This window comes from Rana temporaria, chromosome 1, assembly GCF_905171775.1.
Source record: "Rana temporaria chromosome 1, aRanTem1.1, whole genome shotgun sequence".
Taxonomy (NCBI): domain Eukaryota; kingdom Metazoa; phylum Chordata; class Amphibia; order Anura; family Ranidae; genus Rana; species Rana temporaria.
Genome location: NC_053489.1, coordinates 329,334,157 through 329,406,245, shown reverse-complemented (window position 1 = coordinate 329,406,245; position 72,089 = coordinate 329,334,157). Strand labels below are relative to the sequence as shown.

The following is a 72,089-nucleotide window of genomic DNA, read 5'->3' as shown; positions in this document are numbered from 1 at the left end:
TGGTTACTGACCGTACTGACACTTACAACTCGGACCCCACCTCGGATCATTTTGATCTGATGATGGCAGCTCAGCGGGATTTACATTTGCACTTAGCTGAGGCTACACGCTTGGACATTTATAAGGGTAAACAAAGGGCCTTTGAACAGGGTGACCGCAATGGCCGTCTGCTGGCCATGATGGCCCAGCACGACCAACCCCTCACAATGGTATCGATCCTGCAGACCCCTGGGGGTGGGACCGTGTCCTTCCCCCAGACATCCTTCAGACTTTCAATGACTTTTACAAGACTATGTATTCTTCTGGTCTCCCCGCGGATTTCCGGCCTGAGATGCTAAGTGGTCTGCTGAATCCGTTGGCGCTCGGCTGGCTATCCGACCAGGAGAGGGAAGCCTTGGTACAACCATTCACGGCCTTGAGTACAGAGGGCCATCCAATCCTTTCCACCGGGCAAGGCGCCCGGGCTGGATGGGCTTCCACTAGACTTCTATAGAGCACATGCAGGCCTCCTGGCCCCCTTGTTGGCACAGCTATATATCACATGTTTGGCGGATGGCAGTCTGCCTGCTTCCATGTACCATGCCTACTTAACGCTGATATACAAACCCCTTAAGGACCCCACTTCATGCGCTTCATACCGACCCATTGCACTTCTTATTTCAGACTTTAAAATACTGACTAAACTTCTCACCCTTCGGTTATACCCCATGCTGCCCTCAGTGATAGATCCAGACCAGACGGGTTTCATGCACCGGAGGTCTACGAATGTCAACCTCAGGAGACTTTTCACCAACATCCATACTCAACACATTAACGTAAGAACACGGGCAGTGGCCTCATTAGACGTTGAAAAGTCCTTTGACACAGTGGAGTGGCCCTTCCTGTGGGAAACTTTGCGCAGGATGGGTTTCCCTCTACTTTTTATTAAATGGCTCCAGGTGATATACAGGGCCCCCACTTCCTCGATACGCCTGGGTGGTGGACTGTCCGTCCACTTCAGGCTTTTCAGGGGAACTCAACAGGGTTGCCCTCTTTCTCCGGCCCTGTTTGCCCTTGCCATTGAACCGGTGGCGGAGGCCCTTCGCACCTCACCGCATATCAAGGGTCTTCGGGTGGGTCTGCTGGAGAATAGGGTGGCCCTGTATGCGGACGACATGCTACTCTTCCTTAACGACGCGGGTCCCTCGCTGCGGGGTGATCTGACTGTCCTGGACACGTTTGCCTCGGTCACTGGACTTTTTACTTGTAATATGAGAAATACCTTAATAAAAACAACTTAAAATAAAACAAGAATGGTTTTCATGGGAGTATACCACGGAAGAGGCCACTGCTGTCCAAGAAAAACATTGCTGCATGTTTACAGTTTGCACAAGAGCACCTGGATGTTCCACAGCAGTACTGGCAAAATATTCCGTGGACAGGTGAAACCAAAGTTGAGTTGTTTGGAAGAAACACACAACACTATGTGTGGAGAAAAAGAGGCACAGCACACCAACATCAATACCTCATCCTAACTGTGAAGTATGGTGGTGGGGGCTGCTTTGCTGCATCAGGGCCTGGACAGATTGCTATCATCGAAGTAAAAATGGATTCCCAAGTTTATCAAGACATTTTGCAGGAGAAATTAAGGCCATCTGTATACCAGCTGAAGCTCAACAGAAGATGGGTATTGCAACAGGACAACAACCCTAAGCATAGAAGTAAAACTTTTAACAGAATAGCTTAAACATAATAAAATACGCCTTCTGGAGTGGCCCAGTCAGAGTCCTGACCTCAACCCGATTGAGATGCTGTGGCATGACCTCAAGAAAGCGATTCACACCAGACATCCCAAGAATATTGCTGAACTGAGACAGTTCTGTAAATATGAATGGTTCAAGAATTACTCCTGACCGTTGTGCACGTCTGATCTGCAATTACAGGAAATGTTTGGTTGAAGTTATTGCTGCCAAAGGAGGTTCAACCAGTTATTAAATCCAGGGGTTCACATACTTTTTCCACCTGCACTGTGAATGTTTACATGGTGTGTTCAATAAAAACATGGTAACATTTAATTATTTGTGTGTTATTAGTTTAAGCAGACTGTTATTGTCTATTGTTGTGACTTAGATGAAGATCAGATCACAGTTTATGACCATTTTTGCAGAAATCCATATCATTCCAAAAGGGTTCACATACTTTTTGTAGCAACTGTAAGTAGGTTAATTGTCTCTTTTTATTCCTGGAAGGAATTGACTCCTAACAATACAAATAAAAGATTAGATTAAGTGTATTGATCGTTCATAAAGGGAAGGGGTAAAAACATAGCAGTTCTAAATCTGTTGTGAAGACAGTGGCCCAGATTCTCAAAGGAATTACGACGGCGCAGCGCCATGTACGCCGTTGTAAGTCCTAATCTGGCCCGTAGTATCTATGCGACTGATTCTTAGAATCAGTTACGCATATATATCCATTAGATCCGACAGGCGTAAGTCTCTTACGCCGTCGGATCTAAACTGCAATTTTTTTTGTGCCCGCTAGGTGGCGCTTCCGTCGATTTCCGCGTTGAGTATGCAAATTAGCTAGATACGCGAATTCCCGAACGTACGCGCGGCCGACGCAGTAAAGTTACGACGTTTACGTTAGGCTTTTCCCAGCGTAAAGTTGCCCCTGCTATATGAGGCGCAGCCAATGTTAAGTACGGCCGTCGTTCCCGCGTCGAAATTTTAAAAAGTTACGTCGTTTGCGTAAGTCATCCGTGAATGGGGCTGGACGTCATTTACGTTCACGTCGAAACCAATGACGTCCTTGCGACGTCATTTGGAGCAATGCACACTGGGATATTTTACGGACGGCGCATGCGCAGTTCGTTCGGCGCGGGGACGCGCTTCATTTAAATGATACATGCCCCCTACCCGCCAAATTTGAATTCCGCCGGGTGATTTACGCTATGCCGCCGCAACTTTACAGGCAAGTGCTTTGTGAATAAAGCACTTGCCTGAAGAACTTGCGGCTGCGTAACGTAAATCGGATACGTTACGCCGCCGCAGAGATACGCCCAATGTACCTGAATCTGGCCCAGTGTGATTATTAGGATATATATTTAAAAGAAGGACTATACTTATTTAACCCAGTGACACTTCTTAGTTAACTAAAATCATAGCTAAGTGAATATGAGAGTTCCATGATGATGACCATTTGAACAGGCTTTAAAATGTTTATTCTGGTTTCTAGGCCATGTCTCTTTTTTGTCATTTTCATTACAATCTTCTTGCTCAGCTATATTATGGTTTCAAGGATGCAGAGACTGTTTTTACATGGGCTCTCAAAGGCATAACTCAAACACAGCAATTCTAAAAACAGCAATTTTGAGAAATCTCTCACAAAAAAAGTGGACTGTTTAAATCATTCAGACATGTATTACTACAGAGGGTAATTTTTAACAATTTTACATACTACAAGGACACAAAAAAAATAATAATCATTGGCCCAGATTCAGCATAGCTTGCGCTTTATTTGCGTGGGCACAGGGCAACGATTTTGCCCTGCGCCCACGCAAATATTTTGCGCTGCCCTCGATTCACGGAGCAGTAGCTCCATGAACTGCGAGGGCGCGCCGGCAAATTTGCCCGGGGTAAGCGCGCGCAAGTTAAATGATCCCGCCAGGGGCGGGAATCATTTAAATTAGGCGCGCTCCCGCGCAGAGCGTACAGCGCATGCTCCGTCGGGAAACTTTCCCGGCGTGCATTGCGGCAAATGACGTCGCAAGGACGTCATTTGCTTCAAAGTGAACGTGAATGGCGTCCAGCGCCATTCACGAATCACTTACGCAAACGCCGTGAAATTCAAATTGCGCTAAAGTAGCCGTACCTGGCTTGCGCGGGGCCCGTGCAAGCTTGTGAATCAGTGGTAGTATGCAATTTGCATACTACACGCTGATACACAATGGGAGCGCCCCCTAGGGGCCCCCGCAAGAATGCAGCCTAAAATCTGCGAGGCATAAGAGCCTTATGCCGCGCAGATTTTAGGCTGCAGCCGGTGTAACAAGGTTCCTGAATCAGGAGCACTCGTTACACCGGAGCAAGTCAGCAATTGCGCCGTGTAACCTATGGTTACACGGGCGCAATTGCTTTCTGAATCTGGGCCATTGCTTTTATTATTACATTTCACAACCATAATTCTTGTAATGTTTGTTATTAGCAATTATGGGAATAATACACTATGCACAATGCATTTGATGGACCATATTTTAAAATAAATAATCATGCAAAACAGCATACTGTGTTCCTGCTTTTAGGAAGGCAAGACATTCTACGAAGCCTCTTTCTAGGCCTGTTTAATAGCTTGAACATATCTCCCAACATTTGAACTTCAGAATGAGGGACACTTGAGGGAAGGAGTGACCTGCTACGCCCCTTGGCAAAGTATAGATGTGGCCAAAGTCTTACCAGTGGGAAGAGCTTTAAAGGTGTGGTTAAACCCCTGCTTCATTGTACCTAAAATATGTTTTGGTTGTTTTTTTTTAGCCTACCTTAAAGAAGAATTTCATTAAAATAGTCAGGGACTGCATAGCAACCAGCAACTGTTGAGACAATGAAGACTTTGGTGAGAAGTATATAATGTACAGTACTGTTTATATAGTACAGGAGTGTGTAATGCAGCACACAGGAGTTGGGAGTGCTGCCGCCAGTGTCGGGTTTAGGATGCACAATGCTGACTGCAAGGGTCCAGGTTGTGTAATGCAATGCATTTAAGGATCAGAAGTATGTAATGCACTGATGGCTGTAGTTAGTGATGGGTTTAAGGGCTCTTTCACACGTCCGTTCCGTTCGTCCGTTTTTTGGACATCCGTTAACGGACCGCAATGCTTCTCTATTGGTTAACGTCCGTTAGCGGATGAGCATCCGCTAACGTCCGTTAGCATCCGTCTGCGTTAAGTTCCGTTTTTTTGGACGGAAGAAAACCCTATTTTTCTTCCGTCAAAAAAACGGAACGGACGAAAAACGGATGATCCGTTTACCATCCGATCCGCTAACGCCATGTGCGGCGTTTGGTATGAATCCTGAGGGGGAAGTCTCCGCCGGATTTTAAATAAAAATCCGGCATGGGTTCCCCCCTCAGGAGCATACCGGGCCCTTAGGTCTGGTATGGGTTGTAAGGAGACCCCCCTACGCCGAAAAAACGGCGTAGGGAGTCCCCCTACAATCCATACCAGACCCGTATCCAAAGCACGCTACCCGGCCAGTGCGCCCCCCCTCCTGAGCCGTACCGGGCTGCATGCCCTCAACATGGGGAGGGTTGGGTGCTCTGGGGCAGGGGGGGCGCACTGCGGCCCCCCCCCCACCCCAGAGCACCCTGTCCCCATGTTGATGAGGACAGGGCCCCTTCCCGACAACCCTGGCCGTTGGTTGTCGGGGTATGCGGGCGGGAGGCTTATCGGAATCTGGGAGCCCCCTTTAATAAGGGGGCCCCCAGATACCGGCCCCCCACCCTAAGTGAATGGATATGGGGTACATCGTACCCCTACCCATTCACCTGGAGGCAAAAAGTTAAAGTTAATAAACACGACACAAGGGTTTTTAAAATAATTTATTAGTCTGCTCCGGAGGCCCCCCTGTCTTCTTTATTAGCTCTTTCACCACGGGGGGCTTCTTCTTTGACGTCTTCGGGTGGGGGCCGCTCTTCTTCGCCGCCGTCTGGTTCTCTTCCACCGCCGGGGGGGTCGCTTTTATAAAAGCGCCCCCCCCCCGGCGGGTTTCCTCCGACGTCTTCGGCGGGGCGTGGTGTGCTTCTCAGGGGGGGCGTCTTCTTACGCTATCCGGGGGGGTCTTCTCCGCTATCCGGGGGGTCTTCTCCACTCTCCGGGGGTCTTCTTCTATGTTCGCCGCTCTCCGCTGTTGACTCGGCGCACCCCGGTTCTTCCTCCCGCTGTCCGGTGCCTTCTCCTTCAGCGCTGAACGTCTTCTTCTTCTTCTTCTTCTGTGCTGTGACGTCGTCTTCTTCTTCTTCTCTTCTCCCGATGTTGACACGTCGCCTCTTCTCGCTGCAATGACAGGTGCGCGGCTTGCATCGGACTTATATAGGCCTCACAGTCCCATCATGCTCCGGTACCTACCCACGTGGGTAGGTATCACATGGGTAGGTACGGAGCATGATGGGACTGTGAAGCCTATATAAGTCAGATGCAAGCCGCGCACCTGTCATTACAGTCTCTGCACAAAATGACATTCCTAAAGGAAAAAAAAGTAATTTAAAACTACTTGCGGCTATAATGAATTGTCGGGTCCCGACTATACAGATAAAAGTAATTGAAAAAAAAAAACGGCATGGGTTCCCCCCTTAGTCCATTACCAGCCCCCTTGGGTCTGGTATGAATATTGAGGGGAACCCTGAACCAATTTTTTTTTAAATGCGTGGGGGTCCCCCCCAAATTCCATATCAGGCCCTTCAGGTCTGGTATAGATATTAAGTGGAATCCTGTGACAATTTTTTTTAAACATGCCAAGGGGTTCCCCTCAAAAATCCATACCAGACCCTTATCTGAGCATGCAACCCAGCAGGCCACATGAAAAGAGGGGGGGACAAGAGAGTGCCCCCCTCCTGAACCGTACCAGGCCACATGCCTTCAACATGGGGAGGATAGCCCCATGTTGATGGGGACAAGGGCCTCATCCCCACAACCCTTACCTGTGGTTGTGAGGGTCTGCGGGCGAGGGGCTTATTGGAATCTGGGAGAAAGGGGACCTCCAGATCCCAACTCCCCTATGTGAATTCGTAACGGGGAACATTGTACCCCTACCATTTCACACAAAAAATGTGTCAAAATGTTAAAAAACACAGGAGACAGCTTGGGAAAAGTCCTTTGTCAAAAAGAAAAAAAACGGTATCGTTCATAGCGGCAGGATCGAGACGGCTTTTTTTTTCTCTGTATCGCTCGAGACTGGATTACATTGTTGGAATCTTTTTTTTTTTTTTTTTTAATAAAGGACCAAGCTGTTCAATTCACATGGGGGGGGGCAGGATCTGGAGGTCCCCTTTGTTAAAGGGGGCTTACAGATTCCGATAAGCCCCCTGTCCACAGACCCCCACAACCACTGGGCAAGGGTTGTGGGGATGAGGCCCTTGTCCTCATCAACTTGGGGACTGTTACGGTTCAGGAGGGGGAGCTCTCTCATCCCCCCTCTTTTCCTGCAGCCTGCTAGGTTGCGTTCTCAGATAAGGGTCTAGTATGGATTTTTTGGGGGAACCCCATGCCATTTTTTTTTATTTTGCCGTTGGGTTCCCCTTAAAATCCATACCAGGCCTGAAGGGTCTGGTATGGATTTTTGGGGGGAACCCCATGCCATTTTATTTTTAAAAATAGGCGCAGGGTTCCCCTAATATCTATACCAGACCTGAAGGGCCTGATATGGAGTTTGGGGGGACCCCATGCATTTTTTATTATTATTTTGGTTCGGAATTTAAAGGAATATTTAAATGTTATTGTTTCACTTTAAGCATTATTTAAGCACTTTAAGCACTTTAAGCATTATTAAAATCACTGCTCCCGCAGTTTGTTTTTTAAAATTTGCATTGATACATGTCCCCTGGGGCAGGACCCAGGTCCCCAAACACTTTTTATGAAAATAACTTGCATAATAGCCTTTAAAATTAGCACTTTTGATTTTTCATGTTCGTGTCCCAAATGTTTTGCCTGTTCGCATGTTCTGCTGCAAATCATACTGGGGGGTGTTCTACTTCTGATATTGATTTTAACTTGTATACATTGAGTGTCAGAAATAGGCTTGGTTCTTAGGTGGTTAAGGAAGGTTAAAGACACCCCCTTAAAGACACACTAGCTTAAAGGGTATTAAACACCATTCAGGCTCCTTGGCCTACAGCTATTTAACATAGCTATATTAAAGCAAATGTGAATAGCAGTGTTCTTCCTTAATATGCATCTGTTCCAAGACTATGGGCCAGATTCAGGTACATTGCCGTATCTTTGTTCCGGCGTAGCGCATCTCATATGCGCTACGCCGACGTAACATTGAGAGGCAAGAGCAGTATTCACAAAGCACTTGCTCCCAAAGTTACGTCGGCGTAGCGTAAATGGGCCGGCGTAAACCCGCCTAATTCAAAGTAGCTAGGCAGTGGGCGTGTAGTATTATAATGAAGCATGACCCCATGTAAATGCATGGCCGAACAAACGGCGCATGCGGGCGCATGCTCAGAATCACGTCGCAAATACTCCCTAAGATACATCGGCTCAATGCTTTCGACGTGAACGTAACCTACGCCCAGCCCCATTCACGTATGACTTACGCAAACGACGTAAAATACGACTCTGTTCCCGCGCCCATACCTTAACATGACTTACCCCTGCTTTATGAGGGGTAAAGTTGCGCCGTACATACGCCTTATGCAAACGGCGTAGCTTACTGCGACGGGTGCAAGTACGTTCGTGAATCGGCGTATCTAGCTCATTTACATATTCAAAGCGTAAATCTACGGAAGCGCCCCTAGCGGCCAGCGTAAATATGCACCCAAGATACGATGGTCGGATCAAGCCGCAATTCAGGCGTATCTGCTATAAACAGATACGTCGGCATAAGTTGTCTGTGAATCCAGCCGTATGGACCTTTAAGATTTTACATAATTTTTAAATTAAAAGTGCTTTAAAACTGTAGCTGCATGCATTGTGAAATTATTCATCCCTAAAGATCAAGACAAGACTCTTAAGAAAAAAGGCTGTTTGTTCAAAATATGTAAATATTTAAATAAACTTAGTAATTAGTATAAGCTCAGGTTTATGCTAACGATTAGCTACATTAAAGCGGAGGTTCACCCTAAAACAATTATATACCATCCCATCCAGCATACTGCCGACATGTACAGTATGCTGTTTTTTTTTTCTTTTGCTGTACTTACCGTTTAATTGTTCTTTTTCTTTTCAGACTCCCGCGGGGAATAGGCAGTCCTATGAAGAGGTGTAGATGATTGACGTGTGGCTAAGGTGCGTCACACGTTCCGAAAATAGCCGAACTAGGTACTAGGTGGTACTCTATAAATTTGGCATATGTGGATGGTTCCAAGAAGCAATTCCTTCTCTACAGTATATTCCAACCCCTATGCTAAAGTAATGACTGAAGGATCGATGTCCAAACCCTTCGGGATCTTAAATGGCACCTGCCAGGGTTGTCCCCTATCATTGTTGCCCTTCTAATGGAACCCCTAGCATCTAAAATTTGAAACGATCAACGTATATCTGGAATTTCTTGTAATGGTATAAATCATAAGATCAGTCTCTTCGCGGATGACATTATTTTTAGGATCTCCAACCCAGACCACTCCCTGCAGGCGATTCAGGAAATTCTCCACCAATTTAGCACAATATCCCTTTACAAACTCAACTCCAATAAATCCCTAATCCTCCCACAAAACCTCTCAGACAAGCAAGAATCTCTTTTAAAAAAAGAACCTCCCTTATACTTGGGCCGACCAAACTATCTCATACCTAGGGATTAAATTGTCCCAATCCACAAGTCAACTTTATGCTTTGAATTACGTAACTTTTCAAAAACAACTACCTCAATTACTTAACCATCTCAGAGTTTCTGGTCTATCCAAATTGGGTAGAATAGCCTCCTCCCTAAACTATTATATCTATTCCAGACCCTGCCGATCCCTATTCTCTATAGTCACTTACGTAAACTCTAGGCCGACCTACTGCGCTATCTATGGAACTTCGGGAGACACAGGGTCTCACGCTCGGTCATGATGGCGGCCCGCACAGATGGGGGCCTGTCGTTCCCCGACCTGGTTAGATATTACCAGGCTGCCCAACTGCGAGCGATTGTGTCCTGGTTCCCACAGAGGTCATACAATAGGTGGACGGAGATAGAGAAAATCTGGTTAGCACCCGTACACCCCAACAGTCTCCTCTGGAACGCAAATGTGAAGCTAGACCCCGGTCGACTGTTGGGGCCTATGACCCTGAACGGCCGCTCCATGCAGGTCCAGGGTAAACATACCTATATGCTCTGCTGGGAGAAGGAGCTGGGTGAGGAGATCCCGGAGGAGGCGTGGAGGGCGGTCTGGAGTCAGGCGGCTAAGAGCTCCATATGTACCCTCTATAAGGAAAATTCCTACAAAATTCTCTTCTTTTGGTACCTGACTCTGGACGTACTCCATAAAGTCTATCCCTCCGCTTCCGGTGCCAGCAAGCCAGAGGCACGCTTTTCCACATCTATTGGACATGCCCCTTGATAGTCCCATTCTGGACCTCGAACGACAATTACTGACCCGACTATTCAAGACACCCATACCCTGGTCCCCAAAATTCTTCCTCTTAGGTCTCTCCCAGCTGAAGTTCTCACAGTGGCAAGGTGCTTGATAGCCCTCTACTGGAAGAGGACTGTGCCCCCCCACACAGGAAGCCCTTTATGCCAGGGTAAAGGACGTTGAGATAATGGAAAAAATTACGGCCAGACTGCGAGATAGGCTAAACGACCGCGACAGTGTCTGGGAGCGGTGGCATTCTCGGAGGATCCGTCTTTTTTTTTTTACTTAGTTTTTATTAGGTAAAATCTGTATACATCTTATAAAAATCGTAGAAAAGGAAAACAAAACATGAGAAAACAGGCGTAACCATGAAAGTACATCAAATACATAACCTTCACATATACCCAATGAGAAAATACAAAACCAAACAGGGAATCAATCCGTGAGGCATAAATAAACATCAAACAGCTGGTATTCTCACACCGTTTGCTCGTGGGAAAGTTGTAGGGGGGGAAGAAGGGGAGATGGGAAGGTTGGCAGGAAGGGGGGAGGGAGGGAGGGAGGGGGGGAGAGAAAGAAGGAGAAGGAGAAGAAGAAGAAGAAGAAGGAGGAGGTGTGCATGCTAAGCAACCATTTCTGAGCAAAATCAGTCGTCAATAGCTGATGCTGTTTTACACTTTATACCAGTTAGTCCAAATTCTCCAAACCGAGTCAAACCTGTCTTTACCACCACGACGACAGGCCAATAAGGATTCATGAGCATAATTCACCTGAGTCAGTCGTAGAACCTCGGATACGTTGGGGGCCCTATCTGCCTTCCATTGCCGTGCAATGAGCGTCCTGGCCGCTAGGAGGATATGTGTGATAACTACTCTGAGGTCAGGGGGGAACACCTCAATACCAATGTGTAGGACTGCCAATCCCGGGTTAGGTCGTATCAAAATACCAGACATCCCAGAAATGCAAGAGAACACTGAGTTCCAGAAACTGGTCAAGTTTCTGCACGACCAGAACATATGGAGTAGGTTTCCCACCGCACCACATTGTCTCCAGCATAGCGGGGAGCTGTCAGGCCCAAACTTAGAGATTCTATAGGGCGTGAGGTACCATCTGAGAGCTATCTTCTGAGACAGCTCCCAGTGGTTGACACACCGAGAGGCTCCGTAGATCGCCCGAAACGCCCGCACCCATTGGTCCTCAGTAAAGGTCGTCTCCAAATACCTCTCCCATTTGAGAAAGGGTTGAGATTTCACGAATGTCAGCTTATCTTGAAAAAATTTATAAAAAAGGGCGATACCCTTCTGGGGGGAGGGGGTAGTCGTATAAAAGCACCAAATACTTTTGGGTAGAAAAATTTGATGTGTGGCGAGAGAGCCGAGGAAATGAGAAATTCTCATATAGTTAAAATGTTCAGATGAAGTTAGATCAAACGTTTCCTGTAGTGATTTGAAGGGGTAAACTGAACCATCTTGGAACAAATCACTAACTAGGTGTATTCCTTTAGCTTGCCAGTTGGAAGTGGAGAGGTCGGGGACAGCCTGGGATAGGATGTTGATAGGAACTGGAACCTCTACGAGGTCAGAACAGGAGGACATTGCTTTACAAAGGTCCCTCCATGCAAGGATGGAGGCCCGGAGGGTGGGAGGCAGGTCTCGCAAGGGAAAGGGCTTCCAGACGTCCAGAAGGAGAAAGTTACGGAGGTTGTGTGCAGGACACAATTCCTGTTCAATTTCAGGATTATGTCAATAAAGGATTATGTCGTCCGCAAACAGGTTAACAGAGTGGGCCTTACCGTTAATGTGAAATCCCTCAATACCTGGGTGGGACCTGATCCTCTCCGAGACTCTATTAATAGATTGAAACTAGAGGGGGACAAGGGGCAGCCCTGTCTGGTGCCATTCGATATTGTGAACGTCCTAGACAATAGATTGGAGGTAAAGACTTGGGCACAAGGGGAGGAGTAGAGGGCCAACACGGCAGAGAGGATAGGCCCGGAAAACCCAAATTTCTGAAGAGTATACCTCATGTAGCCCCAATGTACCCTGTCGAACGCCTTCTCCGCATCCAATGACAGGAGCAGAGAAGGCATCCGAGAGGTCTTAGCCTTCTGCACCACCCCAATTACCCGTCTAGTAGCATCCGAGGCCTGCCTCCCAGGAGTAAAGCCAGGCTGATCCGCACCAACAAGAGAGGGCAGAATAGGCAGGAGCCTGTGGGCCAATATCTTTATCAACAAAAATAAAATCAATCCTTGAATAAGAATTATGTCTGGCGGAGTGGAAGGTATAATCTCGTTCCACAGCGTGTTGGCACCTCCATACATCATACACGTCCTCAGAATGTAGCAAGTGTTGAAGTTGGGAAACAGAGCGCCTTGATACAGATGAGGAGTCCAAGGAGTGGTCCACCGTTAGGTTATGGTCCCCACATATTATCAAGGAATCCTGTCGAAGGGAGGCAATCTTGCAGTACAACTTCCTCAAAAAACGAAGTTGGTGGGAGTTCGGTGCATATAAGTTGGCAATGGTGAAGGGCTTGTTGTTAAATTCCCCCACCAGAATAATATACCTCCCTTCTGGGTCTGTTTGAACTTGCGTTAGCTTGAATGCAACCGAGTCTCTAATAGCAATCAAGACTCCTTTGCGCTTAATAGGGGCGGAGGCCATAAAGATGTGGGGGAAGTGCTTGTTCTGGAACCTGGGCGGGCTATCCGCCAAGAAATGCGTCTCCTGGATACAAAGGATGTCCGCCTGGAGAGACTTAGCCTCTCTCCAGACCGAGGCCCGTTTTGCAGGATGGTTTAAACCATTAACGTTAAAGGACACTATTTTCAGCGCCATAGCACAATCAGAAGGTAAAAAAGATAACAGTACCTTGCATAAACAACTTGGCGGACAGTCCATCCATCCTCACGGCGTCGGGCGCACAGAGCAGGGTGACTCCTCATGATAGTAGAAGGGGTACGAGACCCCGAAGGACGGTCAGAGCAGCATGCACAGGAGAACGAAGGAATGGGTAGGAAAAGCAAAGTCAGTAGGGATTCAGAGAAAAAAAATAATAACAGGGGGAGGAACAGAAAACATAATAAAAAAGCTTGTTCAAACAAGGACCAGAGGGCAAAACCTTTGCCCATTCTTATGGGGGGGGGGATCAAACTTCAGAGCAATTGCCCCAGAACACAAGAAACTTATAACATAGCAAGACTTGTTGAGTTGTGAGATTAATCACGACGATCGCTTTTTGGGCCCTTTCTTGTTCTTCACCGTCTGCCACTCGTACCGTTGGTCAATCTTCACAAGAGGGGACGGATCCTCGGAGGGTTGGTCCGGGAGGATGTCTAGGGAGCGAAGTAGTTTAAGTCCAGCCTCTAGGTCAGTGATGACCATGTTCTTACCGTCGTGAGTGACTGTGATTTTCACCGGATAGCCCCAGCGGTACGGGATGTTGTGGTTACGAAGGGCCTTCATCACTGGAACCAACGATTTGCGCTTCTGCATGGTGAATTGCGACAGATCAGCGAAAAGCTGAATATGTGAGAATTTCTCCGGAAGTTGTTGGGTTCTTCGAAAGGTAAGCATGAGTTGTTCTTTCACCTGTTAAAAGTGTACCCTCATCAGAATGTCTCGAGGGATATTGTCTGGGAGATGGGACGGCTTGGGTAGCCTGTGGATACGGTCAATCTGAAGCTCAGATTCTGAAACAGACGGGAGGATTTGTTGCAGATGGTCTCTAGCGTACTGCTGGAGTTGTTCGAGGAGCACAGTTTCAGGAACTCCCCTAATTTTTACATTGTTCCTCCTCGACCTGTCCTCCAAATCTGCGACTTTTGCTCTCAGCCAGGCTATCTCATCGGAGTGGTCAGCATGGGCATCTATAAGGGTATTGTGAGACGTTGCAAATTCCCCCATTTTCTCCTCAATGTGGGTTACCCGTCCTCCCAGTTCTCCTATATCTGACTTAAAGTTCTGCATGCATTGCATTAGATTTGTGTGCATTGAACTACGGAGAGACACAAGCATGTCTTTAAGAGTGGTGTCGGAGACAGCCTTACCCGTGGTAGGAAACGCAGTGAAGGGATCTACCAGCTCTCTCGTGTCTTCCAGGGATTCGCGGCCCGCACCTGCCCGCTCTACGTCTGTTTCCAGACGAGGTTTGGATTTGGCTGGGCTGCGGGATGTTGGGGTGGACAACCCAGGTGAACCTTGAGCAGGGCCAGTCAGAGTTGAGGGGCTTGATGAGCTGGACCGGGAGCCATCCGAGGAAGTTGGTGAAGGCATCTTGGAGCCTGCAAGAGTTTGGAGTAGTCCTCTGTTCTTCGGCGGGTAGAAGTCATCCAACTTTTTTGGGTTTGGCGTCTCTTTACGTTTGCGGGTCATTCTCCAGTAGCCCACAGGCACACCCGAGATGAGAGGGTCACTTTCTAAGCGGCGATGAGAGAGTGGGTAACCGCTCAAAGAGAACCAGGTAATCTGATTCCTGTGGTCCGAGCCAAGGGTGCAGGCAGTGCAATCAAAATGCAGGTTAGGATGAAGGAAAAAAGCTGGGACAGCCGCACTCCAAAAAAACTCCTCCTTTAATTAAAAATCACAAAATACATGCCACAGCAAAAAACAGCACAACAAAAGAAAAGCTGACGTTTCGCACTATGCCTTAGTGCTTCTTCATAGCTATGAAGAAGCACTAAGGCATAGTGCGAAACGTCAGCTTTTCTTTTGTTGTGCTGTTTTTTGCTGTGGCATGTATTTTGTGATTTTTAATTAAAGGAGGAATTTTTTTGGAGTGCGGCTGTCCCAGCTTTTTTCCTTCATCCTAACCTTCTAAGCGGCGATATCGCTACAGTTGTCAGCGGTTCTTGCGTCTGGAGCGGGGCAGCGGGGTCACAAAGCCATTAGTTGCGTATCAGTAGCGCTCCCCCTGCTCTCTCTAAAGTGGTGGACTACATAACAGTTAATCTGGAAGCGAGTGTTTCTGGAATTAAGTCAGGCAGCCGTTAATGAAGGAGCCCAGCAGTATATAGGTGACTCCAACAAGGCACTAATCAGGGAAGAGGGGTACTTTGGTTGGCTGAAGAGACTGGGAGTGCTTGGAGCAGCAAGATGGCCGCTGACCTCCAGGAGTAGGCCGAAGCCGCGGACTTTCCTGAGAGGGGGGCCGGCTGAGTGAACTAGTGTAGGCCTAGTATCTCCCCCTCAGGCTGCGATCGTATCCCACACCTGCCAGCAAGTTGGTGACAGCCCAGGAAGACAGTCAGTTGGTCAGGGGAAGGCCGGAGCCTAGTTACTCACTGCACCCTGATGGAGGAAGGGGCCCGGACAGTAGGCCGCAAAATGGCTCCGCGCTCCATGGGCGGTGTTTCGGGGGTTTATCTCCAGCAGAGCAGGCGAGTTGTAGTGTCCGGGGGTGCCTCGGCTGGCGGTATAATGAATGAATGAATGAAAAACTTATAAAGCGCGGCGCATGCGAACTGAATCGCTTCTGGGCGCTAGTTGTTCGTGTCTCATGACATCAAAAGAGCAGAGTTTTGATCTGTCTTCTGAAAGTCAGGTGGTTTTCCTCCAACCGAATGCTGGTTGGTAAAGCGTTCCATAGTCTAGGACCCTGAAAAGCAAACCTTCTTTCTCCTTTGGACTTGTATTTGGTTTTTGGTACCCTGACCAGATTTTGGTCGGTGGATCGCAGAACGCGATTCGAATTGTGAGGTTCTATCTTGTCGCAAAGATATTGCGGAGCCTTCCCATGGATGCACTTATGTGTCAGGCAGAGTGCTTTAAATGCAATTCTGTCTTTTACTGGCAGCCAGTGAAGGGTTCTCAACGAAGGTGAGATTGATTCCCATTTTTTTTTCCCAGTCACCAGTCTGGCGGCCGTATTCTGAACGACTTGCAGACGGGAGATTTGGTACTTTGGGAGTCCGAGGTACAGGGCGTTAGCATAGTCCAGTCTGGAATTCACGATTGTTCCCACCACGACTGCTACGTCTTCTTTGGGGATAAATGGAATAAGTCTGCGTAGTAGGCGCAACAGATGGTGCGCTCCGCTGACTACTGACCCTATTTGTGCGTCCATTGTCATGAAGGTGTCGAAGATGACCCCGAGACTTTTGACTTTGGAGCTAGGGGTGATGATTTGGCCCAGAATGGGCGGGGGTGTCCAGGTTGTTGCCAGTTGACTCTTTCGGCTGGCGTGAAACATAAGGAGTTCTGTTTTTGAACTGTTGAGTTTAAGATAACTCTTTGTCATCCAGTTTTCTATCAAAGAGAGACATTTCTCTAAACTGGGATGATGATCCTTTTTGTTGCAGATGCAAAAATACAGTTGCGTATCGTCTGCATAAGAGTGATAGAGTAGTTCTTGGCTACTGATAATATCATAGGCAGAACTCCCTCCCGAGACCAGGATGCAGGCGCCGCGAGCTCCGGAGGAGGCACAGGCCACAAGATGGCGGCGGCGTGGAGCGGGTCTCCCCTCGGCAACAACCCGGGATCCTCAGCAAGTGTGCTTCAAAACACGCCGGGCCGACTGCAGAAAGCTTCCCAAGGTAGGGATTGAAAAAGGTTGCTGATTTGGACGTGGGTAGAGGCGAGGATGGCAGTGGATTCGCTCTGCCTGTGTGGAACTCAGCTTCCACACGTCCTCCCTGCTTCACGTCCGGACACGCCCCCCGGGAGGATCCGTCTTGATCCGGCGGTCGAAACTAAGAGGTACTTCCCCTCCTTACCTGATTGCTCGTTTGGTTTCCCTGGTCTCCCACTTTCTCTTCTCTTTTTGTTCTGTTCTTCTTTCCCCCTTTCCCACTTTCTCCCCCTCTCACTTTTCTGAGTATTTTTACAGTGTGTTATGGAAAGTTAAATGAGGCATTACTCTCACGGTACGGTACGCTACATGTCCTACTAGAGACCCTGTTGATACTACTGTTAGTCTATGTGATGCTGTAGTTCACGGAAGGACCCCCCCTCGGGGTTCTAACATTTGCTAGCTAGACAACAATTCTTATTTTAAATCTGCCAATGTCTGCTTGCCATAGTTGTACCAATGTTCTGCTGTTTTATTTTTCTACAGAATAATAGAAAAAGTTATTTAACCTCCCTGGCGGTATGATTCTGTCTGGAATTACGTACCAAAAGCGGTACAATTAAGGAAATTTGGCGTTTTATACTGTAGGCCTGTAATTTTTAGAAATAACTCACTTAAATCTGACCAAGCAAGAGTCTTGTAGGCATCCCGGGTATGATTTTTTTTTTAAAACAAAATTATAAATTATAATATAATAAATAATTATAAATAATTATAACAAATAATAATATAATTATAATAAAAATTATTCAATAATGTAATTAACTCAAAATCACTGAAATTTGCTCAGTTGCAGAATTGTCGCTGTCATTATTTTTTTTTTTATGACGAATTTCCCCACAAATCGCTATCGCACATTTCTGCAAGTGATTATAATTTATTATCGCTGTTTTCTAGCTGATCTAAAACCATTTTTGACATAAAGGGACACTTTTGGACAATCTACAGTTTTTAGGCAGAAATGACATTTTTTATTTTATAAAAGTACATGCAGGGCACTGGGCAGACCACTAGGGACAAGGGGGGTGTGTATTTTTTACATACAGTACTGTAATCTATAAGATTACAGTATACTGTATGTAAAGTGTTTGTTTACTTTTTTGAATTTGGCGCCGTTCTCCGCTCCCGTGCATCGTAACGTCGCAGGGAACGGAGATCGGCGGCACTCGGGGACACTGTGAATCGAGCGAGGAGGTCCCGCTCGCTCACACAGCGGGGAGGCATCGCTGGGTCCAGGGACAAGGTAAGTAACTTGCCTGTGGATCCAGTGAAAGGTAAGCCACGCCGCTGCACACTCTGCACGTCCACCCCGAGCGTGACTCTGGGATACCGATCCTAACATTGGAAACCTACCCCGAGTCACGCTCGGGTTTACCGCTAAGGGGGTTAATAAAAAAAAAATTCCTTCACAAAGATAATAGTACAACATTTCATATTATACATCTATACAATAGTTCTGTTATTTTACTTATAACATCTTCTCTTTGTTTACGTTACTTACTCTTTACAAACCATCAAAATCACAACTAATTAGGGGATAATGGAAAATATATATATATATATATATATATATATATATATATATATATATATATATAAACAGGTAGACAAAGACATTCCTCCAACCTAATTCCTCCCTCCTCTCTCTCCTCAGTTGTCACCATATCCGAAATTTTTATCCTGTTCTACTTTAATACTTTTATCTTTTTAAAGATTTTATTAACCTGGGACCCCCCCTGGTTGTCCCCCTTCCCTTTGAAAGCTTGCCCCAGGGATTAGGGCTTAGAACAGAACTGTAGGGAAAAAAAGAGATAGAGATAGAAGAAGAAAGAAGAAGACAAAACAAACAAAAAAAAAGATACTTACATCTACCTCACTATCTCCTCCTCTCCCCGACCTCCCCCTGCGCCCTCCCCCACTATCCCAACGGCTCCCTATATATAATATAGAGAGCTTAAGTTTGACGATATTTATCCTCCTGCTCCCTCATAATCATAGTAAGATTTTCCATTTGTTGAATTTCTGTTATCGTAATTAACCATTGTGATCTAGTTGGGGAAACAGTGCTTTTCCATAAAACTGGAATACATGCTTTCGCTGTTGTAAGCAGATGTCTCACCAGTGATTTTTTGTAATTTTCGATCGAGAGGGGAATATCATATAACAAAAAAGTAGCCGGATTCTCTCCCAGAGACACATCCGTAATTTCTGTGATCGTTTCGGAAACCATTTTCCAAAAATCCTTTACTCCTGGACATTCCCAAAAGATGTGTATCAGAGTGCCCACTGCTCCTTGACATTGCCAACAAAGGTTTGACACCTGTGGGAAAATTTGGTTTAGTACTACTGGGGTTCTATACCACCTGGTTAGGATCTTGTACCCCCCTTCTTGGTATCTAGTTGCTAATGAAGCCTTATGTGTAAACCTGAATATCTTATTTCTCTGTGTCTTAGAGAATGTAACCCCCAGGTCTCTATCCTATGCCTGTATGAAGCCCAGTTCTTGTGGGGCTTTTAATTTGGTCAGTAAGGCATACAGCAGAGACAATGAATGTCTCACTGATTCTCCCTTTTGACATAGTTTCTCAAACTTATAAAGAATTGTTACTTCTGTCATTCGCTTTGAAATTCATTGGAGAAAAGCATTTAACTGCATTCGCCTAAATGGGTCCAGTTCCTCTGAAAACTTGCGCTCGATCTACTCTCTGAAATGCTGTTTTTACGGGAGCAGTGAATTTAATAATGCTTAAAGTGAAACAATAAAAGTTAAATATTCCTTTAAATTTCGTACCTATGGGGGGTGTAAAGTATGCCTGTGAAATAGCGCATGTTTCCCGTACTTAGAACTGTCTCTGCACAAAGTGTAATTTCTGAAGGAAAAAAAGTCATTTAAAAATGACTTGTGGCTATAATGAATTGTCGGCTCTCTGCAATTCAGAGAGAATTCATTCATTAAAAAAAAAAGCGTGGGGGTCCCCCCAAATTTAATTACCAGGCCCTTCAGGTCTGGTATGGATATTAAGAGGAACCCCGCCGTCAATTTAATTTTTTTTTATCTGGGGTTCCCCCCAAATATCCATTCCAGACCCTTCAGGTCTCTCCTCCCCCACCCCCTTCTGGAGCCATTGTCTTTAATAGCTCCAGGTGTAATCATATTCTTACAACCTAGTTTGAAATTGACTAATTTGCTACTTGTTCTGAATATGTTACATGAGCTGAAATTAACGTTATGCTCCAGTTGGAACATCTGTCGAACTATTACATGTATTATTAACAATGTATGTGAAAACTTCTAAAAAAAAATATTTAAATAAACTGCATAAATCATAATTGTAGATACACAAGCTTTACGCACCAGTTAATCTGACTAGGAATTTTAACCCCAGAAACCCCTGTGGAAAGGCTGTCCAGTCTTGGCACATACACCAGACAGCCTTGGTGTAAGAATGAATCAGGTTCTTCTGTGTATGGAAATGGAGTACTACGCGCCAAAATTAATAAACTAAAAAGTGAGCTGCTACCCAAAAATAATCAGAGATTATGCAGTTAAGTGTAGGTGAAGGGTGCGCTAGATAAATAATATTAATAGTATTAAACAGTGGTTATAAACTTGATATAAATACTAGACATCAAAAAGAAACAAAATATTGTAGTAAATCAATATGTCCAGAAACACTGGACACTATTGGTAATATGGTGATAGTCAAAAAGTGAGTCCCCAATAAAGGTGATAATCAAAAAATGAGTCCACAATCAAGGAGTCCAGTGATGACGTTTAAGGCTGGAAAATTGAATTCCCATAGGTGATTCTTAATTGAGAGAAGTGTTGTGCTTGCAATCAAAATTATAATGATCCACCTTCACCGTGATTTTGTCAAAACACCCAATGTGAATGAATAGGCAGGCTCCTTACCAGATGGAATTGCCCCCGATTTTGATATCAAAAAGGGAGGACAAGTGACAGGATCACCTGTGTATGAATGGGATACGTCCTGACAGCAGTGGTGATAACAGTCATGGGTTCTCGGATGTATGCATGAAAAATAAATGGTGGCAAAACATAGTGTAACTCGTTTTAATAACGTATAAAATCATATACATAGGGAGCCAAGTGGCCGCTTACTTTGTGAGTGCCTTGGACCCGGCACTGAGGCTTTAGTGATTCAAAAATCAACTAGGGAAGATCCTGGGTGCTGTGAGCTGCGAGATGTCCGGATCCCCGGATCCACGGCCGCAGCAGTGTGGAGCCAGCAATGCAGGAAGTGACGAGGTACTGGAGCGTACAATTGCGTGGTTGGGTGCCGCCCCGACGTACGTTTTGGAATGATCGTCTTCAGGAGGCGTGCCCAACCACGCTAGTGATGTTTATTTATATGTCCGTCAATGATATGGGAGGAGGGAGTGGGCGTGTGGTAGCCTCAGTAGCGGGTTCAATGCTACAATGCGCTCTACGGCGGTAATACAATACACCTCCAACATTCAATAAGATAAATATCTCTAAATACAAATCGCATATGATAATAAAGGTGATACACCACAGCTTAGCTACAAGTGTTCACAAAGTATAAGGTTAGAATGCCTATGAACGACACACTACATATTATAAAATTACAATAAGGATATAAGATATTTAATAATGTAGAAATAAAACAATTGGATTCTAAAACCAAAATTGAGAATGTGTGTTCTCCATATGGACGGACATAGATTTATACCCGAAACTATATATCCCCTATTAAATATGGGGTTACAAATAAATGCCATACTAATCTCAATTTTGATGACCCTATGATGAGACAACATATTTTAACCGATTGTGAGGTTAAATATAAAAATAGGATTATAAGTTAAAATAAGATTTTGAATTAAAATAAATAGATTAAAACATGGTTATGGTAAAAGAAATGTGATAAAATATATAGAAGACTCAGTACAATGTTAATAATTCGTTAAAAAGCAGTTCAGGTCCAATTCGATGTTGAGGCCTTGCGGATGCATCGTCCTCAAACGATGGATCCACATAGTCTCATTCTGTGAAACTGCCTGAGTCATATTAGTTCCTCTCCAATTACTGGTTATTTTATCTATACCAATAAATGTTAACTTGCTGGGGTCCTCATTATGAAACTGCGAGAAGTGCCTAGACACACTGTGATTCGGGAACCCGTTTTTAATATTTGCCACGTGTTCATTGATCCTTACTCGTAATTTTCTGGTGGAACGGCCCACGTATTGCAAAGAACAAGGGCATTCGAGTAGGTAGGTTACATGATGTGAGTCACATGTTATAAGGGGTTTCACCTTATATTCTTTCTGTGTAACATTAGATTTGAATTGAGTTACTTTTCTGCTTATTCTACTAGTGCTCTTACATGATTTGCACCTAGTGCAGTGATGGAAACCAGACCCATCAAGGAAGGTTAGAGGTCGTGGTGGGGGGTCGGGTACATTTGGAGCAATGATATTCCGTAACCCTGGTGCTCTTTTGTACACAAATTTTGGTTTGGGGGGTAGGATAGCGGCCAAGTCATTGTCTTTTAACAGTATTGGCCAATGTTTTTTAAAGATTTTTTCAATGCTTAGGTATTGTCTATGGAAACCTGAAAAGAAGGCCATTTCTGATGAGAAAGGTCTCTTCCTTTTGGTGGTCAGAAGTTCTTCTCGATCCATATTCAATACCTCTAGAGTAGTTTTTTCTAGTGTTTGTAAAGAATAACCTTTTTCTTTAAACTTCTCTGTTAGAATTTCAGATTGCGATTGAAAATCTGTAGCCATATCACAATTTCGGCGGATCCTCATGTATTGTCCTTTGGGAATGGTACTCAACCATTTTGGGTGGTGGCAGCTGTTGGTAGGTACAAATGCATTCCTATCCGTGCTCTTAAAATATGTGCGTGTACTAATTTTGTCCCTACTTTGGTCAGAATTAGATCCAGGTAGTTGATTGATGCTAGACTTGACGTAGCAGTAAATCGGAGTCCATATTGATTGCTGTTCATTCCATTAAGGAATATTTCCAAAGAAGGCCAAGATCCCTCCCACAAAAGAATAATATCATCTATATATCTCATATAGAAAATAAGAGATGCATGGTTGTCTTGATAAATGGTCTCCCCTTCCCACTTATTCAATACCAAGTTTGCAACACTGGGGGCATATCTAGCCCCCATTGCAACTCCCTTGACTTGATTGTAATACGAACCCAAAGCCCAGAAATAATTGTTCCCCATAGCCTGTTGCAACCCGTCTACAAGAAATTTGACTTGAACCTCTGATAGTCTGGAATCGGTTTGGAGTGCCAAAGTGACAGCAACAATTGCGTCCTCCTGTCGGATGTTTGTATACAGTGACTCGACGTCAACTGTAACCAACCAGGTGGATTCTGTAACTGTAACGGAGGATAAAGATTTTATGAGTTCACGGCTATCTTTTAAGTAGGATTTGCCCTTAATGACTAAGGGCTGGAGAAATACGTCCAAATATTCTCCAATTCTAGAATATAGAGAACCAATGCCACTTATTATTGGTCTTCCTGGTGGGTTCACTTTATCCTTGTGTACTTTGGGAACTATGTATAGAACCGGGGTCCTGGGTGTATTAGGGATGATGTATGTTGCCTCCTTTGGGGTCAATATGGACTTTGATGTGCCCTCTGTGGTCCATAATAGAAGTTGTTCCTTCAACTTGGTCAGAGGGTCTCCTCGCAGTAGTTTATAAGTGCTAACATCTTCCAATAGTCTTCCTATTTCCTTGTAGTAGCTCTCTTTGGTGAGAACCACTACCCCCCCCCTTTGTCTGCGGGGCGAATAATAATGTTCTTATTTTCCTCTAATTTTTTAATTCCTTCCTTTATGTAACCTTGTTGTTGAGTATGTTTGACATCCAAATCATTAATGTCGCTTTGGATCATGTTTTTAAATACTTCCACGTGGTGGTGGGTTCCTTTTTTGGGATTAAAAACGGAATTATTCCTTAATTCTGTATGGACAAATTCATTGTTTTCTTCAGTGATCGGTGTGGTGACACTCTGTTGTGAGAAATGTTTTTTTATATTGAGTTTTCTTATTTATTTCTCCACCTCCACCTGAAGACTTCAAATTTGTTGATATTTTTGTCTGGACAGAATTTCATGCCTTTTGCTAAAACTTCCATTTCAGCACTGGAAAATTCAGCTCCTGCCAAGTTAAAAATGCCCTCATTTAGTTGTCTCGAGGTCTTTTTCGACCTGGTTCCCCCTCTTCTCCCTCTTTTTCGGGGTTGGTTTTTTGAGGGTGGACTGGGGTAGTGGGAATCTTGTAGGGAGTTTTGTAGGGGATCTTGTATGGTTCTTTCCATCCCCTCCATTCCCCCCCTGGTGGTGGGTGGCTATGTTGGGCCGGCTTACCCCTGAAATTCCCTCTAAATTGGCCTCTTGAAGGTCTTGGTGTGTATTGGCTAGGTGGAGGATTATAGTAATAGTGATCATAATCACCTGGATAATTTTCCAGTGGGGCATATCTGTTGAAATTAGCTCCTCCATAGGGGGCTGGATAATAATCATATGGTGCTGGATGGTTACCATGATCACTATATGGTTGAGGACCCCTTCAAGACCTTCAAGAGGCCAATTTAGAGGGAATTTCAGGGGTAAGCCGGCCCAACATAGCCACCCACCACCAGGGGGGGAATGGAGGGGATGGAAAGAACCATACAAGATCCCCTACAAAACTCCCTACAAGATTCCCACTACCCCAGTCCACCCTCAAAAAACCAACCCCGAAAAAGAGGGAGAAGAGGGGGAACCAGGTCGAAAAAGACCTCGAGACAACTAAATGAGGGCATTTTTAACTTGGCAGGAGCTGAATTTTCCAGTGCTGAAATGGAAGTTTTAGCAAAAGGCATGAAATTCTGTCCAGACAAAAATATCAACAAATTTGAAGTCTTCATTGAGGTGGAGAAATATATAAGAAAACTCAATATAAAAAAACATTTCTCACAACAGAGTGTCACCACACCGATCACTGAAGAAAACAATGAATTTGTCCATACAGAATTAAGGAATAATTCAGTTTTTAATCCCAAAAAAGGAACCCACCACCACGTGGAAGTATTTAAAAACATGATCCAAAGCGACATTAATGATTTGGATGTCAAACATACTCAACAACAAGGTTACATAAAGGAAGGAATTAAAAAATTAGAGGAAAATAAGAACATTATTATTCGCCCCGCAGACAAAGGGGGGGGGGTAGTGGTTCTCACCAAAGAGAGCTACTACAAGGAAATAGGAAGACTATTGGAAGATGTTAGCACTTATAAACTACTGCGAGGAGACCCTCTGACCAAGTTGAAGGAACAACTTCTATTATGGACCACAGAGGGCACATCAAAGTCCATATTGACCCCAAAGGAGGCAACATACATCATCCCTAATACACCCAGGACCCCGGTTCTATACATAGTTCCCAAAGTACACAAGGATAAAGTGTACCCACCAGGAAGACCAATAATAAGTGGCATTGGTTCTCTATATTCTAGAATTGGAGAATATTTGGACATATTTCTCCAGCCCTTAGTCATTAAGGGCAAATCCTACTTAAAAGATAGCCGTGAACTCATAAAATCTTTATCCTCCGTTACAGTTACAGAATCCACCTGGTTGGTTACAGTTGACGTCGAGTCACTGTATACAAACATCCGACAGGAGGACGCAATTGTTGCTGTCACTTTGGCACTCCAAACCGATTCCAGACTATCAGAGGTTCAAGTCAAATTTCTTGTAGACGGGTTGCAACAGGCTATGGGGAACAATTATTTCTGGGCTTTGGGTTCGTATTACAATCAAGTCAAGGGAGTTGCAATGGGAGCTAGATATGCCCCCAGTGTTGCAAACTTGGTATTGAATAAGTGGGAAGGGGAGACCATTTATCAAGACAACCATGCATCTCTTATTTTCTATATGAGATATATAGATGATATTATTCTTTTGTGGGAGGGATCTTGGCCTTCTTTGGAAATATTCCTTAATGGAATGAACAGCAATCAATATGGACTCCGATTTACTGCTACGTCAAGTCTAGCATCAATCAACTACCTGGATCTAATTCTGACCAAAAATAGGGACAAAATTAGTACACGCACATATTTTAAGAGCACGGATAGGAATGCATTTGTACCTACCAACAGCTGCCACCACCCAAAATGGTTGAGTACCATTCCTAAAGGACAATACATGAGGATCCGCCGAAATTGTGATATGGCTACAGATTTTCCATCGCAATCTGAAATTCTAACAGAGAAGTTTAAAGAAAAAGGTTATTCTTTACAAACACTAGAAAAAACTACTCTAGAGGTATTGAATATGGATCGAGAAGAACTTCTGACCACCAAAAGGAAGAGACCTTTCTCATCAGAAATGGCCTTCTTTTCAGGTTTCCATAGACAATACCTAAGCATTGAAAAAATCTTTAAAAAACATTGGCCAATACTGTTTAAAGACAATGACTTGGCCGCTATCCTACCCCCCAAACCAAAATTTGTGTACAGAAGAGCACCAGGGTTACGGAATATCATTGCTCCAAATGTACCCGACCCCCCACCACGACCTCTAACCTTCCTTGATGGGTCTGGTTTCCATCACTGCACTAGGTGCAAATCATGTAAGAGCACTAGTAGAATAAGCAGAAAAGTAACTCAATTCAAATCTAATGTTACACAGAAAGAATATAAGGTGAAACCCCTTATAACATGTGACTCACATCATGTAACCTACCTACTCGAATGCCCTTGTTCTTTGCAATACGTGGGCCGTACCACCAGAAAATTACGAGTAAGGATCAATGAACACGTGGCAAATATTAAAAACGGGTTCCCGAATCACAGTGTGTCTAGGCACTTCTCGCAGTTTCATAATGAGGACCCCAGCAAGTTAACATTTATTGGTATAGATAAAATAACCAGTAATTGGAGAGGAACTAATATGACTCAGGCAGTTTCACAGAATGAGACTATGTGGATCCATCGTTTGAGGACGATGCATCCGCAAGGCCTCAACATCGAATTGGACCTGAACTGCTTTTTAACGAATTATTAACATTGTACTGAGTCTTCTATATATTTTATCACATTTCTTTTACCATAACCATGTTTTAATCTATTTATTTTAATTCAAAATCTTATTTTAACTTATAATCCTATTTTTATATTTAACCTCACAATCGGTTAAAATATGTTGTCTCATCATAGGGTCATCAAAATTGAGATTAGTATGGCATTTATTTGTAACCCCATATTTAATAGGGGATATATAGTTTCGGGTATAAATCTATGTCCGTCCATATGGAGAACACACATTCTCAATTTTGGTTTTAGAATCCAATTGTTTTATTTCTACATTATTAAATATCTTATATCCTTATTGTAATTTTATAATATGTAGTGTGTCATTCATAGGCATTCTAACCTTATACTTTGTGAACACTTGTAGCTAAGCTGTGGTGTATCACCTTTATTATTATATGCGATTTGTATTTAGAGATATTTATCTTATTGAATGTTGGAGGTGTATTGTATTACCGCCGTAGAGCGCATTGTAGCATTGAACCCGCTACTGAGGCTACCACACGCCCACTCCCTCCTCCCATATCATTGACGGACATATAAATAAACATCACTAGCGTGGTTGGGCACGCCTCCTGAAGACGATCATTCCGAAACGTACGTCGGGGCGGCACCCAACCACGCAATTGTACGCTCCAGTACCTCGTCACTTCCTGCATTGCTGGCTCCACACTGCTGCGGCCGTGGAACGCACGCTCCGGGGATCCGGACATCTCGCAGCTCACAGCACCCAGGATCTTCCCTAGTTGATTTTTGAATCACTAAAGCCTCAGTGCCGGGTCCAAGGCACTCACAAAGTAAGCGGCCACTTGGCTCCCTATGTATATGATTTTATACGTTATTAAAACGAGTTACACTATGTTTTGCCACCATTTATTTTTCATGCATACATCCGAGAACCCATGACTGTTATCACCACTGCTGTCAGGACGTATCCCATTCATACACAGGTGATCCTGTCAAAGCTTTAATTGTCCTCCATTTTTTATATCAAAATCAGGGGGAATTCCATCTGGTAAGGAGCCTGCCTATTCATTCACATTGGGTGTTTTGACAAAATCACGGTGAAGGTGGATCATTATAATTTTGATTGCAAGCACAACACTTCTCTCAATTAAGAATCACCTATGGGAATTCAATTTTCCAGCCTTAAACGTCATCACTGGACTCCTTGATTGTGGACTCATTTTTTGATTATCACCTTTATTGGGGACTCACTTTTTGACTATCACCATATTACCAATAGTGTCCAGTGTTTCTGGACATATTGATTTACTACAATATTTTGTTTCTTTTTGATGTCTAGTATTTATATCAAGTTTATAACCACTGTTTAATACTATTAATATTATTTATCTAGCGCGCTTCTTCTGTGTATGGTTGAAAAAATAACAGCCCATTAAAAATAGATTCCTAGATTGGTAGATTTGTGGCACCCAGCAGACAGCACAATAAAGAGCTAAATAAAAAAGAAGCCCTGAGCAAGAATAAATAAAATGCATGGGCAGAGGGCTGGCATGACTAAGGAAACAGGGTACTATATAGTAGGGAGTTTAGGATTGGTGAGTTAGTATGTGGGGGGGGGACAGAGGGAATAAAAAGGTCCCCCCTGGCAACACAGCTCAAGGGAAAGTTTTAGGAACCAGAACCATGTCCGGTGTAGACCAGCTACTGGCCCAGTTGCGGGCAGAGGCGGCGGCGCGAGGCCCAGATTGGCTTCAGGAGACACTGGGGACGATGCTGGTGCGATGGGCGGAGAACACAGGTACTGGGGGGAGGGAGTCAGTAATTTCGATCTGGAGCTTTTCACAGACGCAGCCGGCTCAACTGGTTTTGGAGCATTTTTCCATGGCAAGTGGAGTGCGGGCCCATGGTCACCGTGTTGGGTGGAGGGAGGGTTCACAAAAAACATGGTGCTGCTGGAGCTGATTCTGGTGGTGTTGGCAGTGGAGTTGTGGGGCGAGGCCTTTAGGGATCGAAAGGTGCGTTTCAACGAGGACAACATGGGGGTGGTGCAGGTGATCAACAGAGTGTCAGCGTCATCACCACCAGTGGTTCGGCTGCTACGGCATTTGGTACTGAGATGGTACTGAGATGCCTGCAGTTGAATGTTTTTATTTATGCAGTGCATCTCCCTGGGGTGGAGAAGACAAGCGCTGCATATAACAAAGTTTGGCAGGAATGGGCGGCTTTGGGTCGCATGATAGGAGTGGACACCAGGCGACCAGTGTCGTTTGAGGTCCTTCAAGGAGTTCTGGCTCAGTTAGCGGAGGTTTGCGCCTCGGTATATGAGGCCTCCTTGTTCTGAGTAGCATTTTTATTAGCATTCTTTGGGGCATTTAGGATCAGTGAGCTGATAAGCCCGTCTAAAAAGGTAAATGGGGGGATTTCGGCTGAAGAGGTGCGTTGCCAGGAGGATAGTGTGTCCTTGTGGTTGCGTAGATCTAAGATGGATCAGGTGGGGAAGTGTAGGAGAGTGCAGATCTTCTCGTTACCAGGGGGGCTGTGCAAGGGTTTATGGAGGTGTGCCTGGAGAGAGAGGGGTCTTTCTTGATACATGCTGACGGGTTCCCATTATCTAAATTTCAATTATCATTATCTATTTTTCAATTTCAATTTCAGGATAGAGGCGGCTATGGAAGCGTCTCGGAGTGGGTGTCGAGCAGGTTTTGGCTTTACATTCGCCCTCACTTGGTGGTAGGAGTGTAAGGGTAGTGGGGGCTGTTGATTAGTTTTGCTTTATGACTGAGGGGCTGGTAACATGTTGGTTGGGTCTGCTGTGGTTATGGTGGTAAGCTTGTTTTTCTCTTTCAGGTGCGGCGCCGGCTCTGGTCTGGATACTGGGGGACTCTTAAGTGTTCTGGGGGGCTAAGAGGGCTTAGGTTAGGTCGGAAGTTCGGCAATTGGGGTTTCTGAGACATGAAGCCTGTGTTCGCTGGCTGGGAGTACTGTGAATGTTGTGGAGTAGAATGGTTCCAGAGGTGCATCGTTTTGCACGTCTGGACCGCCCGTCTGATGTTTTAGTTTTGCACGCAGGCGGCAATGACCTGGGTGTTAGATCTATGTTTGATGCGACGAAGGATATAAAGTTTGATATACTTCATCTTCGCATGGCATTCCCGGACATGGTGATCGTGTGGTCTGACATGGTGGCTCGTACCACATGGCGGATGGCTAGGTCCTTGGACGGTATTAACAGGGTCCGAAGGGAGATTAATCGGGATGTGGCCATGTTCATGGTAAAGAATGAAGGGTTGGTTTTACGTCATTTGGAGTTGGAGGTGGACACATGGCGGTACCTTTGTGGTGATGGGGGGCATCTTAATAATGTGGGTATAGACATGTGGGCATTGGGATTACAGGATGGCATCCAGAGGGCTATCAGGGTGTGGAGGGGCACTCAACTGTAAAGGTTTTTACATTTGGGTGCTGTGGCGGGTGTCTGGTCTTTGCAGGGGAAGGATGATACCTTGGAAAGAAGTGTTCAGAACCTGTCGTTGTTGTTAGGTTCGGTTCTGGTTCTGTTGCCTAGGCTGGACCTTGGACAGTTGGATATTTTAACCCCCACACCGGTCGGTCAATTATAACACAGACACGATATATGCTGTATTATAGATTGCAAATTGTCTATATTGTTCAGAGTATTTTATACAGATTCAGATGTTCCTCTTTTAACAAGTTTCATTCTTACAAGCTACTTGCACACAGGATGTCTGTGCCGGAACTAGCCATTTAGCATAATCTATTTGTATTTTATGAAAAACCGCAAAACTTAAATGATAGAATAAAAGCAAAAACAAAAAATACATATTGAAATGTCTCTACAGAGACCTATGTTATATAAAATGGAATCCTAGATCTAAAATGGAGTAGATAATGTCAGACATATAATATTCCATTATTTCACATTCCTTACATCCCTCCTCTGATCCCAAAGAATGTTTACTTTCTTGGGATCACTCACTATACCAAATTTGGTTCGCCATCTAAATGGTATGAATCTTTTCCTTACTAGGTCTTGGCCTTTTCCTATCTTATGTATCAACCTGGGGTGAAGTAGCAAACCACAAAAGCGGTCACCACAAACAGTATAAGCAATAGTCCACAATATTTCCCTCCTTGTATCGTTCTATTGTACACCTGATTGGCAGTTAAGTGCTGGTTTTCCCGGACCCTTGCTCTATGGAGGGAGCCATCAGGGTCTCTAGCTTTGCGTCCTCCTTGTTCTTGAGCCCTCGCTCCAAGAGGGGAGCCATCGGGGCTTCTAGCTTTGTGTCCTCCTTGTTCTTGAGCCCTCGCTCCAAGGGGGGAGCCATCGGGGCTTCTGGGGTCTTTATCTTCAAGGGACCTTTTCCACCGTATATGGACCTTGGTAAATGGGGCCTGTCTTTCTCCTCACGGCCAATTGCTTAACCAATACCTCATCTCAGGTATAAAGGGGTGAGTTGGATCTGTGGAAAGAGGAGAAAGGGTGACAGCAACTCCTTCTTGGGTATGTTGGATAGTACTCACCAGATGTTTCATCCAAGTCTCCTGTTGAGAAAACAAATCATTATCCTTTCCTACACTATTCTCAGCTGGAGGATGTCCCATGAGTATCTCAAAAGGGGAATACCCTCTAGAATTAGGAGTGACCCTTATCTGATAAAGTACACCTGGAAGATAATGTTTCTATTCATTCGTTCCACAATTACCAAAAGATATTTTACATTTCCTTTCTGTTTTGGCATATGTGTAAAGTCTATTTGTAAGTCTGTAAGAGGTCCTAATGGAGGGGGCAAATCATGTGCAGGGATACGGACAAGCGGGCATACCCTGAACCTGAAGAGGCAGTTTTTTTTTTTTTTTTTAAATATACGTTACAGGTCTTTGCTTACCACCATGCTCCTGAGTCAGAACAGCAGCCATGGCATTCCCCACAACGAGACAATACAGTGAAAAGGCCCTACCATGTTGTATCAACCCCAAAGCGGGTGCATTACAAAGTGAACGCACCAGTGTGTCATAGGCAGTGACCATCTCATGGGTCCAGTTAATTTGTTTGGGGGCTGTGGCGAGTGTAGCCTTCCTAAGGACTGAGTCATGAAATGAACAGTCTGAAATCCATTGCCTACAGTACACTATTGAGCCTAGGAAAGACAGCAGTGAGCGCTTGTCGCTCGGTCTGCTCAGTGCCGATATGGCCTCTACTCTGGCAGGGGATACCAGCCTGGCACCTTCCGAGATGACCGCTCCCAAGTATTCCACCTGAGACGAGCACCACTGCACCTTCTTGAAAGACGCTGTAAGAATGTAAAATTAATAACTAATATTCTTATAGCTTCAAGGGCGTATCTGAATGAAGATCATTCATAGTCAGGTTGATTTGAAAATAACGTGTGAGTTTATTGTCACACAGGTGGCATCATAAACACAATGAAAAATAGTATAAAGTTCAGTTTAGCGTAGATGAAAATATATGGAATTGAATTGATAGTATTGTAGCAAGCTTATGAAAGCATGTGTGCAGCCTCAGGCATGTTGTCTTCTGAGATTTTCCAAAGTGATGCCGGAAGAAACAGGAAATGACGTTTGACTTCTGGCTTCAGCTGTTCTCCTAGTCAATATGTCAGTATGTCAGTGTTGTCTTTCAAAGAGGGTGTGAATGAGTGTGTCTTAGTTTAAGTGTGATGTAAATGTGAGTGAGTATCAGTGTGTCATGTAAGTGTGTGGTGCAAATGTGTTCAGCCTTCTTTAAAGCAAAGCTTAAATATATGTTACAAGTGAACGTCATGACCTCATACGGCCCAGGCTTAGACCCTTGTATGGCAAATATTAATATCTGCTAGGTTCAGCAATATGAAGATCTTAGCACAGAGTCGTATGGAGTTTGATTGACAGGCACACATGTGACACTCTATACTTAGAGTAGTGTGCTTGATGATGCAATGTCATAGAACATATATTATCAGCTATAAAGCTATAACTTCATTAAGTAACTATATACCAATACATACTAGTATAAATACGATTTTACTAAACTAGCTTAACAATAGATATGAACTAGTATATTATTGATATCACTACGTAAATACAGATCTATTCTGAATCTATTCTTGTCAACCTACACCAGGATTCCTTATATGTCATTCTCAAATTGGCTATCCGTAATGCTCAGTTTTGGATAGAAGAATTATGTCATATCAATTGATCAAGGTCATTCATTCATACCTAATTATTATGATTAATCATAAATCAAAATATGTTTTGCAAGCTTGCCATGAATTGCCGAATTATGAATTTGGAATAATATTCTAACAATCCCCCCTGAATTATGATTAATCATACTAAATCATTTAATACACACATACATACATTCATATCTCATTTTCTCCACCTTGTATCAAACGATTGGACACGATATTCCTCAGAACTGAAGCAACTAGAAATTTTCCTTTTCCTAAATGCTTTACTCTTTACTTTTAACTCTTCTTAGATTTATCTAATCAAAATCTTACCAGAAATAATGGTATAGATTTTAAAAATGTATAACATAATGATGACTAATATCAATAATTATTAATATTAATAATAATAATAATAATGAAAATTATTAAAATAAGTAAATAATGCAATAATATATTTCCATATATGTGCTCAAATAATATTTTAGCTCTTTGGAAATATACTTTATACTCTAAAACTTTCATAACTTTCCATAGTTCTATTAATGATATCTTTCTTAAGTTATGAACAAAAAATGTTCTATTAACTAGAATGAGTGTGCTAACATTCAATATGTGAATAAATAAAAATAAATAAAAATAATAATCCTAACTTCATGTGAACATTAATATCATAATAATTGGATAATCAAAAAATGTATATGTATATGTGGACAAATGTTTCAGTCCTAAATTGTTTATCTATAGTAGATAGATAATGTTCCTTCCGATTAATGTTTCTTCATGAAATGTCTTTAAAATGTCTTATTCAAGTTCCGTTAGAAAAACCTTGATGAATAAGATAAAATAGTTCATAAATATGAAATATAAATCTTTTGTCAAATATTCTTCCAAAAAGGATCTCTTCTTTAACTTTGAATTTCTCTTTGCTCTTTATAGAAGCTTGTTATCCTCCATATTTGTTTGATTTTAGATGCCATATCTGTAAAAGAGAGGCAGTATCATTACTCAGGAATAAAATATTTATATTAATTCTTGTACATCTTCCTATTTTTTCAACAAATATTAAAACATTATGAGACAATAACTTTGTGAAATTGTTAAAACTATATGTGAAATACTATCTCATATTTTCCTTCAAAGATATTTTCTGTGTGACTATGTACTTCTATGTACTGTCCTTATCCTGTCTAAAAATAACCTAAATTATAAAATATATGTACTGTGAGGTTTAGGTATGTCAGGACGCAATATTTCATTTTTCGGTCATGATACAAATTCTATTTCTAACGAACAAAGTTAGATTTCATATCACCCCAGAGATGACAATGGACTATGCCTTTGTTCTCACCTCTAAACGATTAGAAATATGCGTAACTGTATTCTGTGTTGGAGTTCTTACTTTAGTGTCAGAGTGTTCTGCAAGTACTTCAATGCATTTCTCAGCTCTTACGCTGGAAATCTGAGAAAAAGACTTCTCAGCTACAGCTGTATAAACATGTGCTGGTGTAAATTTCTGTTGATGTCTTTCGTTCCCATCTATCTGAATGTGTATTTGTAATAAAGCTCTGAACCATAAAGGATATATTTTCTTAATTTCACTAAAATTACCTTCCTCAAAAATACCTTTTAATGAACAGTCAGGTGTCCGTACAATGGTTTTGTTTGATTTTACTATGCTCTCTGTAACTTTAATTGCATAGTAAACACTTAGAAGTTGCTTCACACCTGGCTCAAAAGTTTTTTCAAAAAATGATAAAACTCTGGAGAAATAGGCAATTATTTTCTCCTTACCTTCTTGTAACTGAAACAATGTTACCGAGATGGCATTCTCAGATACATGAGTTTTCAAAACAAACGATGTTTCAGAACAGACCTTTATTGTACTTAATGCTGGAGCATTCTGCAAATCTTTTTTCAACACTTCAAAAGCATTTTTCTCATTTTGACCCCACTGGTCAACTATATTACCTTTATTCCTTAAAAGATTATATAGTGGATTAACTTTTTCTGCGAAACAATGTACAAACTCTTTGCAATAATTTATTTTATGCAAAAATTTATGCAATGCCTTGTAAGTTGTTGGAGTTGGGATAACAGTAATATCCCTAACTGTTTCTTGCAACAATTGTCTCTTTCCTTGACTAATTTGCATGTGAAGGAATTTCACTTGACTTTTCATCAGCTGAACTTTTGTTGTGTTTAATTTTAAACCTTCAGCTTGTAACATCATAAACAATTCAGACAAAAGAGCCATATGTTCATCGATATTCTGAGTACTCAGCAAAATCGTATCCACGTGCTGACAAATGCAATCTGGCCTAGAAAATTTAGAAAGTATTGTTGCTATAGTTTCATGAACTATACCATCACCAATACCTAGATCAGGTATTAATCGAGTGAACGTATAAGTCTCTTTTCTGAATGTGAACGCAAGTTTGTACTGACAACTTTTAGTTAAAGGAATGGAAAAATGGCTACCAGCGATTTCTAGTACAGAAAACACTTTGTTCTCAACATTCAAATGTAATTTTATGTTAGATTTATCAGGAAGAACTGGGCTATTTGTAATGTTTTTATCCAATGTTTTTACGTCAACTGATAAAGAATATGAATTATCAATATTTTTGATAGGCCAAATACAGTTATTTACCACTGATTTAGCTTTTTTTACAATTCCTAGTTGTACAAATTCTTGAATAATGTCAGAAAGTGGACCAATTGATTCTGGTGGTAACTCACTCTGATCAAGAGGTTCTGGATCCTTCCCTTCAATATTTAATTCGGCACTTTTCAAAGTTCCAAAGTCATTTTTGAACTTTGACCGCAAACTTGGAAAACATTGTACCACTTTCTTTAAAGCACAATTACCATCAACATCAGGCCACTTTTGTTCTGTAGACATATTGGTAACAGAACCAACATCACTGTATACAGAGGGATCAATCAGCACTGATTTGAGCCTAGATGGATCTTTCCAAATACTTTTATTAGCCAAATCAATCACCCACTTTTGTTTATTGATAACATCAATGCCAAGTATATTCTCTGCTTCGTGACAGACCCAAATGTTAATATTAGTTTTCACGAATCCAGGTACTTCAAATGTTACATTGGATACCTGTCTAGCAGTGGAATTACCTGTATTATTAAAACCCACTATATTACACATAGGAGAATTTGGTTTCACAGGTATGTTTTCTTTGATAAGGGTAATCTCAGATCCACTGTCTAAGAGACAATTAATATGTTTACCATTTATCAAACATTGTAAATATGGTCTCCCATTCTCGTCCAAAATAATTGGTGCTACATATTGTAATGGCAGAGAAATTGAATCCGGGTGTGATTCTATTTTTGGCAATGGCAATAAACCTTCTTTTTCAGTGACAGCTCCTTTTGCCATATTGTCTGAACTACTGTGAACAGTCAAATTACTGATCTGTTTGACTTCAGTGTCATAAGGCAATTCAGTCAAAATGTTATCTTGACATGAAAAATCAGGTTGCACAAAAGCTGATTTTTCATACTCCATATCTTTAGTTCTTATTTGTAAGTCACTCTTAAACTTAAAGCAATGTTTTTTCATATGGCCAAATCCATGACAGTAAAAACACATCATGGGGTCGTCTCCTTGACTCACTTGACTGCACCTGTCCTTGTCATTCCTGCTAAGACCTGTCGTTTCTGACACGTCTGTAGCCTGACTATTTTTGTCACATTGAATAATAGAAACCTCGTGTGCGAGACTGCTTTGATTCAATTGTCTCCTAATTTTGTCAATGAAACTTACTATAGCATTTAAATTTTGACGTTCCTGTACTATGGCCACTGAAGTTGGGTCAAGGTATTTACATTTTTTTATGAAAGCCATTTTTAAACCTGGGTCAGTTTCATCATCTACTCCAAATATCATTTCATAAACCTTGCAAAATCTTGTTTTAAACCAAAATGGATCTTCTTCTGCAGTAGTCTGTAATAGGTCTAGCATTTCTATGGTCGGTTTTTGTTCACCGGTCATACATAGCAATAATAGTCGCAATCTATCTGTGGCGTCATTTTGACCTTCATCATCACTAACAAGTGAATGGATTCGTTTAGCAAAATTAACAGGAATCCACAACTGAAAAATGTAATTGCGTTGATCGTTTGAAAGATTAAAACGATCTGCAAACATTTCAAATAAATCCCAATTAGAAAATACAGTAGCCTCAACGTCATAAATAGGAAAGTCTTTTAGAACCTTCATCAGCTGATCATGAATTTGCAATTTAAGTTTTGCAGTCCTACATAATAAGTTTTTATGCTTCATTTCCATTTCATCAGTAGCATCAACATTCTCTATTTCCGAACTTTCCGGAAAATAAGATTGTAGCTTTGACTTGGTTTCAACCTTTTTGTCATCTGTATTTATTACAGCAATCTGTTTACTGTCATTTTGCAACTCTGGCAAAATCATGTTTTTAGATCCTAATTGTTCCTCAAGATTTTCTATGTAATTACACAAAATCTCACAGTTAGAACAACTGAGAGCATCCTGGGACACATTTTTATGTATTCCTGTGTTCTGTACATTATTTGTCTCTGTCTGGTTTAGTGTACACACATTTTTGGCAGGTAAAATATCAATAATCATCTTATTAAATATTCTTACCAATTTCAATACATTACTTATTTTCTTACGTAATTTATTCACAGTAAACCTGGATTTGTCTATCTGGACATTGGAATTTAAGCATTCTTGGTACATATACAACCACAAGTGACTGTCATTTGGATAAAAAGACACATCTTTAAATTCTAGCTTACTATCTCTAGCTATTTCATCTATAAAATTCATAATTTTTTTTTTACTCACCGTTATTAGAAGGATTTCTCGTCATCAACCGTCTGTTACTGGACTGTTGTCCACATCTGACGCGACACAAACGCCTCTTGCTTGATAGGTTCTGAACCGTCTTTTTTCTCGAGACTGGAATATTCGCAAAAACTGCGCCAATCTCTCCCCCCCTCATCAAGGGTCGAGATTAAACTGTAAAAATAGAGATAAGACAGTACTTTCTTTGGCTCGCCACTGTAAGAATGTAAAATTAATAACTAATATTCTTATAGCTTCAAGGGCGTATCTGAATGAAGATCATTCATAGTCAGGTTGATTTGAAAATAACGTGTGAGTTTATTGTCACACAGGTGGCATCATAAACACAATGAAAAATAGTATAAAGTTCAGTTTAGCGTAGATGAAAATATATGGAATTGAATCGATAGTATTGTAGCAAGCTTATGAAAGCATGTGTGCAGCCTCAGGCATGTTGTCTTCTGAGATTTTCCAAAGTGATGCCGGAAGAAACAGGAAATGACGTTTGACTTCTGGCTTCAGCTGTTCTCCTAGTCAATATGTCAGTATGTCAGTGTTGTCTTTCAAAGAGGGTGTGAATGAGTGTGTCTTAGTTTAAGTGTGATGTAAATGTGAGTGAGTATCAGTGTGTCATGTAAGTGTGTGGTGCAAATGTGTTCAGCCTTCTTTAAAGCAAAGCTTAAATATATGTTACAAGTGAACGTCATGACCTCATACGGCCCAGGCTTAGACCCTTGTATGGCAAATATTAATATCTGCTAGGTTCAGCAATATGAAGATCTTAGCACAGAGTCGTATGGAGTTTGATTGACAGGCACACATGTGACACTCTATACTTAGAGTAGTGTGCTTGATGATGCAATGTCATAGAACATATATTATCAGCTATAAAGCTATAACTTCATTAAGTAACTATATACCAATACATACTAGTATAAATACGATTTTACTAAACTAGCTTAACAATAGATATGAACTAGTATATTATTGATATCACTACGTAAATACAGATCTATTCTGAATCTATTCTTGTCAACCTACACCAGGATTCCTTATATGTCATTCTCAAATTGGCTATCCGTAATGCTCAGTTTTGGATAGAAGAATTATGTCATATCAATTGATCAAGGTCATTCATTCATACCTAATTATTATGATTAATCATAAATCAAAATATGTTTTGCAAGCTTGCCATGAATTGCCGAATTATGAATTTGGAATAATATTCTAACAGACGCTAAGTGACCCTTGTCAGCGAGGTGGTCTAACAGATGCACAGAGTCATTACTACAGCCAGTTTCTGTCCCATTTCCTATTAGAAGATCGTCCACGTATTGGATCAGAACTGAACCATGTTCAGGCACCCAGTCAGTCAGGGATTGATTTAACACCATGCTGAAGGCGGCCGGACTATCCACAAAGCCCTGCAGTAACCTGGTCCATGTCAGTCGGTCGCGTTTCCATGAAAAACTAAAGAGGGGCTGACTAGCAGCATCAACGGGCACACTAAAAAATACATTGGCAAGGTCTATCACCGTATACCATTTATGTTCTGGTGTCAGAGGAGCAAAGATGGTGCCAATATCTGCAACGAGGGGAGGTAGAGGTATAATGCATTTGTTCAAGGGTCTTAAATCTTGTACCAAGCGCCATGTTCCGTTTGCCTTTCTTACGGGGTTAATGGGTGTGTTCCAAGGACTGATGACTGGAGTCAGTATGCCCTTTTGTAAAAATAATTCTATCTGTGGGTCTATACCATTCAACTTCTCCTCAGACAGGGGATATTGTTTCTGAAAAATGGGGAGACATCCCTGCCTGATTGTCGGCCGGTAGGGTGTGCAATTTAGGAAACCCACAGAATCTTTGGACTCTGCCCATATTTTATGCTGACCTACTGGTGGGGGTATAGCCACAAAGAAAGATCTGATGTCCACCCGTTTCTGCACTGACACATCACAGTCTGGTGATTTAACTGACACGGTGCCATTGGGCTCAAAAATTATTTTGATCCGTAATTTGGACAGTAAGTCTCTACCAGCTAGAGAGACTGGGCAAGTAAGTAACAGAGCAAAACTGCATTTACATAGAAACTTGCCATCCTGGTTACATATTTCTAAGTCTGATGTTATGTCATGTGGTGTTGGTATCCCATTAATTCCCTGTGTCAACCGGAACGGAGGTGTCTTCCCCCTCTACAACAAGGTTTCAAGTAGGTAAAGCCTGCCAAATGCCAGAACAAGAGCAAAGAACTAAGGAGATTGTGCCTGTTGGTTCCACTGTGGGTACTGGGCTATCTGTCTATTGTCATTCCAGTTAGGGTTTTGACCTATATAAGCTCCCCTGTTTCCCTTTTTACCTCAATGACTTTGTCTCCCTTGTGGCATAATCTATTTGTATTTTATGAAAAACCGCAAAACTTAAATGATAGAATAAAAGCAAAAACAAAAAATACATATTGAAATGTCTCTACAGAGACCTATGTTATATAAAATGGAATCCTAGATCTAAAATGGAGTAGATAATGTCAGACATATAATATTCCATTATTTCACATTCCTTACAGTTGTTATGGGTCCTGATGGTGTGCTTCCATTTAACAGAGGTTTAGCTGGAAGCATTGGTAACAGGTGCATTGCGGTCATGGTTGTCTCTGAGCCAGCATGTTGGCTTAAGGCCTATTAGCGGATTTGAGAGGTACCACAGGGCAATAATGTACACGTATGGTAATCGAGGTTCCTGCAAAGATTGACACTAGTAGTTGACTGATGGTTTTATAACAGAGTTTTATGTTCATTGTTAATTTAAATAGCATTTGTTAATAAATAAGGCTGCTACGCCTATGTTTTTCTTCAACCATCAGTGTGGTCTCGTTAATTAGGTCATAAGTAAGAAGTGGGGTTAAAAGGCATAGGGAAAAGAAGGTACATCTGTTTTACAATAGTCATGAAAGAATGTGTCCAACTTTTGTTTTAGATTAGCTCACAGTATCGATGTAAACTATGGTTAATGCATCAAATTTTGCACCCAATCCCTAGTTACTTTCAATACAGGAACATTAAAGGATCACTAAAGGAAAATTATTTTTTTGCTGAAATTACTGTTTACAGGGTATAGAGACATAATAGTTAACTGATTCATTTTAAAAACGATTAAAAATAGATAAAAATCAATCATATAATGTGCCTCCTAGATACAAAAACGAAACTGAAAGTAGTTTAGTCTTTGCATGTTATTTTATTCCTCTGTGCTGGACAGTGCCATAGAGAGTCATGGCTAGGAAAACAAAACTAAACTCTCCCATGTCTTTTTTCATATGGAGCCAGACAACCAGGAAGTGTCCAGAACAGCGCAGTTTGACAGCAACATCAGAGCAAAAACGAGCAATGAGGACATGAAACCAGGACTGCAGTAAGGTAAAGGAAGCTATTTAGCTAAAAAAAAAAAATTCCTTTAGTTACCCTTTAACTATATAGACTAGAATCATATAACATTATCAGGGCCTAATTTCTGTAATCATACAGAAAATGTGTTCAATATTTTACTTTTAGGTCCCATTTTATTGCCAACACCTCTTAACTATAATGCATCTGCTAGAAAATCATCTATGGAAATCTTTATAGCTTCATGATTGCATGACCTTCAATTTCCTTTCATTTTCTGTTCCATTAAACAGAAATGTATGTGTACTAAAGTGAATAATCAGGAAAATATATGCAGAGCATTTCTATATTCTACTTAGAATAAAACAAGAACACTGCAAGTTCATCATATACCAGGGTTATCAATCAGAAGCAACAACATGAACATTTGTGTAACCCCAGCATGTGAATATAAATGTCAGGTAGTTCAGCATCAAGATTAGTGTCAAAAGAGCAATTGTATAAATAAAATGAATCTTTCTACATGTAAGCTATGTTTTCAAATGTACCTCCTTAGCAATCTTTTGAATTGGGTCCTTGGGCATAATGCATTGTGGAGACTAGAAGCTGTAGTTATCCTTGAAACACTGCTTTCACTATTTTATCTGCACTTTAAAAATACATGGAGAAGGATAGATTTTGTCTTTGACTTGCAATATGCAATATGCATGTGAAATATCAGGCTGATTTACTAAAGGCAAATGGGCTGTTCATTTTTCAAGAGTATTTTATTTTAGCTTTTTGACTGTGGGGAAAATTCACTTTGCAAAGAATACCCAATCACATACACTGAAAACACAAAAACAATATTTTTGCTTGGATGTAAGCAGGGGATTAACCTACTCCAATCATCCAAGCATGTGCAACCAAAAGTATTGTGTTTTATTTTGCTTTGCTCCTTTCCATGATAGGGCATTCTTTGTAAAGTGAATTTTCACTGCATTATCTAAGCTAAAGCATAATTCCCTTTTCAAGTAAACAGTCGGTTTGCCTTAAGTTAGATCTCTTGCACACTGGGGCGGTTTTCACGCACTTTAGTGCTGGAAATGGCCTTTGTTTAGCACCTGAAAACCACCTACCATTCATTCCAGTGTGACTTTTCACACTCGGATGGTGCGCTTGTGGGACGTTCCGAAAAGTCCTGCAAGCAGCATCTTTGAGGTGGGTTGACAGTACTGTATTTAGCACTCCCAAAATGCCCTGCCCATTAGACTGAAAGGGCAGCACTTTGAAAGCGTTGCAGAACAGGAGTGTTTAACCCTGTTTTGAATAAGACTCTGGATGAGATCCAAGTGTGTAATCAAGCCACACATATGATGTCTTCTTAAAGGCATCCTTGTCTCTGGTAGAAGCAGCCCTGCAGCCTAGAGCTGTGGTGAAAGTTCTCCAACCCCTTAAAGTAGGGGAAACGTGTATTCTCCATTCCAGAGAATTGGGTACAGAGGATCCTGCCATCTAGCAGTTTCTGAGACATTTCAGAGAGCATTATGTTTTTCAGTAGATACCTTGGAAGACTCCATAAGGCAGCTTTCCTGGGTCAGCACCATGTCTGTGCACATGAGAAGAACCCGAAGGCTTGAATGTTGTCTAACTTTGTGGTTGTGCTATCAGAATACGGTCAGACTATGTCACACTAGCATGTGATAATTACTATGTGAATCACCAAAACAAGTGTGTATACAAGAATAAAGTGCAACTGCACAGATGCATAACAAACATATAATATTGAATAATAAATATCAATAATACATTAGACTCCTGGTTTGTTTGATCTCTGTAATCGAGATCTATACTACATGTATCTGGTAGGAGGCTACTTTTTTCTAAGGAGCACTTTTTGGAGCACTGGAGCATCTCCTAAAGTTGATTTTTGTGAACCAAACACTTTATTTGACACATTTGCACTGCATTTGCATTTTTTTTTTATATATACATGGATCCTATGGACTGCATTTAATAATTTATTGATATTTTTGATTCAATATTATACGTGTGTTTGTATAAAAAAATATCAGAAGGTATCCAAAGGATAAAAACTGATCCTAGCGCTCTATGGACGTGGTGGAATATGTGTAATAATCAATAGTTTTGCAGACAAGCAGCTGTTATAATAGGGTAAGAAATGAAAAGCAATGTGTCTCTGAATAGAAGCACTAACAGCGCTAAGGTGACTAATTAAACCTGTAATTAACCTTCTGCTAAATTAGTCTCACTGAGTGAGGATGAATGCAATGTGTATGACCACAAAATGAAATAGGTTTAAAATATAAAATCATGTGAACCAAAAGGAATAAAAATGCATAAAGTCCATTCACAGAAAAAACTGTATAAAGTCTCTTAAACCGATGTATTTCATAAAATCCTTGAAACTTCCAATTGTAAAATAATCTTCATACCGGGTCTCCCTTAGGAGTTCTACTCACCAGATGCCTATGGTGTGTTCAGCATTAAGAACTCCTTGCTCATACTGGGATTCCTTTCAATGGATTGCCTTAAAAGTCTCCTCAATCTTCCAAAAATATCTCCTTCCTCCTGTTGTCACCGTATCTCAGTAGGTTTGGTATAGGTCATAAATGAGGGAGTGTTTCATGTAAGGCAAGTGAAAAGACATATAGTGTAATACTGTTTTTTATTGAGAACCATGCCCCATAAAAATATATATATGCTTACAAATGTTGAAGATAAAATACAGCACATCAAACGTAGTGAACTGCAGCTCTCGTCCGCTCTAGGTGCACAGTCAGCTCAGCTCCAGCTGACAGGCTCCCAGTTCAGTGTGAACGCTGTGTGTAGTGGAAGAAGCACGTCGTGTAGCCACGCCCTGACGCGTTTCGTGATTGGCTCACGTCTTCAGAGGGCCTCTGAAGACGTGAGCCAATCACGAAACGCGTCAGGGCGTGGCTACACGACGTGCTTCTTCCACTACACACAGCGTTCACACTGAACTGGGAGCCTGTCAGCTGGAGCTGAGCTGACTGTGCACCTAGAGCGGACGAGAGCTGCAGTTCACTACGTTTGATGTGCTGTATTTTATCTTCAACATTTGTAAGCATATATATATTTTTATGGGGCATGGTTCTCAATAAAAAACAGTATTACACTATATGTCTTTTCACTTGCCTTACATGAAACACTCCCTCATTTATGACCTATACCAAACCTACTGAGATACGGTGACAACAGGAGGAAGGAGATATTTTTGGAAGATTGAGGAGACTTTTAAGGCAATCCATTGAAAGGAATCCCAGTATGAGCAAGGAGTTCTTAATGCTGAACACACCATAGGCATCTGGTGAGTAGAACTCCTAAGGGAGACCCGGTATGAAGATTATTTTACAATTGGAAGTTTCAAGGATTTTATGAAATACATCGGTTTAAGAGACTTTATACAGTTTTTTCTGTGAATGGACTTTATGCATTTTTATTCCTTTTGGTTCACATGATTTTATATTTTAAACCTATTTCATTTTGTGGTCATACACATTGCATTCATCCTCACTCAGTGAGACTAATTTAGCAGAAGGTTAATTACAGGTTTAATTAGTCACCTTAGCGCTGTTAGTGCTTCTATTCAGAGACACATTGCTTTTCATTATACGTGTGTTATTCATCTGCAAAGTTGCACTTTACTCTTCTATACTCACTTGTTTTGATGATTCACATAGTAATTATCCCATGTCATATCAGGATTTAAAGGGGGACATTTCACAATTTTTTACACATCCTCATTTATTTGTCAGTAACCTGGTGTCTCCTTGGGATGTTTCCCCTGATCTATGTTGTGATACACATTGCGCCTTTTCTTTATTCTGATGTGGAGATGTCCTTGGCTTTAAGTACTGTCTTGCAAATGTTGTTTGTTTGCATTTGCACGTGAGCATGGGGGAAAAGGTGCTTTATTTTATTTTAACCCCAAATTATAATTTCTTAAAACGTACATTACAGGACATAGGGCACTTCGTAGTCCTGACTTCTTGGGATGTCCCAAATAATTCAGCATGAGTGGACAACACAGAAACAATGCCAACATGCACAATTGGTGGAGAACTCACTACAGAGTCACCTGCAAGACATTCTGGTCAAAACTGGTTTACCTGATTAGTTCTATCGGCATCATTAATTGTAACGGAATGACCCATGACAACCAGAGACTTTTGAAGGATGTGGGGTACTCCTGTGCTAATGAATCTTGGGTCTAGGGCCATCCTGTGCCCCTTTTGGGCATAGGATGACTGGAAAATATTAATTATAAATGACACGAGATGGGACATTACTGATAATTCATGTTGCAGGATATCTTGAGATATTACAAGTTGGTTCATGCTGACCCACACCAGGTCAATAGAGTGTTTTCATTCAATGTGAGGACACATGCTCTTGAGATGTTAATTGGGGCTGCTCCAAGACATTGCATTGTCTATTGTGTGATGCTAGCGAAGTCGTAAAGGTCAGATGTCTAGCTTTGAGGTGTTAATTCAGCCTGGCTCCTAAAGACCTTTCATTATGTATGCTAATCAGGGCTTTTTTTCAGGGGGAACTTGGTGGAACTCAGTTCCACCACCTTTGCCTCAGACCCTTTGGTGCCTCCTCACCACAATCACTTGTAAACACAGAAGTCTGGTTTCTGTGTTTACAAGTGACAGCTCTGCACTCTGTGTGTAACCCCCAGAACTCTGCACTCTGTATGTTATGCAATCCTGGTATTTAATGCCCCTTTAAGACCCTTCTACTGTTTGTGAAATCTGAACGGGGTCGTGGTTGAGTTCCTGCACCTATTTTCTGATAAAAAAAGCTCTGATGCTAATAATACTGTTTTGTGTGTGGAATGTGACTTGTCAAGCTGTAGTAATTACCTCCTCTAATGCGGAGACAGGCTGTCTGGAATGTTTAGTAATTAGCCCATCTGAAGGTGTATTGAAGCCCCATTGTGTGATGCTGGGGGTGGAGAGTTCTTTGTTCCTTTGATTACTGTAAACATGCCTGTACTGCATAAAAAGCTGAGAGCTAACCAATAAAGATCATTCATACATTTGACTCAGAACATAGAGCGTATGTCTCGACTCTCTGAGGGAATTATTATGGATCGTGTCTGCTGGATTGTGGAGTGTCAGATAAGCTGTCGTGGTTGATGGAATGGGAATATCGTAAACGGTGGTGACCGTTACATTAATAATCCAATTTTTTCTTTTAACTTACACAGTATTGCTTATACGAACAAATATAAATACAAGTTACATATTAGCAGTTATCATGAGTAAAATATTGTCTGTATAAATAGACTTGTATTTACTGTAAAAAGATGACATTTAACTCATTTGTGAACAATAAAGTCTTGAAAGCATTAGATATTTGCAATTGTAGATCTTAATATGGTTCTTTTAAACAAGCTTTAAGTAAAGCCGTGTTAACCAAAATGTTGTTATAAATCTGTAGAAGTACAAGCAGATTTATTATATCTATCTGCTGTGTTGCCCACAAGGGATTTGAGTGCCTATGCTACAGGCTTTTAATTAGATGGCAAGTTTTCCTTATGAATAAAACACATTTTCCTTACAGATAACAAGACAGGCTCTTGGATAGCTATTCCTTATGGAATCCATTTCTATATTTTCACATGATTTAAGTGCCACTTAAAACCCTCTTTAAGTTTTAAAAACAAATATTACGTGTAAAATAATATTTAACATGGCATGTCCAGTGTGGCAATTTGTTTTATGTTTTTACTGACAAAACCTTATTATTATTTTTTTACCCCAAGCTGAGCGAGTTTATCAGTTTATACATACAGTATCAAAAAAAACATGCAGCGCATACTGTATTTCAAAATTAATTAAGGCAATTAAAACCACCTGTTTTCCGTAAACAGAGCTTACATAAATAAAATAATTTTTTCTTTTTTTTTTTAAGTTTTGTAACATTTCTACAAATGCTTGTTAAACATTTATGAGAACTATGTAAAACCTGTTAAATCCTACCTCCAGCCATACTTTTTATTTATCTTTGATAGAGCAGTGATAATTAAGAACTTCTGTCAGGTTTGGTAATGGGTATCTAAACCGGAAAATAAAAATGTAATATGTTGCAGCTTACCACTTCTTGACAGATGTGGCGTTTGCGTAAGTTTTCTTATTTCAAACTTTTTACCTTTACATTCACCTGGTAATTCATGGATGACAACGCTCACCCTACTCTAACAGAAACATGACAATGCTGCACCCCTTGTTATTGTTGAAAACATAGAGGGGTGTCATTTTTGTTATCCACACAGAACTACTGTATTTATTGGCGTATAACACTCACTTTTTTACCCTGAAAATAAATGGTAAACTGTGCCTGCGTGTTATACGCAGGGGGCTGTGGAAAGTTTTTTTCCTGAGACTCCCCTCTTAAAGTTAGGGTGCGCGTTATACACCTGTGCGTGTTATACGCCGATAAATTCGGTATTTAGCTTGTGATGCCGCGTACACACGATAATTTTTCAGCATGAAAAAAACGTTGTTTTTCAGCATGTCTAAAAAACAACGTTTTCCCAACTGCATCATTAAAACGATGTTGCCTACACACCATCGTTTTAAAAAAATGATCTAGCAAAGCGCGGTGACATACAACACGTACGACTGCACTTTAAAGGGGAAGTTCCATTAGCCTTTGGGCTGCTTTAGCTGATTCCATGTTAGTAAAAGACGATTTGCGCTTTTTTGTCTGTTACAGCGTGATAAATGTGCTTAATCCATTATGAACAGTAGTTTTACCTCCCGTCTCATAACTTGCTTCTGAGCATGCATGTATGTTTTATTTGCAGTCTTTTTTCTCAACTGTGGAATCCAAAAGTCATGCAGACAAAAAAAAAAAAAAGTAAGTTACTTTTAGTAGGTTTGACAATTGGGGGATTTACTAAAACTGGAGAGTGCAAAATCTGGTGCAGCTCTGTATAGATGCCAATCAGCTTCCAGGTTTTTTGTCAAAGCTTAACCACTTCAGCCCCGGACCATATTGCTGGTCAATGACCGGGCCACTTTTTGCGATTCGGCACTGCATCGCTTTAACTGACAATTGCGCGGTAATGCCGCGTGGCTGCCAAACAAAATTGTCGTCCTTTTTTTCCCACAAATAGAGCTTTCTTTTGGTGGTATTTGATAACCTCTGTGGTTTTTATTTTTTGCGCTATAAACAAAAATAGAGCGACAATTTTGAAAAAAAATAATATTTTTTACTTTTTGCTGTAATAAATATCCCCCAAAAATATATAAAAAAAAAAATTTTCCCTCAGTTTAGGCCGATATGTATTCTTCTACATATTTTTTGTTAAAAAAAATCGCAATAAGCATTTATTGATTGGTTTGAGCAAAAGTTATAGCGTTTACAAAATAGGGGATAGTTTTATGGCATTTTTATTAATATTTTTTTTTTTACTAGTAATGGCGGTGATCAGCAATTTTTATCGGTACTGCGACATTATGGCAGACACTTCGGAAAACTTTTGATACATTTTTGGGACCATCAGTGCTATAAAAATGCATTAATTACTATAAAAATGCCACTGGCAGTGAAGGGGTTAACACTAGGGGGCGAGGAAGGGGTTAATCATGTTCCCTGGGTGTGTTCTAACTGAAGGGGGGGTGGGACTGACATGGGGAAATGACAAATCGCTGTTCATACATTGTATGAACAGACGATAGGTCATTTCCCCCTCTGACAGAACCTTTCCCCCCCTGACAGTTTACACACACAGCTCCCGGTTCTCGCTCTGTAACGAGCGATCGCGGGTGCCCAGCGGTGATCGCAACAGCCGGGCATGTGCGTCGTAATCAGGGGCGAGCGGGGTTGCCCCTATTGGCTGAACGGCGAGATGACGTAGATCTACGTGATCTCACCCAGCAGAGCCGACCTGCCGCCGTATAACTGCGGCGGCTGGTCAGCAAGTAGTTAAGTGAGCAAGCTGAAGTTAGAAGATGATTTGATATCATGCACAGCTGTAGCAGATTCTGATTGCTCCAGTTTTAGTAAATCTCCATAATGGTTCATTGCTGTCCATTCTGTCCTTTCCAAGTTACAACCACATGCCCATGTTTTGTAAGGGTGGTACAGAGATAGATCAAAAAATGTTAATAGGGAGGATACAGTCAGAAGCAAAGAATTCAATTATAAATAAACCACACTGCACTGACTTCTTGTTATTAAAGTGGTGGTAAACTCAAAACCAAAAATGATATATAATGCAGTTTACCAAACCTTAAATGTAGTGGCTGCATTAATTTTCATTTTTCAGCCCTTTTCCCTGGTGATCTGGCCAGAAACACATCTCCTGTATTAGAGTGCCCACACTCTGGATGAAGGAGCACAGGGTCACAGAAGACATCAACATTGTTAATCCGGGGAGGGGAGTGTTAGATGTACTAGCAGATATAAATACACTAACAAATTAAAGTTAAACTCCAGCTCACACTGCAGTTACAGCAACAGTGTTTTTATTTTGGAATAAAGGTTTTACATGAACAAATAAAAGCTAATCATTGTAAGAACCCCTGTCAGTGGTAAATTAATTGTCTCAACACTCTTAAATTATACATTTGCAGGAGCGCTGGTGCTGCTGAAAAACTACAGACTTATTGTCAGGATCACCAGATAAAAATAAGGTAAAGAAAGCCTTAAAAAAACAAAATAAATGCAGCCATCACATCTAAGAATTGGTAAGCTGCAATATAATAAATGTTTGCTTTTGGGTTTAATACCATTTTTTTTTTTTTTTGCTAAAATGACTGTTTACAGGGTATAGAGACATAATAGTTAACTGATTCCTTTAAAAAATTATTAAAAATAGATACAAATCAATCATATAATGTACCTACAGTTTCAGTTTCGTTTTGCATGCTGTTTCATGCTTCTGTGATGAACAGAGACAAAGAGCCAATACAGAGTAGTGATGGTTTGTAAAACGAAACTGATTGGTGTTGAGGGGTTTTAGACACACAGTAATCACACCTCCTTGATTAGTGACCACAGAGAGAAAGCTCCCATGACTTTTTTCATCAGGAAACAGACTGTTCAGTACAGAGAAGGATTACAGCAACATCAGAGCAAAAACGAACAATGAGGACATGAAACCAGGACTTCAGTAGGGTAAAGGAAGCTAAATTTCCTTTAGTGACCCTTTAAGTCAATAACAGGACATTCCAAAAAAACACAAGGTGACACACAGTATTAATGACATTGTCATAAGCTCTGAATTTGGTCCAAACGTAAGTTTACATCACACTTTAGCAGTTAATTTATTTGTTGGAAGCTAATCATCATAAGGTTGATGTACTAAAGGCATTTTCTAAGAATCATTAGGCGAGCCACTGGTAAGATGTGGATAACCATAGGTCTCAGGTGTGGTGGGTAGCTGTCTGTGTAAATGGAGGTAATTGTTTGTTCTACGCTCACTTTTACGAAGACCCCCTTCACTTCTGCAAGAAGTGTATACACTGAGTTTTAATAGCTCTAGATATGTAGACAGGACCAAAGCATATGGGTCATGTTTCCCATGATAACACAGCCCCTCCAGCAGGAATTTTCCTCGCCATTGTGAGACTTTAAGGATTGTCAAAAAATGTAAATGTATTTATTTTTCATTTTTTGTGGGAATAAGTATGATGTCTCCATTTACTTGGGGGTGGTATCTTGGGGCCTTTGCCCTCATTAACATGGGGATAAGGTGCTTTGCTGGGTGTGGGGGGGGGGCATTGTATGTCCACCCCTCTTCCTTTCCTGGTCTGCTCAGTAAAGGGTATAGTTTTTTTTTTTTTTTTTTGTTGCTTAAAACACCCCCTTAAAACTCATACGAGAACCAAATAAAAAAGGTTGGTATGGTATTCGAAGGGCCCTCTGCTTGTTTTTCTTTTGTGAGTTTTCCCTTGACATCCATGACACTCATCAAGGATAAAGGTCTGATATATATTTTTTGAGGAAACTCAACTCTATTTATTTTGTATGGGGTTCCCCCATTAGAATGTAAATCAGGCCCTCCTTAAGGATAAAGATCTGGTATAGATGAAGTGAATCCCCAGCTGTTTGTATACAATTAAATCCTCCTTTTTCTTTGCAACTATGGGAAATAACTTACTGCATATGCCCTGTGATTTCTTACCCAGGCCATTCAATAGGAAAAATTAAAAGGCATCACTGAGCAACAATTTAACAACCCGTCTTTATAACAATGTTCTGTTTCTGCCAAAATTAGATTTAGGAATATGGCCATTCCATGTAGCACATAAACTTAATGTTGTTCTCCCACAAAATTTACTGCCACTGGCTCATCTCTGTTGATCAGTTTCTGCTGTTGGTGAAGACCAAGGGCCAAAAGAATATCACTTCTATGCTACTGGCATTTTCACTAAAGCTTTTTCCGAAGTGTGCACATGGACTATTTAAGTAATAAAAGCAAAAATCTTTGTTGCAGTTGTAAAATTCAGATATGTGGTAAATGTGACCTGTGTGGGGATGGGAGACAGTTGATTAAAATATGCATTGCACATATTGCAATTATGACAATTGTAGCAGCCTTTTTTCAAAATCCTAAAAGCCATTTCCTGGTATTTGGTCTAGTGTCTGTCCTGACTAGGAGATCCCCCAGGTTTTTCCTCCAACTATAAGTGTGTGTGTTTGTGCAGGGGATCTAACCTTTGCACATAATTCCCTGTCACCTGCCAAAATATGTTTTTGTCTATTTCCTAACTTTTTGATGCATTTGGACAAAAAATACAGTGGGTTGAACAAGTATTCTCACTAAATCATTCATATTCCTGAAGTCCACCACATGTGATGCTCGGCTACCTAACACATTTTTATCTTCATTTTTACCATTATAGTCACAGTGGCAAAATAAAAATAAAGCTAGAATCACACTATATTAGATAGCCCATAAAATACTATTTGTTTTAATATACTAATATATAAATTATTATCTACATTATACCCTCCGCTAATATCCATCCTCATATTCATATGATTTAAAACCTATGTTAACTTATTATCTCAGCATTATCAGACCAATATATACAGTAAGAGAAAATAACTCTCATAGTGCTTACTGAATGGTTTTATTGTATAAAATAAAATAAAAAACACAACTTTGTGCAGAAATAGCGCATACACATAATCCGTCTTGTCCAGACACATCACAGGACAATGCAAAGACACCACTCACAGAACACACTCATCTGTCTTGCACATAATGGTGACTTGTTCTCTATATTTAATTCCAGTGTATATATATATAGGCAATGATGTAACAAATCCAATTTCCACCTATTTGTTTATGAGGCCAGGGATTCCCAGCCATGTAGATAAATGAGATGAGTAACATCAATGGTTCGTATGGACAAGGTGGATGCAAGCACCATCTACTTTCTTAGCAACCAATGAGAGCTGGAAGCTGTCATGTTCATTTACAGCAAACACTCTAAACATTCAGCACTTGGGAGGATGCTGGAGCGGCCATTGTTTGGTCCAAACATAAGTTGAGCTTAGTCCTGTTTGCAAATTAGTATTGAAATAGGCCAAAATGGGGAGGGGATGCATGTGAGCAGCTAAACAAGATGGTCACATAACAATCTACTCCATCTTGGTGTGTTAGTTACTTTATCTATCAGCTCTGCTGATCCAGACCTCCTCAACCAGTGTCCCGTTATACATGGCACTACCAGACCTACTGTCAGGAATGAGCAGCAGGAATGGCTATATCTGGGTGGCAACGCTCAGCCCAGACCAGACTATATATTCTTTAAGTGAGATTTACTTAAAGTGAAACAAAATTCATACAAACACCAACACACAACAAATATGAAAATATAAGTGAACCGAAAACCCAGTGACAGAATACCTAATCAACCTAACAAACATACAGCCTAACTAATAACTAATGTTGAGATTTTGCTTTATTATAAACATTGAATCTCCTGTTGCAGAGAGAACTTAATTGTGCCACATAAAAGCCTACTACAAAAATAACTAATGGAATTAGAGACCTGGGCACCTAGATTAATGACCTACTGTAGAAAGATTAAAGTTTACCCTCCTAGCTGTTATGAGCTCAAGCAGCTCACAAGGGCTGCTGTTAGAAATCACGGACCCCATACAGATGACCTGATATCGGGACACATATGGACAACATGACACGGAGCCCCGTACCGATCACTAGTTGTGTTCATTCAAAAAAGGGAAGGGGCTGGTAAATATGACATTTTTACTGGACCCTTCCCCCACTCTCAAACTTTCTATTATGTGCTTGCAGCTACCAGCGGGAAGAAGAGGATGTAAGCCGTCAGCATTGTGGGGGTAGGGGGGACACACAGGAGGGTCTTGGCAGCAGGGGGAAATGTATGGTGCACAGGGAGAGTGATTGGTGTGGAATAGGGGGACAATCACTTTTTTTCAAAAAATTATAAAACCCATTGGTGGTTAATTACCATCAGAAGCTCTATCTGTATCAAAAAAATATATCAAAATATATAAAAATGTAATTTGGGTACAGCGTATGCGCAATTGTCTTTCAAAGTGCGACAGCACTGAAAGCTGAAAATTGGCCTGGGCAGGAAGGGGGTGAAAGTGCTCTGTATTGAAGCGGTTAAATATCTGCACAAAACACCTTCACTGCCACTTTCCACAATATTAACAGTATGTTTAAACAGTTCTAAAAACAATTCTAAAACCAGAATGAAAATTCTGCAGGAGGCAGAAGCATGTTAATTTTCTTGATTTTGCTGACTTATACTAGAATATATGCCTTTGCTTTGAAGTTAATCAACCCCAATACCTCATAACTGTAAATTCCAGAAGCCTAGTGAAGTAAAATTTATGAGAACATAAATGACATTCATAACCTTTATGAATCTTTTTTTATGTTTCACTTTGAGACATATTTCAAAAGCCTGAACCCGCAAGGAACTTAGGCGACTAGAATAAGTTGGTAGATTACTAATTTAATTATCTAAGTTCTGGTTTTATTTAAAATACAATAAAACTATTCTTTGTATTTAGTAATAGTAGTTGTGGTACTATTACTGCTACTACTGATAATACTAATGTATTATCATCTTAAATATTATCAGTTTATATGTCTAAAGATTTTAGGGCCTAGTAATAAGGAGGGGAAATTTAGCAGACGCTCTCTTTCTTACTAGTGTTGGGCTCACAACTTATTGCAAGTATCAGATGTTGCTTTGTCCTAAATTAAAAAAAAGAAAAGATGGGAGTATTACTATGGGTGAGAAGGAGATAGCTGCTTAGGGCCAGATTCACAGAGGAGATACGACGGCGTATCTCCTGATACACCGTCGTATCTCCTGTCGTATCTATGCGGCTGATTCATAGAATCAGTTCCGCATAGATAGCCCTAAGATCCGACAGGTGTAATAGACTTACACCGTCGGATCTTAGGATGCAATACTTCGGCCGCCGATGGGGGGAGTTTGCGTCGTATTCCAGCGTTGGGTATGCAAATTAGCAGTTACGGCGATCCACAAAGGGTTTTCCCGTCGTTACGTCGTCGCTAGTAATTTTTTCCCGTCGCAAAGTTAGGCCTCCTTTAACATGGCTTAATTTTAGTCGAGCCATGTTAAAGTATGGCCGTCGTTCCCGGGTCGAATTTCAATTTTTTTTTGTTTTGGCGTAAGACGTCCGGGAATACGAATGTACGCCGCGCCGTTCTAAAAAATGACGTCACATCGCGCAAAGCTTGGCGGGAATTTCAAAACTGAAATTGTTCTATTTTGTTACTGTTATTTAACTGTTGTTGTTGTTCTAATGCCCTCTGTTACAGCCTTCCGGAGATGTGCGGCCTCTGGCTCAATATACACTGACCCAAACCTTTTCGCCGACCTTCTTACACCAGCCACCCAACACACCATGCCTATCTGGCAGACGCAAACTGGCATGTTGACCAAGTCCCCTTCCCCAGTAACGCTGTCCAAAGGAGATTGTTACGTGTGGAAAAAGTCAAGGCCTCCCCTAAACTGTAAGTATATTTTGCCTATACTTATGCTCCATTGCACCGCTGTTTCTTTACACCCACTCATCCTCTACTCCTCCCTGGGTTCACACCAACACCCCCGCCCCCCTTCTCCCCTCTCCCCAGCCTACATCCCTGATCACTGAACTAGCTATTACTCCACTGCTCCATTGTCTGACACCAAGCACCTCACGTTGACCTAATCCCCAACCCTTTTGACACAATGACATTTTTTTCATGTAATGTCAAAGGGCTCGGATCCACCCACAAACGCATGGCGATACTCCACCACTTGAGATTGAAAGCGGACATTACACTTCTCCAGGAGTCTCATCTCCCATCAGCTGATCTCTGGCAAATGCACAAGCTCTGGGTAGGCCAAACATATGGCTCAGCCTCTGTAAAAGGCAAAGCAGGTGTCCTATCTCATTCACAAAATCTTCCCTTGCGATGTTGTATCCTCTACTCATGATGAGGAGGGCATCTTCTGACTGTTCACCTTCGTGTCTCTAACAAAGACCTTATAGTGACCAATGTCTATGCCCCAAACTCCACTACCAAATCCCTTTTTCAGGCAGTCACCTCACACCTAGCTACCTGCAGTTTTCCCTCCTAATAGGAGGTGAATTTAATACAGTTATGGACATACAGGAAGATAAATGTAAGGAAAAACCTATTCTCCAACCACGTCCTCAAACCACAGCAACTTTACTATCCTCCTTTGCAGCAGCCTACCAACTTAGTGACCTGTGGCGTTTAGCTCATCCAGAAGGCAGGGAATATTATTTTTTCTCTCTTCCCCACCACACCTTGTCCAGAATTGATTACCTATTATGCAATTCCACTCTGCTAACCAACACCTCAGAAACACTAATCCACAACATTGCTATTTCTATTGCTATGCCCTATTTTGTTACTTATACATAGCATTGGCCCCCCACCCCCCTCATGGTCATGGCGCTTTCCCAAATTCCTGGCCCGGAACACAGCTCTCCAGAAAACCATATGAGACTTGGTTGATTTACGAATCAACCAATGCTTCCACTGCCATGACCCCAACCTACTCTGGGATGTGGGCAAGGCCATCCTGCATGGAAGGATCATAGCCTTCACCACCGCATATAAAAGAAAGGTCCTCAAAAAAATTTGTCTAGATTCCAAGCCCATATTAAGCTGATTGCCAAGAAAGAGAGAGACCCAACAAAGCCTAATTCCTACAAGCTGATTTCCCTTCTCAACATAGGCTCTAAAATTTTATCCAAGATCATCAACAGACTAGCCAAAATCATGCTCACCTTAATCCACCCAGCTCAGGCAGGCTTAACCCAAGGCCATCATCTAATATTCGAAACGTTCTTACAGTCCTCGAACACGCCAAGACACACATCAGTGACAATCTAGCCACAATCTCCCTTGACGCAGAGAACGCTTTTGACAATGTTGGCTTGTTATCATCGGTTCTGCAACATTTTGGTTTCTCTGGTCCTGTCCTTCACCTAATCTCCTCTACAGCTAATGTTGTAGTCGCCGGCCTCATCTTAAAACCTATCAAACTACATAAAGGCACCAGACAAGGATGTCCCCTCTCCCCACTTCTCTTAAATCTAGCCCTAGAGCCATTGTCTCAACATCTGCTATAGCATCCCTCCCTACACGGAGTGCAAATAGGTCAAAAGGAACTCTGCCTAGCTTTATTTGCAGACAACATACTCATCTTCACATCCGACCCTGCCTCCGACATGCCTCTCATCCAAGACATTTTCACTAGGTTTAGGGGGTACACAGGTCTATGTATCAACTTTGCCAAAAGCGAGATCCTTCCTCTATTCCACCACAAAATCCCCTCATGGGCCAACTCCTCTATTTTTTCTGTTGCAAAACACCACATCTCGTATCTCAGGATGAAGATTGGTAAAACCCCTTCATCCCTCTATAATCTTAACTTTACCCTGGTAATATCTAGGATTATAAACAAGTTGGAGACATGTATGGACCTCCCCATCTTGCTCTTCGGGAGATGTCACTTATTTTAAATGGCCAGATTATTGTACCCTCGAAAAAACATTTTCCTACTACTATGCCACAAAGAGGTACAATCTTTACAAAGAACCTTATCCAAATTTCTCTGGCAAGTATATCAGTGCAAAAACTATTTCTCCTGAAGAGCGAGGGGGGAGGTAACTTCCCTAATCTTAGACTGTACAATCTATCTTGCCTCTTAAGAATATGTCTAGACCGTATTTTGCAAACCTCCAGATACTGCAACTTCGACCTAGAAGTCCAAATTGTAACCCCTTACTGCTTACCGGCCCTTCTCCACTGCAAACTGCACTCCATCCCCCAACATCTTAAACAAAATCTGCTAATCCAAAACATGCTAATAGCATGGCAGGAAGTCAGAAGGAAACTGAACCTATCCCCATGGATCTCTCAACACCTCCCAATCCACAGAAACCATTCCTTCTCCCCCACTTTGTCTCACTTGACCTTCCAGGCCTGGACTCATCGAAAACTACTGCACTTCACTCAACTCTTTGACCTGACCACGGGCAAACCTAGTCCGGTCTTATAAACACTGACCCTCTTTGTCCTGTCACAATGCCATTTCCTGTCTATCTATCAAGCTGTCCAACATGCTGATGCCCAAACAAACTCCAACATTTTGGCCCCTGCATCCTAGACACCCTACTGAAACAACAATGTTTTAAGATATCGGACATTTACAAACCTTTGAACCTATGCCTCAGAAAACCTCTGCAGGCAACCTCTGTTGCATCTTGGAACTCTGATCTCAACTTCCTAGAAGCTGCAAACTGCATCATAACTGGATACAACTCCACATGTGCATATGTCACCAACGAATTCTAGCATGAGCAACAGTTTAAAATAATGCATTGTGCATATATTCCATTACTGTCCTCAATCCAACAAACACCCTAGCGACAATGACCACTGTGTGACCAGGAAAGACCAACATTGTTCCACAGACTCTGGATCTGCCCTCACATCTCTGCCTTCTGGAACCAAGTTTAGAATTTTGCTTTAACCTCCCTGGCGGTATGATCAATTCAGATTTTAGGTACCATTATTTTGCATGGAAATGTGGCGTTTTATATTGTAGGCCTTGTAATTCTTAGAAATAACTCACTTAAATCTGTCCAAACAAGAGTCTAGTAGACATCCTGGGTTTAATAAAATTTGAAACACAAAATCATAAATTATAATACAATAAATAAAAATAAATAATTATAGCAAATAATAAAATAATAATACAAATTATTACTTTAAATTTTTTGATGACAAATGTCCCCACAAATCACTATCGCTCAATTCTGCAAGTGATTTTTATTTATTATCGCTGTTTTTAGCTGGTATAAAACCACTTTTGACATAACGGGACACTTTTTGGTTGCTTTGGACAATCTCCAGTTTCCAGGCAGAAAGAACAGTTTTTATTATATAAAAGTGCATGTAGGACATTGGGCAGACCACTAGAGACAAAGGGGGTGTGTATTTTTTACATAAAGTACTGTAATCTATAAGAATACAGTATAGTGTATGTATTGTGTTTATTTACTTAAATTTGGCGCCGATCTCCGCTCCTGTGCATCGTAACGTCGCAGGGAACAGAGCTCGGCAGCACTCGGCACTGTGAATCGAGCGAGGAGGACACCGCTCGATCACACAGTGGGGCGGCATTGGAGGATCCAGGGACAAAGTAAGTAACTTGTGCCTGTGGACTCTGCGAGGCGGTCCCGAGTCTGGCTCTGGGTTACCGCTTTTGGTCCTGAAATTCCACCCCGAGCCAGACTCGGGAATACCGCCAGGGGGGTTAAAGGTCATCGGTCATACTTCAACAAAATACATTTTCCCTCTACTCTACTATCTTTGGGATACCTAGAAACCCCAATCTCAAATCGATCGGCCACCCAACCAACGTCCCCTCAGCGCAACAAAGCCTGGCTATTAACCTGCTTCATGTCAGCTAGACGCGCTATACTCAAAAAGTGGTCCTCATCTTCACCAGCGACCATCCAGGACGTCAAACTAGACCTAACAGCACTATTAGACAAAGAAGAGCTTGATGCAAGCTTATCCAGACACAGCCTGACACCCTGATCTAGACATAAATGGTCACCATTCATTGCTACAGCACCATCAACAGAACATCCTGGTCAACTTCCCCCACTCTCTACAATCAATGGAGCCCTCCCAGCACCTACAGAAATGTGCTCTCTGTAAGATCATACTATGGACCAAACTAGTACTCAAACCTGGTAACAGCCCAACCTCCTCCTCTGTTATCAGCTTTCAACATTGAGTGGTGCCCCGCCCACATAAAGCAATAATTCATAGTTCAGTCACTACCCCTGGTCACCTCTACCCCCCGTCCCCCCTCCGTGGTGAACATTAGCCTACATGGATCTACCACTACTCCCACCCCCCCTTCCCACCCCATTATTCCGGATTGTTTTATTGTGTATACTTGATGCCATCTTTACCTAAGTGTATCATTTTTCAAGTACTCCATCCATAGTCTTCACTCCTTTGTCTACATAGTTATTACTCTCTTTTTGACCAGTATATCTTTAAATCAATTATGGTGAGATGTGGGTGAGATGCGGGCTCGGGATTGACATCTCCCTCATTGAAGGGAGGCCTCGGAGCCCTCAACCCACCAGCCTTTGCCTCTCCCCTTCCCTCCCCCGCAACCGGAGCTGAGGAGGGGCGACGCCAAGGGATGGGGAGATGCCTCTCCATTCTTCATATCATAATAGGATCTCACAGTTGAAAACCTACCCTTTTCCTGTATTAATATCTCTGACTCTATTAGTATTTGCCTGCATGCGAACTATACAGTTGCAAGAAAAAGCATGTGAACCCCTTTGGAATGATATGGATTTCTGTACAAATTAGTCATAATGTGATCTGATCTTCATCTAAGTCACAACAATAGACAATCACAGTCTGCTTAAACTAATAACACACTAATAACACACAAATAATTACATTTTATTTTAAGAATGCAAAGGACATGTGTTTATTGAACACACCATGTAAACATTCACAGTGCAGGTGGAAAAAGTATGTGAACCCCTCGACTAATGACATTGTAGTCAAATCAATGAGATGAGATTGGAGGTGTTGGTTACAGCTGCCCTGCTCTATAAAAAACACACACCAGTTCTGGGTTTGCTTTTCACAAGAAGCCTGATGTGAATGATGCCTCACACAAAAAAGCTCTCAGAAGACTTGCTGACTTGCATAAAGCTGGAAAGGGTTATAAAAGTATCTCCAAAAACCTTGCTGTTTATCAGTCCACAGTATGACAAATTGTCTATAAATGGAGAAAGATCAGCACTGCTGCTACTCTCTTTAGGAGTGGCCGTCCTGATAAGATGACTGCTAGAGCACAGCACAGACTGCTCAATGAGGTGAAGAAGAATCCTAGAGTGTCAGCTAAAGACTTACAAAAGTCTCTGGCATATGCTAACATCCCTGTTAGAGAATCTACGGTATGTAAAACACTAAACAAGGATGGATGTAATGGGAGGATGCAACAGAGGAAGCCACTGCTGTCCAAAAAAAAACATTGCTGCACATTTACAGTTTGCACAAGAGCACCTGGATGTTCCACAGCAGTACTGGCAAAATATTCTGTGGACAGATGAAACCAAAGTTGAGTTGTTTGGAAGAAACACACAACACTATGTGTGGAGAAAAATAGGCACAGCACACCAACATCCAAACCTCATCCCAACTGTGAAGTATGGTGGTGGGGGCATCATGGTTTGGGGCTGCATTGCTGCATCAGGGCCTGGACGAATTGCTATCATTGAAGGAAAAATGAATTCCCAAGTTTATCAAGACATTTTGCAGGAGAACTTAAGTCCATCTGTCCACCAGCTGAAGCTCAACAGAAGATCGATGTTGCAACAGGACAACGACCCAAAGAATAGAAGTAAATCAACAACAGAATGGCTTAAACAGAAGAAAATACGCATTCTGGAGTGGCCCATTTAGAGTCCTGACCTCAACCTGATTGAGATGCTGTGGCATGACCTCAAGAATGCGATTCACATCAGACATCCCAAGAATATTGCTGAACTGAAACAGTTCTGTAAGCAGGAATGGTCAAGAATTACTCCTGACGGTTGTGCACGTCTGATCTGCAACTACAGGAAACGTTTTAAAATATAAAAAATACAAAGTGGGATGGGACTTTAAATGTGCCTCAATGGAGTTAAAGAAAATGAATAAATTTCACAATAGCTTATTTAAAAAACATAGAAAAAGTTTTATTCACCATCCTTGGATGGAGTTGTTTAAAACGATAAATTGATCACAGTTGATTACAAATTACAGTTTGTTACTGTTTATTTGGTCCAGGGTTTGTGGATCCTGGGGGTATATCATAGATGAGGCCTACGCGTTTTGCAGGTAACCCCGCTTCATCAGGGCCTTTAAACTGTCACTCAAAAAGATTGATAAATGAGTAAATGAATAACAGGGGATACAATACCAATAAAGGCTGCATATTTTACAATGTAAAAATGCACAATAAAATTAGCATAGAACATTTACAATAGTGCAAGCACATTCGATCACTTATTACAATAATGCATGTATTACTACAGAAGGTTTTACATAGTGCCCATAATTCCATGACTCATTTAAAGAATAAGCGGTATCATTCCGTATCTATACCTACATTAATTTAAAGAATAAAGTGTATATCGGTTTTACCTTGTAAACTGCAATTGGTATAACGGTCCAGGAGGAACACAAGAGCCTGGGGAGCCTTTGGGGATGACCTCTCCAGTCCGAACCAGAGAACACAGGGAACTGAAACCCCTATATATAATGATGATTTAGTGATAGATATTGATGTTAGTGAAAAGAAAAAGGAGAGATAGGGGGGAAGGAAGGGGAAAGAGTGGGAGGGGTGAAGTGAACAAAAGAGGGTGTGGCAAAAAAGGGAGGTAGAGAAGGGGGTAAGCATGGGGGAATTGGGAAAGATGGGAGGGTGGGAAAGGGTGAAGAAAAAAAAAGAAGGGGGGAGGGGAAGGATATGGGGGAAAGGATTTAGAAAGTATATATAGGAGTAAATGTGGTTCAAGCAGAGACTCTTACCAGGTCTGAAAGAGACAGAGACACCTGAAAGGTGTAAACTGTAGGCAGAGAGGTTTCAGGAACAGCCTGGATTGCAATCAGTAATCCTTGTTGTATGAGTGCCAATAAAGTATAATTTGATGGTATACAGTGTACAAAACGAACCAAGTACTGTGTGTACGAAGGCTGGTGGAACAGGGAGAAGAAGTTGGTTTTAGTGAGCTACAATATAAGGGTTTTAGGGTTCACTACCAGGAAAGCCTATAAAGAAAAAAATCTCTCACCTATTTGCACCTATTTGTTTTCTCCCGGCAGCTCCGCCAGTGCAGAGAGATGGGCCGCTGAGGGGAAAGTGTATAATTTATATATGGGGCTTGAGTGTCCGTGATTTGTCCGGTTAGACAAAGGGGAGGGGATCCCTGAGGTTGCCCCCATCACCCGGATGATGGATCCTAACTGGATCCAAGGGATCCGGAGGGATGGGAGCCAGCTCATCTGTCCACTAATAAGCCGCAGGGACGCTCGCTTTCCGGTGCCTTCTTCTTCAGGGCCTGGCCGCCGCTATCTTTGTGTGTTAGCTCAATTACTAGCGGCGGCGCAAGCCCGCTATTCTGTGACGTCTTCTTCTCTTCTTCTCTTCTTCAGCCTTCTTCCGATGTTGACACAACGCTTCTTCACACTGTTATGCTGGGTGCGCGGTTCGCACTGATTTATATAGGCCTCTCTTATGATGTCACAGTCCCATCATGCTCCAGTACCTACCCACGTGGGTAGGTACCACGTGGGTAGGTACCACATGGGTAGGTACCGGAGCATGATGGGACTGTGACATCATAAGAGAGGCCTATATAAATCGGTGCAAACCGCGCACCCGGCATAACAGCGAGAAGAAGCGTCGTGTCAACATCGGAAGAAGGCTGAAGAAGAGAAGAAGACATCACAGAAGAGCGGGCTTGCGCCGCCGCTAGTAATTAAGCTAACACATGAAGATAGCGGCGGCCAGGCCCTGAAGAAGAAGGCATCGGAGAGCGAGCGGGAGAAGAACCGAGGAGCGCCGAGATGACAGCGGAGAAGATGGGAGAAGACCCCTGGAGAGTTGAGAAGACCCCCGGAGAGCGGAGAAGACCCCCGGAGAGCGGAAGAATAAGGCCCCCCCTGGTAAAAGAGCTAAATAAGAGAGGGGGGCCCCCGGAGCTGACTAATAAATGACTTTAAAAACCCTGTGTTGTGTGTTTATTTTCTTTTACACTTTGCCTCCAGGTAAATGGGTAGGGGTACGATGTACCCCATATTCATTCACCTAGGGTGGGGGGCCGGTATCCCAGATTCCGATAAGCCCCCCGCCCGCAGACCCCGACAAGCCAGGGTTGTCGGGAAGAGGCCCTGTCCTTATCAACATGGGGACAGGGTGCTCTGGGGTGGGGGCGGCCGCAGTGCGCCCCCCTGCCCCAGAGCACCCAACCTCCCCCATGTTGAGGGCATGCGGCCTGGTACGGCTCAGGAGGGGGGGCGCTCACTCGTCTCCACTCCTTTCCTGACCGGCCGGGCAGCGTCCTTTGGATACGGGTCTGGTATGGATTGTGGGGGGACCTCTCAGGATTCATACCAAACGCTGCAGCTAGAATTGGCAGGAATCCAAGTCGGATCCCTGTCGCTTCTATGACGGCTTTGTCTCCATCGCGGCAAGCCAGCTCGGCGCTGGCTCCTGCGATGGGGCTCGTAGGTGATCAATCTCGCCGGGAAAGGGAGTGAGATTGACACAATATCACGGTCACCCACTGGAGTGTATTGGGAGCCGTTGAAAGTAAAAGCATTGTGGGTCAGAATAAAGTACAATAGCGCTGTAATAAACATGTTATAAGGAAGAGAATCCAAATCCCTCTCCTCCAGAAAAAGCAATGTGATTGCAACCCCCTTGTCGTGAGGTATACTCGAATGGAGGGCCTCAACATCAATCGAGGTCAGAATGGTGTTGGTAGGAACAATACTGTAAGTATATGGATGGTGCCTTTAAGATACGTTAATAGGCCCTTGACGTGGAGGCGTAAATAATCATCGATAAGGGAACTGGCTTGTTGGGTAAGGCAGCCTATCCCCGAAACGATAGGTCTACCGGGTGGATTTTCAACAGATTTGTGGGTCTTGGGTAGAGAATAGAAAGTTGGGGTGATGGGGTGATCGACTTTGAGGAAGTCCCGTGTATTTTTAGAGATAAGGTTTCTAGAGAAAGCACCGTCAATGATCCTGGGGAACTTCCGTTGGTAATCGCAGATCTTGGAGGCAGGGATCTTGCGATACCAAGAGGAGTTCTCCAGGATGTTGTAACACATGGCTGTGTAGTCCTCCGTGGTTTGTATAACAAGATTACCTCCTTTGTCGGAGGGTTTGATTACTATATCCTGTCTCGCTTTTATTTGATTGAGGACCGCCCTTTGGGCCGGGGAGAGATTAGATTTTTTAGATTTAGGATGCAGTTTACGAACGTCCTGGGTTGTGCGATCTACAAAGAGTTTCAGATTCGGATTGGCCCTTACACGCTGTTTTATAGTATGTACACAGATAGACTTCTCATATGTTTTATCTTTCTTTTTGTACATGCCTTAATATTATTGATTTGTACCACCATTTATTTTCTATAATAAAAGTTTGTAAACAAAAAAGAAAATATAGGAAAAAAAATAAAAAGATTAGGATTGGTGAAAGTTGGAAATGTAAGTTTTTCCTATATTCTGAAGGGGTGGAAGAGGAGGGGGGTGCCTGCATGTCTTCTTTATTAGTTAGGATCTGGTACATTTCCTTGGGGCTGTTCCAGACACCACCCTCCCTTTCCAGTTGGTCAAGTATTTTCCAAATTCTATAGTCCTTTCGGGACCATTTCATGTCTGAGTTAATTACATTTTTGGCAGTTTGATTATGCCAGTATGTTTTGAAATGTATTTTTCTAGCAAACAAATTGATGTCTTTAGCAACTTCAAAATGATTTAAATTGCGTGTAGGGCAAAAATTAAGCCCTAGCCCTAGGACGTCAAGTTCTATTTGGGATAATATGTGTGGTGTGAGATTGATGACATCAAAGGTGCGGGATCGTGTTAAGTGGGGCGAACTATATATTGGTCTATGTGACCCTGTGCTGTATTTGGTGGTGGCCTCGGAGTCGTTTGTCTTTTGAGTCTGGTGCACAAGAATTTGCTGACCTGGGTTGTTTAGGAGTGGCGCCTGATGCGGCGCCACTAGGATAATGTCTTAAATGTTCTGAAGGGGTGGGTGTTAATTCCTCCCCATCAGATAGTGGGTGTGTCTTACGTTTGGGTGCTTGAGTGTGTTATCATTACGTGAGTTGGCTGTTTGATCCATGTGATCAGTGCAAGGTGTAATGTGGTGTTGATATCCCCGACGTGTGCGATTACTATAGGACCTAAAAGAGGAAACGTTTGGTTGAAGTTATTGCTGCCAAAGGAGGTTCAACCAGTTATTAAATCCAAGGGTTCACATACTTTTTCCATGTGCACTGTGAATGTTTACATGGTGTGTGCAATAAAAACATGGTAACATTTAATTCTTTGTGTGTTATTAGTTTAAGCAGACTGTGATTGTCTATTGTTGTGACTTAGATGAAGATCAAATCACATTTTATGACCAATTTGTGCAGAAATCCATATCATTTCAAAAGGGTTCACATACTTTCTCTTGGAACTGTAAGTATATGCTATCAGGTCTAATCTCTACTCAGGGAAAGCCTCAGCAGGTTCATTTGGAATGAAACTTTGTTCACTCTCATGTTGGAAAAAAACTAAAAAATATTTTGAAAAAAAAAAAGAAAGTAATGTGGGACTTTAGAGCATGATTACATAGACATATTTAAGTAAAAATTACCAACAATTTTTTATTTAAAATTCATTTAAAATCACAGTCTTTGACAAATAAAATCAGGATATGGTTATGTTTTTTTAACTGTGATTTTAATTAATTTTGAATAAAAAAAATGTTGGTAATCTTTATTTAATATGTGTATTTACACATGTTACTCCAGCACCTCTAAAGTCCTGCACTACTTTAATGTTCATTATTCAATTGATTGGAATGTGGTAAAGAAATAGCCCATCTCAATACCCAAATTACACAATATATTTTTAGATACTGTAGTTTGTCACAATTCCATGAGTGTGCACAATTTTAAAGCATGACGTGTTAGGTATCTTTTTAATGGAGTAAAATCATCTTTTATTTCTTACCAAAAATTGGGTTATATATTGTGTTTTTTTGTATTAAAATTCATTAAAGTGTATTTTTTCTAAACAAATTGTGTTTGAAAAAACGTTGCGCAAATACTATGGGCCAGATTCTCATACATTAACGTTGCTCCTGGGCAGCGTAATGTATGTGCTGTACGCTACACCGCCGCAGGTTTACAGGTTTACATCCTGATTCTCAGAACACTTACCTGTAAACTTGCGGCGGTGTATCGTTAATTCGCTCGGCGCAAGCCCGCCCAATTCAAATGGGGCGGGCACCATTTAAATTAGGCGCGCTCCCGCGCCGAGCATACTGCGCATGCTCCGTCAGGTAAATTACCCGACGTGCATTGCGCTAAATGACGTCGCCCCGACGTCATTTGCTTTGACGTTTACGTAAATGGCGTCCAGCGCCATTCACGGACGTCTTACGCAAACGACATATTTTTAAACTTCGACGCGGGAACGACGGCCATAGTTAACATTGGTTGCCCCTGCTAATAGCAGGGGCAACCTTACGCGTCGCGTACGCTACGGAAACGACGTAAATTCTATGCGTCGGACGCGCGTAGGTTCGGGAATCTCGCGTACTTACCTCATTTGCATAGACGACGGGGAAAATGACGATGCGACACCTAGCGGCGGGAAAAAAAATTACTTTTAAGATCTGACAGCGTAACAGCCTTACGCATGTCAGATCTAATGGGTATCTATGCGCAACTGATTCTAAGAATCAGTCGCATAGATACCCGGGGCCAGATGAGGAGTTACGACGGCGCTAATGGTGTTGCGCCGTCGTAACGCCTTTGAGAATCTGGCCCTATGTGACCTAAAAAATTGCAACAATTGCCACCTTACTCTCTAGGGTCTCTGCTAAAAACAAATATATAATGTCTGGGGTTCTAAGTCATTTTCTAGCAAAAATACAGATTTTTACTTATAATTAAAAAGTGCCAGAAATGGCTTGGTCCTTACCCACTTGCCGCCCGCCAATGACAGATTGACGGCGACAAAGTGGTTTCAATATCCTGAGTGGACGTCATATGACGTCCTCAGGATATTGAGCCGCTGCGCGCCCCGGGGGGGCGCATCGCAGCGATCGCTGTTGCAGGGTGTCAGTCTGACACCCTGCAACACCGATCTAGGTAAAGAGTCTCTCACGGAGACTCTTTACCACGTGATCAGCCGTGTCCCATCACGGCTGATCACGATGTAAACAGGAAAAGCCGGTAATTGGCTTTTCCTCACTCGCGTCTGTCAGACGCGAGTAGAGGAGAGCTGATCGGCTGCTCCTCTGACAGGGGGGTTTGTGCTGATCGATTATCAGCACAGTCCCCCCAAGGAGGCCCACTGGACCACCAGGGATGCCCACTGGACCACCAGGGATGCCACTAGACCACCAAGGATGCAAAACAAAAAAACACAGGTATGCCACCCTAGACCACCAGGGATGACAATGACACAATAATAGATGCCAATCAGTGACCGCAATGGATGCCAATCAGTGCCCACAATGGGCATCACTGATTGGCAGGCATTGTTTGGCACTGATTGGCATCCATTAGTACAACACATACGATAGTGCCACCTATCAGTGCCTATCTATGCCCACCCGTGCCACCTATCAGTGCCCATCCATGCCGCCTACCAGTGCCCTTCCATGCCGCCTATTAGTGCCCATCCATGCCGCCTATCTGTGCCTATCCGTGCCACCTATCCATGCCCATCCGTGCCGCCTATCCGTGTCCATCTGTGCTGCCTATCCGTGCCGCCTATCAATGCCCATCCATGCCGCCTATCCGTGCTGCCTATCAGTGCCCATCCGTGCCGCACATCAGTGCCGCATATTAGTGCCCATCAATGCCACCACATCAGTGCCACCTCATCGGTGCCCATCAGTGCCGCCTTATCAGTGCCCATAAGTGCAGTACCATCAGTGCCCATCAGTGAAGGAGAAAACATACTTATTTACAATGTTTTATAACAGAAAAAAAAATTCGCTCATTTTTTTATTTTTTTCGCAGAAAATAAAAATCCCAGAGGTGATCAAATACCACCAAAAGAAAGCTCTATTTGTGGGTACAAAATGATAAAAATGTTCTTTGGGTACAGCAGTGTTACATGATCGTGCAATTGTCATTCAAAGTGCAACAGCACTGAAAGCTAAAAATTGGTCTGGGCGGGAAGGTGTATAAGTGCCCGGTATGGAAGTGGTTAAAGTGGATATACATTCATCTCCCCAACTAACAAGGTACATTTCTTGTATTTCTTATTGTCTGGCAAAAATTGGTGTGTGAGCCTAGATGAAACAGAACTTTTGTTACACATTTACCCTGTATAGGGGATGTTTTAAGATCTTTTACAGGTTCACCAATTGGGTCAGGCTGGAAGCTCATTATAATTCCTGGAATGTAAATGGATAAAGCCTAATCCATGTTCAACATTTTCATGTTTAACTTTTTAGTGTATATGAGTGCCTTGTTACTTTTAGCACAACATGCATTCAATATGCATTGTTTCATGCAAGTTGGCTCAAGATTCTCAAGTGTCCACTTCTCTAACAATTTCCTCTACATATTGCACTACTGCCACAACAGATGTATTTACAATCCTCCAAAGCCACATCTGGGTCCCAAACGAATGCCACCACTGCCAATAAATACCCGCACCTCTTAATCCCACCCCCCAAGTGTGAATTACTTTTGTACTCTGGCCAAAGTTTCATCCCGTACAAATCTATTTACATAGCCGTATAAGCTGTTTTATTTCATATAGGACTCTTAAATCCATGAATCAAAGACTTCTTTGACTATGTGATGTTTGACTATGTGACTATGTGATTATTTCCATATACATTCTAAGGCCCAGATTCTCAAAGGGCTTACAACGGCGCAACGCCATTTGCACCGTCGTAAGTCCTAATCTGGGCCGCCGTATCTATGCGACTGATTCTTATGCCGCGTACACACCATCACTTTATGTGATGAAAAAAAATGACGTTTTTAAAAACGTCACTTTAATTGACTGTGTGTGGGGGAAAACGTCGTTTTATGTCTTGTAAAAAACGACCAAAAAAAAATGAAGCATGCTTCAATTTTATGTGTCATTTTTCAAAAGTGCACTTTTTACTTCACAGAAATTGACAGTGTGTAGCAAAAAACGTCGTTTTCTAAGACGTTTTTTCATCCACGCATGCCCAGAAGCTACTTATGAAGCAAGCTTCAATGGTAAAACGTGGTGGAACGTAACCTCACTTTGCAAGATCATTGTGAGAAAACGATGGTGTGTAGGCAACTTCGTCTTTGAAAATTGAAGTTTCAAAAACGTCATTTTTTACTTCACAGAAAGTGTCGTTTTTTTTCATCACATAAAGTGATGGTGTGTACGCGGCATTAGAATCAGTTATGCATAGATATCCCTTAGATCTGACAGGCGTAAGGCTCTTACACTGTCAGATCTTAAATGCATTTTTTTTTCCCGCCGCTAGGTGTCGTCTCGTCGTTTTCCCCGTCGTCTATGCAAATTAGCTATTTACGCGAGATTCCCAAACGTACGCGCGGACGACACAGTGAATTTACAACGTTTACGTAAGCGTAAACTTGCCCCTGCTATATGAGGGGTAAGTTTACGTAGGTCCGTCGTATGCCATGTTAAGTATGGCGTCGGGTCAGCGTCGTTTTTTTCCGTCGTTTATGTCGTTTTCCTAAGTCGTCCGCGAATACGACTTTACGTCAATGACGCTTACGTCGGCGTCATTGACGTTTTCCGTCGTGAGCTGGAGCATGCGCACTGAGCTATTTTTCCGCCCGGCGCATGCGCAGTTCGATCAGCGCGGGGGCGCGCTTAATTTAAATACAAGCCGCCCCCTTTGAATTACGCGGCCTTAGGCAGGGCCATTTACACTACGCCGCCGCAAATTACGGAGCAAGTGCTTGGAGAATACAGCACTTGCTCCAGTAATTTGCGGCGGCGTAGTGTAAATGGCTTACACTACGCCAACGCCGATTCTATGAGAATCTGGCCCTAAGTAATTATAAATAAATTAAATCTTTAATACCCAGAGGGATCTTCTGAATCTGACAAAGGCACTACTTTAACGCTACTGATGATACCCCCAAGGCAGTGGTGTGGGAGGGGGGATTTATTTCCTTTTCTACAAACATTAAGAAACACAGACAGGTCTATATACTCATACAACCCTTTCATGGTCCTATAGCTGCATTGGAATTACATTGTAAACTTTGGCAGCCACAATATTAAAGGAATTTACATGCGTGAGACAAGAACGGCTGAGGGCTCTTAAAAACAAAATTAGATGAGCTTTTATGATGAAACATGGCATATACTATGAAGGAGGGAGTAAGAGTATCTAACTATTAGCTAGAACAGTTAAACAATAAACACAGATGTCATAAACCACATATCCAAGGGATTAAAAGTACTTAGGGACCTCTGGTTTGCAACAGCAGCATGATAGGATTCCAGACAGAGGCAGTTACTACAGTTACTGACAAGTAATCTTTTTAATAAAAATATTAAATTGATATAATCATTTTCCTTGGGGATTAATACCATATTCTGAATCTGAATTTTTAAAAGGTTTTTACATAGTTAGTCAGGTTGAAAAAAGACACAAGCCCATCAAGTTCAACCATAAGAAATACAATAATAATAATAATATCATACAATCACATATACCCAATTCTATACCCACAGTTGATCCAGAGTGGGTATAGAATTGGGTATATGTGATTGTATGATATTATTTTTATGTCCTAAAGTTTATTTTTAGAGGGAGGCAATTTTTATATACATATGAATTTGCAATGGTCTTCATTATTTTAGTAGTATAATCTTGTTCCTGAGACAGGTGAAGCTGACGCTGCCCTTGCATCTTTATGTTTTTGTTTCATGTGTTTTTTTTTTTTTTATATATAAAAAAAATTAGTTTAATGTTATAGAGGTTATATATATATATATATATATATATATATATATATATATATATATATATATATATATATATATATATATATACACAGTATATATATATATATATATATATATATATATATATATATATATATATAACTATTATGTTTATTGCGTTTTCCATATGTACAGTGTTATAAACAGTATAATGTTGCAAAAGACAAATAATTATATTATAATTGAGACCTGTGTAGAAAATAGTGAATTAGATTAGAGAGATACTTCAATACCTGCCCATAGTCATATGAGAAGGGATCTCCCATCCTTGGCCGGCATCATATGACGTCCTTGGCTACCTGGCAGTATAAGGGGCATGCACGCCCACCACGTCACGAGGAGCCAATGCGTGTGCCGGTGGCCACGATGTCCATCAGGCACCCGCGATGGCTCGTGACAGAGCAGGAACAT

The 72,089-nt window shown here is 41.9% G+C and overlaps 1 long non-coding RNA gene across 1 annotated transcript; it reads right to left on the bottom strand.

Moving 5' to 3' along the window:
• Positions 1 to 33,726: 33,726 nt before the first annotated feature.
• LOC120946173 lies at positions 33,727 to 38,107 on the bottom strand. The gene is made up of 2 exons (XR_005750648.1): positions 37,936 to 38,107; positions 33,727 to 34,059 (listed from the first exon to the last, which is right to left on the bottom strand). It is a non-coding gene; the product is annotated as an uncharacterized LOC120946173 (long non-coding RNA).
• Between the last annotated feature and the right edge of the window lie 33,982 nt (positions 38,108 to 72,089).